The sequence below is a fragment of the Chenopodium album genome, chromosome 3 (assembly GCF_948465745.1).
Source record: "Chenopodium album chromosome 3, dcCheAlbu1.1, whole genome shotgun sequence".
NCBI lineage: Eukaryota > Viridiplantae > Streptophyta > Magnoliopsida > Caryophyllales > Amaranthaceae > Chenopodium > Chenopodium album.
In genome coordinates, this window is record NC_137836.1 from 28,003,205 (window position 1) to 28,075,293 (window position 72,089).

At 37.8% G+C, this 72,089-nt stretch overlaps 1 protein-coding gene across 3 annotated transcripts; it reads left to right on the top strand.

Annotated features, from left to right (window-relative positions):
• Positions 1-9,542: 9,542 nt before the first annotated feature.
• Positions 9,543-40,865, top strand: LOC145612970 (DNA polymerase eta-like). Of its 3 annotated transcripts, none has more exons than XM_081668078.1 (16): positions 9,543-9,798; positions 10,876-10,996; positions 11,076-11,187; positions 11,280-11,447; positions 13,621-13,785; positions 13,907-14,010; positions 14,201-14,320; positions 14,901-15,000; positions 15,860-15,973; positions 16,090-16,302; positions 19,011-19,110; positions 26,017-26,132; positions 30,231-30,357; positions 30,456-30,583; positions 39,721-39,829; positions 40,236-40,865. In XM_081668078.1, the coding sequence occupies exons 1-16, from the start codon at positions 9,723-9,725 to the stop codon at positions 40,445-40,447; spliced, it is 2,085 nt and encodes a 694-aa protein (XP_081524204.1). In that variant the 5' UTR covers positions 9,543-9,722; the 3' UTR covers positions 40,448-40,865. The 3 variants fall into 3 exon arrangements, 2 of the variants coding, with proteins under 2 accessions (XP_081524204.1, XP_081524203.1); XM_081668077.1 differs by having other exon boundaries at positions 14,877-15,000; positions 40,236-40,863; XR_014106847.1 differs by lacking the exons at positions 39,721-39,829; positions 40,236-40,865 and having other exon boundaries at positions 14,877-15,000; positions 26,017-26,143.
• The last annotated feature ends 31,224 nt before the right edge of the window (positions 40,866-72,089 follow it).

The following is a 72,089-nucleotide window of genomic DNA, read 5'->3' on the forward strand; positions in this document are numbered from 1 at the left end:
GATTAAAAGGGGTGTGTGTTTAAGCCTCGTATTAAGCCCCTATTTATAGAGAATGGATGAAATTAGGGTTTTAAGCATTCTGTCACAGCAAGTGTCGCGCGCATCTGGGTGAGTTGTGCGCGGTATCCCAGCGCAAGTGATTTCGTTGCGCTACTATTGGCAGCGCAACTGAATGTCTTGCGCGCAGTTTTATGGTAAGATTCGATTCTATATTTTTATAAAATTCTGAATCTTCCGCGAGCGCATCTCTAGAAGTTGCGCGCAGCTAAATTAGTTGCTGCGCGCGGATTTTTCTGCGGCAGCTTTAATTTTAACCTAGGCGCCTCTAAATCTGTCATTATTGGGTCTTAAGCATGGGCTTAAGCCTAATTATGATCAAGTTTAGTTAATTGGACCTTGTTTCATATTGATTTTGGGTTAGGCTAGTCTTTTTGTGTTTTTGCGGTTTATCCAGTCATCCATAAGCATTCTTCACTTCGATCCAACATGAAGATGGTTTTATTTATCGTCATTGCACTTCTTGTCGGGACATGAGGCCAAAAGTAGATGTCTACACAAACCTTCATTAATCACTTTAATCTCAACAATCAATCAACACAATTACAAAGTTAATCACAATCAATCAATCATACAAGTTTCACCCAATTCCTAGCCAAACAACTACGTACTCAAGAATCATCAATCATCAACAAACAACTAAAGAAATCAAGAATCAACAATATATTAAGAACAACTACACTAATCAATCATCAAACATCAAAATCAAATCAAACATACATACATGAAATTAAATAAAGCAATAAGGTGAGATACAGTGAGAAATGCTCATTGATTGATTAAGAAGATCTTTAATACAATTGTCACCATTGAATCTTCAATCTCTCAACCCACCATTGAAATCCCTCACTTTCTCTCTCTAAAACTACTCCTAAACTAGAGAGAGGAACTCCTTATCTAACCTAATCCTCCTTAGAGAGAGAGAAACTATTCTAAACTAAAGAATTACTTGAATGAAGAATAAAGAAATTCGTACAAAATATAAACAAAACGAGAAAAGAAACTAAATCGCGTAAAAGACCTTGAAAGCCGCGCCCCTAAGAGAGAAACTATTCTAAACTAAAGTTAGGGATCGCGTCTGCTGATGTATTCATTTTATATAGTATTTTACCCCCGTCCCTTGGTCATAATTAGTAGTGTTTTTGGCTCTTTAGAGCCACTTTTATTACTAATTGGTGTTTTCTAGTGTTTTCGTAGATTTGGTTGACTTTTGCAGGGATTTATGCTTTTGGAGTATTTTCCCGAGATATTTTAGAGCAATCACGAGCACTGGAGAAGCACGACCAGATTTTATAGCCCAGGGCCGGTTAGAGCCATCGAACCGGTGATTAAGGGCTCGGTAGAGGTGATACCGGGGCGTTTGGACCGAGTATTCAAGACCCAAAGAGGAAACCCAGATTGGCCCGAAGAATTGGAGCCCAATCGAAGTCCAAATATTGGCCCAAATGATCCGCCCGGCCAAAAAGGCTGGCGCCCGGAGGCGCGCCTGGCCGGGCGGGAGGAGCGCCCGGTGACGCGCCCGGCCGGGCGCGAGATTGCTATTAGAGATAAAAAAAAGGCGCGCCCGATCGGGCGCGTGTTTATTTAGGAAACAATTAGAGTCGTATTAATTTGTTTTAGTTTAGGATTTTTGTACGGAGTATAAATACTCCTCCGTAATACGTTTTTAGATCGTCTCTTCTTTTGGGGGGAGATCTTCTTTTCTCTTCTTCTCCTCTTCTTCTTCCCTAATCTTTTCTCTTAGACTTTCTCTCTCTACTTAGTTTTCTCTTTCTAAACTCTCTCTCTAAACCTTTGTGATTATTTCTTTAATTAATTTCAGAATTATTTTGGTAACGATTTCTCTTCCCTTAATCTTAGTTATTTATTTTATTCCTTTGATCATGATTTATTTTATTGCTTTGCTTAGTTTATATTTAATTATGTGTGAGTAGTTTAATTTCTAGGGTTCATGGGGATCTAATAAATAATATGAAGGGGTAAATTATTGTTGTTGATTATTAATGCTAGATTAATTTCCTATTGATTGATTTAATGCTCTGTGACTGGATTAGGCCTATCTTTTATGCATGAGTTTGACAATATTGATTCAAGAATCGAGAGATGAGAATTAATGTTTAGGTCTAGTTTCAATAGGCAAGTTAATTTATAAATGGTTAAGTCAAGATTCGTGAGATGAGATTTAATACCGATAAATTAATTGTGTGATTGTAATAAGGAGCGAGAGCCCTTTACAATCTGATTAATTAATGCATTGATGATTGACTATTATTGATTGTTGGTATTGCATGATGATTTCTTATTGGATTGTTTTAATGTTTTACAATTGCGGCTTGTAAAAGTATAGCAATATTAAATTGATGAATCGAGCAGATGTTAATTTGATATTAAAGGCTATTTTCGATAAGAACTTAGATCTAGTAAATTGCGAGAGCCTGTTAGATCTATGTTGATTAATAAATTGCGAGAGCCTGTTAATCATGTTATTTATGCCATGTCAATGATTGATTACCCTATTTTACCCCGGAATATTATTTATTGGTGAACCTATGCCCTAGATCCTTTTATATATTATTTTCTCCCTTTTCTTACTCTTTTTAGTTTAGTTTCATATTCAACTTTTAATATTGGTTACTTAAATAATTTAGATTATAATATTTAATTAGGAGTAAAAAGACTTGTTTCCCTGTGGAGATCGACCCTACTTCCCTATCTACTTTAGTTAGTGAATTAGGTAATTATTTTTTATTAGGGGATACGACTTTACCCTGTTATCTGCGGAGCTAGGCCCGCGCCCGCGGGGTGCCCGCGGCCAGCCTTCGACCACAAACTGCTCGAAATCGGCATTTTTGGAGTGCAGCCATCCGCTCCCGCGGCCAGCCAGCCCGTGCCCGCGACTGCGCTGCTGGGCTGCATGGCTGCTCGAGTGTGCTGCACGCAAGACTGCTCGGGCTGCTCCGTTGCATGGCTATACGGGGCTGTTGTTTTGTTGCTCGGGGTCACGGAGCTTACTTGGTTGCTTGACTTGCATGCTTGGCTTCCCGAACTTGGCTCCGTTAACTTCCTTGAATGCGCTTGAGTTTCCTCCTTGATAATTAAATCCCGGGAAACTCGACACACCTACAAAACAAGTCAAAGAAATGGAGAAGCGAGAGAAATAACCGAGAAATGAATAAAATAATAATAAAACCATTGAAAGCACGCATATCTCTAAACTAACGCACAAACACGCAAATCAAGCATTATTCCCTAAAAACAGGACATCAAAGACTAAAAACGAGCATAAAAATACAAAGAAAACCTGCCCTAAGAGTGCCATAAATGGCACGCGTTAATTATGGTGGAGTTAACTAAAATAAGCTTAAAATAATTAAACTTAAAAATTTTCTCCAAATTATACTAGGATAAATGTTTGAAATTTTGTATGGCAAAAAATAGAGTTGGATAAAGGTTGAAGAATATATTCCGTCAAAAGACCAAAGTACAAGTCCCATTTAAAGACAAATTAACATGTTCAGCATAGCGCGTTTCCCAACGCTAACACTAGGGTTTATCGCGGCGCAATAGTCCTGTCACAGCTTGATGGCTTCGCTTTTCCCAAATTCGAATAGAATTCAACTTTGTGTCAATTTGTGTTATAAAAGGCCCCCAAATACACTAAATTTAGCATAATTCGAGCAAATAGCCATCTAGATTTAGATCCCAATCAAGTAATCATGACTAAGAATTTTTGTGACACGACTCGTGAGTGGTGCCGGTCTTTGACCGCTAAGTAGAGGAGATAGCTTGACTTTTCCCATATGGGAGGTTTATTTAGGATCAAAGGGGTAGATCTTGACATTGATTTTATCCATGCCGTCTTAGAATATTTGGATTCTAATAATCGTTGCTTTAGATTTAGTAATGATGAGATTAGCCCTTTGCCGGAAGAATTTGGTGCAATTCTTGGTTTTCCTTCTTTAGATCTAGTAGTAATTCCCACAGTTTGTGAATATTACTATAAAGATTTTGAGCGATTTTTCAACCCTAAAGACAATGACTTGAAAACCATAGTTGATGGTACTGAGGTTGATCTTAAAATGTTTGCATCTTTTTATTTTAATAGACCAAAGTCGGAGTCTTTCCATGTTTACAATAGAATAGCTTTCCTCTTTTGCATGTTTAGCCAATTTTTACTTGCTAGTGGTATTGTGCATGTGTGTCAAGCTATTTTAGCATCTGTCATGGAACAAATAGATGTCGGGAGAAATCCAATGCCATTAATCATTGGTGAGACAATGCTTAGCTTAGATGAATTATAGAAAGATCCCAAAGCTCCACTTCGAGGATCTCCAACTTTATTACAGGTAGAAAATTAATACTTTTAATTGCAGAAATTAGAAATATAATTTTGTAGATTAATAAAAAATTCTATTTTATTTGTGCAAGTTTGGCTAATGGAGAGACTTGAATTAATAAGTCCTCTTGACAACATTGAAAAATACAGTCCAAATTGTCTTGTGAGAAGAAAGAAGTGTTTTTTCTTTGAAGATGGGTCGCCGAGATTGGAGTAAAATCCTTGAAACTCGCGACTTTTTCATCAAGCGAGTCATCCTTTGGTGGGAAATTGAGAAGATGGTTGGAGTCAACGCTCAACCTGCCCGTCGTATTCCAAGTTTGTCAAAGTTAACCTTTTATTACCCTTACAGGGTAAAAAGACAATATGGCCTTTCTCAAACTATTCCTTCTAGGGACCTTCATAGACCCTATGAGCATCATGTGTCGCAAAATATTGAGCATTTTTATGGTTATTGGTGCGCTCGCCCCCTATGGGAAGTTGTCTCTAATATATCAGAGCTATTCTGTCGTTGTTTAGAGAAGTGCAGCAATGGTTGCTTGGCAGATCCCAAAAGGACAAGAGCAAAGCTCAAAGCACAAGTGCAGAAAAGACTAACATAAAAGACCGTTTAGGAGACAAGAAAATTCGTGCTAAAGATAGTATGGATTCAAGAGTTGAATTCAAGACTCCTATTATGCCTAAGAAAAAGAGTGTTGCGAAAAGAAAGAAAAGAGAAAAGCCGATTCTACAGAGAAAAAAGTGAGGGTTGAAAATAAAGTTGGTGTGTTTACCAAAGGAGAAACTATTAACTCTAAGGTAGCCGTTGATGTGTGTCATTTATGGCACTCATTTAGCCTCTTTTAGGATAATTTTTAGTTACTTTTATAGCTTTTTTTATCTCTTTTTCTTTAGTTTGTGCATTCTTTAGTTGTTTTCCCGCTTTCTTACATTTCTTAGTTTATTTTCCCTTTCCTCTTTTAATTGTTTGCTTTTTTCTTTTTACAAGAGAATGGTGATGCCCAAGGATCTCCATGGCTCTTTCTCGGGATTTATGAAGCTCAAGATGCAAGCCAATCTCTCCCGTTGAAGCTCAAGAGTTGAGGTGTGCAAGCTCCAAGTCTTCAAGGTCGCGCTCTCATGCTGCGCTAGCATCAAAAGTGGTGTTAAACCCACCGTGAGAGAATTTAGAAACTGCCACCCCTAATGTTCATCAAGTGGAGCGCACAGAAGCATCAATGGTCGCACGCGAAGGGCTGCCCTACTCTCAGGCGCGAGCGCGCAACTAGGTAGCACAGGCGCGTACGATAGGGGCGTGGGCGCGCACCACCTGTGCTTGGCCGCCAGCTCCTACTCCCCCGTTCCATACCCACTTCTTTGCGGCTGCACAAATGGGGGGAGGGCGCGCCTGTACGGGTTCTTTTTGGACGTCTAACTAACATATCCTTTGTTAGTTTTACTATTTATAAATTATCTTCATATTTTTAGAGGGAGAATAATTAGAATTGCTGAGAGTTGTATTAGAGCATAGATTTTTAGAGAGAGAAAGTTTAAGCTTGGAATTCTTGTTCTTAGATTATAGAGAGAGAAAGTTGGTGATTTGATGATTGGTACATTTGATCTTCATTCTCTTTGATATTGATCAAAGTTTTGTAAGAATTTCCTTCTATTTAATATAATTTTAGTGTTTTTTTTTTATATTTTGTTGAATCTCTAGTTGATTGTTTGATTTGATTGTTGATAATTTGATTACAATGTTAATGATGAATGTAATGATTTGTTAAGATTTGTTCTTTAATTCTACAATGTGTAGTGAGTAGATCCTTTGCTAGGGATGTGGTGAAGCATGTATGTATGAATGATAGACTATTTCTAATTTGGGGATTTTGATTGATTTAATATTGTGATTAAATTGGTTGATAGAAATTGTGTTGTTTGATTTGTTGAGGAGTAGATGATCTTAATTATCAAGCTAGATTGCATTATAGTTTCATTGATACGACACATTGCTTTGGAAGCTATTTTTATCGATTGAACTTGACTCGTGATGTTCCTTTGACAGTCATTCAAAGAGACCCCTAGTTTGATGCCTAGGAAATAGCTTTTCAAGTGCTTTTGATTGCAATTACTATTTTCCCTCGCATTATTTGATTGATCAACTTCCCATCCAATTAGCATGTTTATCGTGAATGCATGTAGATCCTAATTCCCTAGTGTCTTGATATTGAACTCTATTTTAGAATTCATCGTGTTGATTTGTTCTTGTTTTACCAAACCAATTATTCAATCTTCGGGATAGCTTGACCTAAGACCATTACACTTGCCTTCATTCCTTTGGGTTCGACTCGGACTTACCCCTATACTAGGAGTAGTTTTGGTTATAAATTTTGTTTGATTGAAGGAGTTTTATAATCCACTGACCTAAAATATCCCTCGTCAGCCGTTATATCATCTAAGAGGTCCCTATCGGTAAAAGAACTAGATGATGAGGAAGAAGCAGACAAGAATTGGAAAAGGGCTAGAAAGGAGAAGACATATTAGGGCATTGCTTTTCTTTCAATTTATTAGTCAATTTTTAAATTTTAAGTCAATTTTATTTTTGAGCTTTCTTTAATTCCATCAACAATGTAATTTTTATTTATTAATGCAATTTTTAAGCTTTAAATTAAATCAACTTTTATTTGAAGTTTTTATGTATTAAAGCAATGAAAACAACTTGAGTAATTTCGAAAACAACTCGAGTACGGAAGTCGAAATTTTCCGAAATTCGCCGAAATTTGCACAGATCGATGGAATCGTCTTGACGCTGAAAATTAAGATCCAACGTGGCGCGATGATCCTACCGCGACGCGTTGATTCTACTTTTGATGCGTTGTTGATGTCGAGTCGACGTGCTGACGTGAAAATGCGATATTTGCGAAATTTAAAGTGGTCGCGCCCCATGAAGGGTTGCCTACGTATCCTTGTTAAGGAATCAGGCCAAATGTTTTGCTCTCTTGAGTATAAATTTATTAAATCATGGGTAGAACCTTTTGAGTTCATCAAGACATGTTTGAGAATTCATTACCATCCATATCAGTTAGCTTTGCGGCACCTTCTGATATAATAGTTCTTACGATGTGTGGTGAGAACCAGTTAGGCCTAAATTAGCCTCTCGGGTCTAGAACATTTTCCTTAATGCTTTTAACACCAAGTCTCCTACTTTATTGTTTCTTGTCTTGACCTTCTTATAGCATTGGGTATGATGTAGAGATTATAATCGTTTATCGAGTAGAATTAGCTCCTCATATCTTGCCCTTGTCCATTCGATCTCATCAAGTTTACTTACCAACGCAATGCGTAAGGAAGGTATTTCCAATTCTACAGGTTGTACGATATCCATTTCGTAAACTAGGGAAAATGGCATATTTCTTGTGGATGAGCGAATTGACATGCGATAACCCTAAAGAGCGAAATGGAGTTTGTTAGGCCAATCCTTGTAGTTTTCTGGCATCTTTTCGATGATAGTTTTTAGGTTCTTATTGGCTGCTTCAACTGCACCATTTGCTTGAGGTCTATATGGGGAAGAATGATGATGCTAAATGCCATATTTTCGAAGTAATTCTTCGCATTCCGGTTGAAAGTGAGTTTCCATTGTCACTTATCATCTCATGTGGGACTCCATATCGACATATGATGTTTCTTTCGATAAAGAGTGCTACAAGTTTTGCGGTGTGTTTCGCATATGAGGCTGCTTCAGCTCATTTGGTGAAGTAGTTGTTATTGGTATAGCAACATGTTAGTTGTTTCTACGTCATTGACATTGATAATCTTATGATCCATGAATTACGTATAATACACGTACATGATCAAAATTATTACGTGTCACATGCTCCTACTCCATATACATGTTGCATGTGTTACAGTGATAGTACATATATATGTAGTGCATTCACCTGTACACACATGTGTATATGTTATATATGCTAATAGCAATATAATAAAAGTTCAAGTTTATATGAAAACATAAAAGCTTTCCCCTGTCGGAGTATTATTTTTAAATGCGTGTCATTTTTATTGATCTTATTATCTCGTATTTGTTACGGTGATAAAATATAAGTTACCGTCATCTTCTCATTTGAATGAACACCACCACTAATATATGCTGGTAACTACCACTTTTGTTTATAGATAATACCTACATATTGTGTATTGGCAAAAGCCTTGTACGCTATTCGATATATCCACGTAATTTATATATTCCCCCCACCCTCCCACCCCCCTCCCGTAGACCAATTTTGAATACTCGACCAAGAGAGAAACAATGACGGGGTCGTTGGTGATGTATAAGTGTTTATGTGGCAGGCACCAATAACATCATTTACTGTTCATCATCTTCTCCTACTGATTCGACCATCATCACGACAATCTCTGAACTTGCCAAAAGTTCAAGAAATACAAATAAAGTGACTCCATCATCACGACAATCTCCGTTAGTGAGTCCATGAAAAAAGATTTTTAAAAGAGAGAATCCCCTTGGTTGAGAGGAGCTTCCGGAAGGCCGTCAGTGACTCCGTGAATACGAACTCCAATCACTCAATTTATAAAGGCTATGGTGATGTTCCGTAATAATACGCCGGTTGTGTCTGTCGTTTTCGGAAAACGGATCCCAATGGTCGACAGGAGAGAGAGGAGTAAAACAAACCCTAAAAAGAGAGATTATGGAAATCCGTCGGTGACTCCATGAGTACGTACTCGATGTTCTCCATTTATAAAGGCTATGGTGATGTTCACCACGACCGTTTCTGGGAAGTAGTTGGTAGATCAGTACAAGATTCTGATGATCGTGAAAAGAGATTCAGAAGAGAGAGCAATGGTGTTAAGCAAACCCTAAGAGAAAGAATAATTTGTATTAATCACCTTAAATTACTGAACTAATTTTTAACAACTTTTAATCAATTTAGTTTTGATTTTCAGATATAATATTTTTAGATTTTTCTAAATTATAAAAATTAATTTACACAATTTCTAAAATGATTAAAATGGTTTTTGAAAAAAAGGGGAGAGCCCACTTTTCTTTTTATGTGTGGCTTTTATCTTGCCATATCATATGGTTTAAGTTTAATCACCTTAGAATTTTGATACATTACATAATTACATTGGGGGTGTGTTATTTACAAGTACTAGATAAGATAGCCATCTTTCCCGTCAAAAAAAAAAATAAAAAAATAGCCATCTTTTCTTCTTTTAGTGGAAGTTACCTGGAAGCCAAGGCTGTCTTAACCCCTAAATTTGAAATTGGTTTCTTAGCCCCTTACTTTGAAATTAGAGGGAAAAAAAAGTAAACAAGGAAGAGAAAACATCGGACAAAATGCCGGTCGCAAAACCTGCTTCGTCAGAGGCAAGGGTCATTGCTCACCTCGACATGGACTGCTTCTATGTTCAAGGTCTGTATACTACTCTTCTTCTTTACTCAATTCTATTCCAATTTATTATTAATTTTTTAATTTTAATTTATGGGTTGGTAATTCTGAATCTGTTTGATTGTTTAAGCATTCATACAGTTATTCTTGTATTTGTTCTGGTTGATTAACACCTCTTTTCCTCTGACCATTGTGTTTTTAACTTGTAAGATGCATAATTAGAAACGATTGGGTGGTTAGGTTTAGGATTTGGGAGGGGGGTTTTGATGGGGTTACATTAATTAGTTGATTTTTGTGTTTAAATTGATTGATTTGCGAGGTCTTACTGTGCATTTTGGGCGACGAGAGTGGCAATCATATAGTTATTCTTGTAGTTGTATTTTTTGATTAACACCTTTTTACCTCTAATTTTGACCATCTCATTTCTAAAATGCGTAATTAGAAATGATTGAATAGTTAGGTTTAGGAATTGGAAGGGGAGTTTTGATGGGATTACATTAATTATTAGATTTTTGTGCTTAAAATAATTGATTTGCGAGGTTTTCTGCACGAGGAGAGTTGCATCATAAGCCCTTGTTTGTTCATGATCATAATAATATAATGGATTAAGTGGAAGATAGACTTTTGTATGTATTGTTCATAGTTAAATTCTAACTGATTGGTTAAAAATGTAAACTTGTTTGTTCTTGACTCCTATTGCTGTTTTGCAGTGTGATTTAGCAATCTAAGTGTTTTGTTGCCCTTGTGGTGGCATATATTGCTCTCTGTTATTTTAGTCTATTTACTGTAGAATTTCCTTAAATATCTTTGTAATCTTGTGGATCCATTTATAGAGCTTTGTGTTCTTTACAGCAATAAAACGTGCGAAGTCTATATACAGTATATTTTTGATGAATCAATGGTGTACTTTAGGGTGTAACTAATAAAAAAATTATCTGTAATGCTTACACTGTTACATAATATTGTTTTTTTTTTTTAAAAAAAATTGTACTGATTAGTCTCAGGCTCTCAGCTCCAGTCCTTGCATCCACTATGGCGTTTAATTGTATGCTTTCTTGTAAACCATTTCCTAAGCCTATACATATATCATGCCTTGTGTAGTGGAGCAGAGGAAACAACCACAGCTGAGGGGTCTACCTACTGCTGTTGTTCAATACAATGAATGGAAAGGAGGTGGTTTGATTGCTGTTAGCTATGAGGCCAGAAAATATGGTGTTAAACGGTATTATAATAACTAAGTGCAGGATTCAGTTCATTTATTTGTTATTATCTTTGGCCTGATTTTAATACTTGCATTTTAGTTCCATGCGTGGTGATGAAGCTAAAAGTGTTTGTCCACAAATTCAGCTGGTTCAAGTGCCAATTGCACGTGGCAAAGCTGATCTTAGTATTTACCGTGATGCAGGTTCAGAGGTGTATGAAAATTTCAAGATGCTCTTTGTTTTTACTTATACATCTTTTGTAAAACCAGTAAAATGTGCCTTACAAGTAATTATGATGTATAGGTGGTTTCAATCCTTGCTAAGATGGGTCGGTGTGAACGAGCATCAATTGATGAAGTTTATCTTGATCTTACTGATGCAGCAGAAACCATGTTAGCAGAGACTCCTCCAGAGAGCTTGGATGACTTGGATGATGAGGCTTTGAAGTCGCATGTTCTTGGTCTTGATGATGTAAGGTTAAATTTATTCCGGTGCTTAATGTGTTGTTCCTTTGTTTTAACTTAGTTGCAACATGACAAGCTAATAGGTCGTTAACTAAATCTTAGATATCAAACAAATTAGAAATGCTCAAGCAAGATACTAGTAAGTAGCAAGCACGAGGTTGAACCATGAGGAAAGGGGAAGCTAATTGCAATGGCCTAAGACTGAGCTATTATGAAGTGAAGTAGTGAATGTTTGAGCTAAACTATAACCAAGCTAAGGATGCAAATCGAAAAGGTAATCAAATGATAAAGATACTAGGGAGTTGGGATCCTCATGACTTCAAGCAATTGAGATAGAAATAGGGAATCAATCAATCATTACTATGCAAAGCCCGGGATTAAATGAGCAATCAATACCAATCAAGAGAAACTCTCAAATTCACAAGCCTAGATCCCTCTAAGACTCAATCCAAGGAGAAATATGATCAAGAATGCTATCAGTTATGGTGATCCAAGTTCACATTCCCATGCCAAACAAGGACCAACATAAATCAACAAGCAAACCACCTAATCACATTTAATCACAAGGTAACTTTGATTAATTAACCAAATTCTAACTCAAATCACCATCAAAACATGATTCACCCTAATCCCTAGCTAAGAATCTACTCACTAAGCGTGATTCTACCAAATTCAAAAGCTAAATCAAATAAAGATATCTCCACCATTGAGTTTAAGCAAGAGATCAACTATAGAATCAATTAAGCTATGAAATCCACTAAGATTAGTGTTGTATTAACAATAGAAGGTAACTCTGTTTTGTTTTGTGGTTGTTATTTTGAATCTTCCTTGTGGTTAGTAGGAGCGGGCCAAAATCTAAGGTACCCTGCATTTGGAACTGGAACCTGTTTGGAATTGCAGGTTCCAAAACCGGGACTTGTAGATCACGTTTCGGTTCCAACTTCCAAGTAAAAAAGTTGGGAACCTGATGCAACAGGTTCCGGTTCCGGGTAATAAAATTTTGGACCAGGAACTTGTAAGGTACCTTGTTCGTATAGGTTGTTGTAAGGTATTAAAAAACGGAACCTATCATTTAAGCCCAAATATAAACGCCCTATATATGGGAAAAAACTCGGTCGTTCTGTTATGTAACGCCCGCTTTATAACGGGTTTCAGATTTGTCGTTTCGGAAAAGGCCGTTATATAACGCCGAGTTGAAGTTCACACTCAAATCGGCGAGTTGGCCGTTCCGTAATGGTATAACGCCGTTCTGAAACCGTACAATTTATGAAAAAGTAAGTAAAAAAGTTGAGTCAAAATAGTCACATGCTGCCCTTTTTTTTTTTTTTTTTTTTTTGTCTTTCTTCAACATTTTTATTGCAGTTATGACAGCTTTGTTCCATCTTTTTTTTTACCCATTTATTTAGGGCTTGTTCTCATACGTTTATTTTCAGTTCAGTTCAGCTCCTAATCACCTTCTCGTATAAAATATTCATTTCAGTTTAGCTCTGAGTTCAGTCAATGAGAACAAGCCCTTATTTTACCTTTATGGTGAGTTGTGACCCATTAACTGCCCCTCTTTACCCCTTTTTTTAAAAGTAGTCTGGTGCTTTCTACTCCGAATTGAAATTTAATGTTTGTAATAGTTTTGGGCATAATATGGTATAAATACAAAGCACGTGAATTAACAAGCTAAAAGTTCTACTTCTATGATTTTTTTTTTAAAAAAATTTACATCGCGAAATCCCAATTCGTTCTATTTAATCATTTCAAGCCGTTTCCGCGACAACGCGACCGTTATTGCAAACACGACCATGACCGCATTTTTTTTTTTCCATGGCCCTATATCAAAATTGTACAAAAGTACCTCTCTCCCTCCTCTTATTCATTCTTCATCTTAGTCTTAAAGATTAATTAATGGTATTTTATATAAGTATTTGTAGTTTCGTATTAAATGTTCTAGACAATTAGTGTTGGTTTGTTAGATTTGTAATATTGTATTAAAGTTTTAAGCTTTTACTGTGAGCATCCATTTTTTATAAAAGAATTTATAACAATATGTCAAGTAATTAATAAGCTTACTTTGAAAGACAGGGTACCCTGTTCTAGAACCGGAACCTGTTGAATAGGGTACCCTGCTACACTCACCCCTAGTGGTTAGTCTTGTATTGTAACAATTAGTCAACTTGATTTTCATTCAGGATGGCACTGATGCTAAAGAATGTGTGAGAATTTGGCTTCAACGAAGTGATGCTGACCATAATGATAAGTTGCTGTCTTGTGGGGCCCTTATTGTTGCAGAACTCAGGAACAATGTCCTGAAAGAAACTGAATTTACTTGTTCTGCGGGGATTGCTCATAACAAGGTAGGATCATATTTTTTTGTCTAATTGAAATTGTTGTCTTTGGTGTTGGACTTTGTTTTTTGTTGTCATTTTATCTCTTGGGGTTTCATTAGCAATTTTTTTTTCTTTTATCTTGTACAAGATGCTGGCCAAATTAGCTAGTGGCTTAAACAAACCTGCTCAGCAGACTATTATGCCATCTGCTTCTGTGAAAGAGTTTCTTGGGCCCTGGCCTATAAAGAAAATGTATGTTGTCTTTCCTTTACTATGCTTCCATATTAGTGCTAATTATTATTAAAGCCTAATCCTTTTCTGCTATTTAATTTATTACGTGTCATATCTTTTGTATGCATGAAAAAATCATTTTCCATCCATGTGATCATTGGTCGTTTGTTTGTACTTGCTACAATATTTGATGCCACAAATTATATTTCAGGAAACAGCTTGGGGGAAAGCTTGGAGATTCCTTACAAAGTGACTTAGGGATCAACACAGTTGGAGACTTGTTGCAGTTTTCAGAGCAGAAGCTTCAAGAACGTTGTGGCTTCAATACTGGGTTAGTATACTTCATACAGAACTTGATATAGAAACCAGTCAATCTGGGTTCCCTTATTTCAGATTATGTTGTTGATATGATTCAGTGGTAAGAATTGTCATGATTGATAGTCCCTGATGTCTATTAAAAGTCTCTGGTTAGTATACGTAATAGTGACTGTTGAGCTTAGAGAAGTTGATGTCTAGGAGTCGTGTTACACTTTGTGGCCATTATGGCATGGATTGATTAATTTGAAAAATATTCCCTTTGTCAATTGTAATTGAAAATTTTGGAATGTATCTTCTCATTCAATGGTTTGGTATATATTGCTTCATGATAGTTTGAGGGCCTAGTAGACTCTCCTTATTGTTTATGGTTGACATTCCCTTGCTGTATTCTAATTAAATTCTTTATTGGTTTTGCAGAATCAAAAAAATTTATTTGCATAATTATGAGTTTCTGAACATTTAGATTAATATATGAATGTATGAATAATTTTTAGAAACTTTCACCTGCTTTTGATTAACCTTGTTAGGGCTAAAAATTTCACTTTGTTTCTATTGACTTGTGCAAAAAGTACTTGGTTGTGGAATATTGCAAGGGGTGTCAGTGGGGAAGAGGTCAAAGGTCGGATCTTACCCCAGAGTCATGGTTCAGGGAAGACATTTCCGGGTCCTCGAGCCTTGAGGTCAATTGACACAGTATGTTAATCCTCTCCTTGTGGTAGATAATTGTTTGCGATTGCTTCAACTATGAACTATAGGATAAATTATTTCGTCCCTTGTATTCAGTTTGAATTGGTAGTTATACATGTATGACAGTATGATCCCTAATGTTCAAATTGTCCAAAGATATTAGTTTGAAAGTTGAACTGCTGTAAATTATCCGAATGGGCATTTATTTTCTATAACTTCTTGACTGCTGTAAAGAATCTTAATGGGCATTATTTTTTATAACTTCTTGACTGCTGTTAAGTATCCGAATAGGCTATTATAACTTCTCGTTTATCCATAATGTGATGATGTAGAAGTGAACCTGAAGGCCTTTATATTTAGTCACCTTGCTGAAATTATTTAACTATAACCTCTTTTTCTGAGACATCAGCATGCATAGTTCTGTCATTGATAAAGTCCATTTTCAAACCCAAAAATCCGAACTGTTGACTTAAATGACTTTGGGTATAGTCACGACCCGTGTTGATTGCATAATGCACTCTTGAATGCTTAGCAAAGATGGTCAATTTTGCTGGTTAGAGTAATGATATACGAAGTATTTTTGTATGCTTTGTGCTGTAGCTCAAACCCACACATTCCATCATATTTTCATTTCCTTCTGCAACTGTTCATATGGGATTGTCTTTTTCCCTTCCACCTCACAAACAAATAGTTTAAAAAAGAGTTTTGTGCCTGAGAATGATCGTTGATTGGGAAACTCTTCTAAATTTTGAATATACCTTTTAATCATTTGGGAATTGATTCCATTAAGGATTGACATGCATTACATGTTTGACTCTTTTGCCATATCTGATTTCTAGGTGTGACCTTTTAATTTTAACTACAGGTTTCACATTGGCTTAAGAAATTGTGTGAAGAACTCAGTGAGCGTATTCTTGCAGACTTGGACCAGAATAAGAGGATAGCTCACACTCTTACTCTGCATGTGAGAGCAAATAAGGTAAATCTTTTACTACAGCTCATTCTTTGATCTACAGATGCATGGTGCTGTAATTGTATTCCGATTTTCCCTTCTTTTTTCTGTGTGTTATTTTACTTGGTATTTTGACTGCACAGTCAAGTGACACAGATTCTCAAAAGAGGTTCCCCTCTAAGTCATGTCCATTGCGATATGGGATTGTAAAAATTCAAGAGGATGCTCTGAGCCTATTTCATGCTGGTCTACGGGAATTTTTGGGAACATATGGAGCTAGGAGCGAAAAAAATCAGAACAACGAATGGGGAATAACTGGTCTTTCTATCTCAGCTAGCAAAATAATTTCCGCACAAGTATGTACAAATTTTATCATCAAAGGTCATTTTTACTAGTTTAAGAGCTAAATTTTAGCCATTGGCTCATTGGTCTCCCTTTTCTCAGATTTCTTACGAACAACATTATGGATTTGGTAATACTACCCCAAAATTAAGAACGTGTGATAATGGTAAATATGTGAGAAAAAGAGTTTGTAAATAGCAAATATCAGTGTGTTATAAGGAGGCCTAATTTATGGCAAAGGAAAACTGAAAGAAAGAAAGGTATGTGCTGCATTAAAATAGTGGAGGGGAAGCACACAACAAAACATCATGAAAACTAATATAAATAATTTGATGATTGCTTACTGTTGTAAACCAAAGAAATATACGTTTCTAGAGAAAAAAAGTTATGATTTTTTCCACTTTGGCCCTAGTTAGGCCTTTAGAGGTGAGATGGTATTAACCCTTTTTGGGGTGTCTTTTTTTACTTTGAAATATAAGTTTTGCATGTACTTGTTGTCTAAGCTAGCTTACTTTCCCAACAGGATAGTGTAAGCAATGCTAACAAACAACAAACTACCATTGTTGTAGTAATTCCAAGATAATTGTTGTGTAAAGCATCAATTGTGTGTAAATCTAGAGACACGTTTTTATAAAATAATCCATGAAAGCCATTTTCAAGAGGCTACATGCCATAGTAGAGTGACTAAAGTGTATTAGTTGAATAATAAACCCGTCTTAGAGGATTAAATGTATGATGTATTATTACAGATAGTTTGGTAACTATATGTTAATTTTTTTCTTTCCAAATGTAACATCAAAATTTACCAAAGCATCCTAGTTTTACTCTTAGGCCTTGTTCTTTTGGACTTATTTCAGTTCACCTCATTTTATATTATTATTATTATTATAATATATTGGATATTTTGATTTATAACACCCCAAAATAGTAGAAAAAAATTGATAATAACACCACAAAGCCTAAAACATTTATTATTATAACACCACAAAAAAACCAAAAAATTAAATTTCACCACCGCTTAGCGAATTCTTGGATGAAATCCGTTAGTGGGACCCACTACATATACGTGTCATTAATGTATTGGTTTGAAAAACAAAGAAAAAAAAAAACCTAAACCCTAACCCAGCTCCACTACCACCACGGGCAACTCTAACCCGTATCGCCGGTAGCCCAACCCCAACGGCACACCCTGCCACCTTGATTGTCAAAACCAGCCCAACCACCACCGCCAAAACAAGCGACTCCACCCCTTCCCCTTTTCTCCCTCCTTGAAAACCACCCCATCTTCTTCGGCCCACCACGCAAATCCACCCCCTTTCCCCTACCCTTTAAACGGCAGAATCAACCATTGAAATTGAAATTGAACATTCTGGGTGATCATTGGCTAGGGTTCTTTAAATAGAATTGGGAGTTATGGAGTTTTTCTGAACTCTAGAATTAAGGTTTATTATTTATTGACGCCTTATAACATAAGGCGCATGAAGCAGCCTAGAAAAATGCGCATAGGCATTCACCTTCTTTAGGTCTTTCCGCCTTGCAGAGCTAAGGCACTAGCTCTTGCACCTAGGCACACCTAATGTGGGCGCTTTTTAAAACTAAATTCCTTGCCTCCAATCCACATTGATTTCACCAAATGAAGCAACTAAGCACTTGACCATTGGGGTTATTTTCATGGTTCTCTCATTGGTGAAAGGTGTTGTGAGTGAAGAAAAGATGAGAGAGAATGAAAAAGGCCATCCAATTAGGGTAATAGAGGGAAAAGCCGATAATTAGTCTTTTGGTTCAATATGTCTAGATGCTCATCATAATGGTAGTGGTGGAGTAATATACAAAGGTAGTTATGGTATTGTGGCAGTTGATTAGATGTAGGTGGGGTTGGGCTAGGTGAGCGGGTTAGAGTAGTTTTATCTTTTGTCTTTATATCTCACTTCTTAGTTTTCGTGCCAAAAAAGAATGTGTCAACAACGAGGAGTATTTGATACTTAACAACAACCATTAAAACTTATTTTCCATAAAACACTAATTGCAAATGGGTTAATATACCCGAGTTAAAAGATTTAGTAAAATATAAGCAATAACCACTCCTAAGTTCCTTGACATTACCCATTAATCATAATTAAAGCTCATTGTTTTTGAGAGAGTAGGAAGATTTTGGGGGCCTTTATTAGTTATAATTTACACTATTTGGAAGAATAGTGAAATGAAAAGGAGTGGAAATAAAAAGAGGGAAGAGAAAAGTAAGGGGAGGTAGAGAGTGACCTTTCATTTTCCTTCCAAATCTCCCCAACAATGGAGGGATTTGGTTTATTAAAATGGGAAGGAAAATGGATCCCTCCATTTCCTTTTCCTTTACTTACCCTATGTCTTTTATTTAAATGAGGGAAATTATATCCCTGATTACCCTTAAATATTTCTATTCAAACATAGTGTTAATTAATATCTCCTAACTCAAGTTTATTAATGTCACAATCATTTTTAATGGTGATATTCCTTAAATCATTGTTTTTTTGATATATTTTGATATAAGGGGTTTACTGATAATAATAATAAAATAAAATAATAAAAAAATACTTTTATTTTGAAGATTGTTTTTAGCCACAATATTTCTAAAATTGTTTTCAGGGCTCCATCCATTTTTAACTCTTATCTGCTTACATTTATTATTATTATATTTTTCTTACACTCTAAAAATAATTGTACTTTTTCTTATTTGCTTGGGTAGGGAACTTGTTCAATAAGGAAATTCTTTCCCAGTCAATGTGCTGTTTCTACTATTTCATCGGAAGACACAAATAATGAACCGAATCTTGAATGGAAAACAGGTAATATTAACTTCCTGTGTATTGTTTTCTGCATTTATCACTGGATTTAAAAACAAATAGCACTGGCACAAACATAAGACAACTTGGAGCAACATATCTTCACCACCTGTTCAAATTCAGTTGCCCATCATTAGCTGTCTGTAAACTTGCCCTTCAGTCTGCTAACGTGTGAAGTTTGCTAGGACTAAGCCTATTGGTAATTGTTTAGATCACTTAAGAAGGAAATAAATGGACCGGGGAAGCCAAAAATTCCAAAAATCACGAAGTAACTCTAGGAAACAAATCAACAACTTTGTGTCTTAATTCCTACCTTATGTCTTATGTATTTCCCCTCATTAAAAAAAAAAAAAAAAAAAAAAAAATCTTGTGTATGTATTTTATTGATTTCCATCCATGATCCTTTTCTAATACTTCCCCTGTTTTCTTTCCCTTTTTTGGAAGTTCCATAATAAGTGCAACATTACTAGTGAAAATGGTTTATCTCTATCTCTCTCCTCACATATGGGACTAATTCTTTATCTTTGTCTCCTCTCCAAAAAAACTGTACTTCCCCTACATGTTGCGTTTAAGAAAAGAAGTATAACAATGCAACGTGCGTGGGTGAATCTCAGGCAATTACTCAAGTTGAAGATTGTTTAAGATAAATAGCTTAAGCTTCGTACAACGCTAATGGCTTGAGGCCATCACTCTCCAAGTTTCAACATACAATTTTCTGGATATCTACTTCTACTTAGTTCTCTCTATTTATACTACTAGACATGTACTACCACAAATGGCCAAAGCCTTAATTAATACTTTTACTATTACTTGTCTACTAGCTAAATTACCACAGTAAAATAAGAGAATAACTCCAAAGTTCCTGCCATTTAGAATACCGTTGCTGCTAGTGTGCTTGTGCTTGCTGTGCTTGTTGTGGTGAATTGTTGCTCTGCTGCAGTGTCTGCTTTTGTCTCCTGCCGTACACCAGAGTGATTGGGGGAGGTTGTGGGCTCATTGCAATACCCTCCCGCAGAAGTGCCACCTTGTCCTCAAGGTGGAAGAAGGGAAACTGAGCGGTGAGTGAAGCAGCATCCTCCCAAGTGGCCTCGAACACCGGCAAGTCACGCCACTTGATGAGTACATCCAGACCTTCCTTTGACCCAAGCTTCGGCCTACAGTCCAACACCTCTTCGGGCTCTGCCAGTAGCTCCAGTTCTGGGGTAATCTGAGAGGGAATGTTGGGGGAACTTGGCACACTCTCCTTTGCTGGTTTCAACTGGGATACATGAAAAACAGGATGCAACTTGCACTCCTCTGGCAGCAGCAACCTGTAGGCTACCTTGCCCACACGCTCTATCACTTCCAATGGCCCATAGAATCTTGCTGCTAATTTCTCAAAGGGTCGCCTTGCTAGTGACCTTTGGCGGTAGGGCTGTAATTTGAGGAATACGCGATCCCCAACCTGGAATTCCATCTCTCTTCTCCTCAAATCCGCATTAGCCTTCATCACTTGCTGTGCACGAACCAAGTTGAATTTGAGTTCGTCCAACATTACATCTCTTTCCTGTAGAGTTTCCTCCACCGAATCTACAGTCGTTTGGTCCAGACCCACCCTCAATAATTTGGGAGGTTCTCTACCAAAGAGGACCCTGAAGGGTGACATGTGCGTGGAGGAGTGAACAGCGGTATTATAAGAGTACTCGGCCCAAGGAAGCCAAGTTGCCTATGCCGTAGGCTGCTCCCCTGCGAAGCACCTTAGGTATGTCTCCAGCTTCTTGTTTACCACCTCAAATTGCCCGTCGGTTTGAGGGTGGTATGAGGTGCTCCTCCCAAGGTGGGTGCCCTATAATCTGAACAGCTCCCTCCAGAATTTGCTTACAAAAATTCGATCACGATCCGTGATAATGCTGTCGGGTATTCCGTGGAGTCTGACCACTTCCTTAACAAAAATTTCAGCCACCCCTTGTGCCGTGAACGGATGACGGAGGCCAATAAAATGGGCATATTTAGACAAACGGTCCACTACCACCAATATCGTGTCAATCCCCCTCGATTTTGGAAGACCTTCAATAAAATCCATTGTTATGTCATCCCACACTTTCTCTGGAATTGGAAGCGGTTGTAACAACCCGGCCGGCGATTGTTGTGAGTGTTTATTGCGCTGCAGGTAACGCAATTCCGAATGTACTCCGTCACATCGCGCCTCATACCAGCCCAGAACCACTCTCCCGCCATTCTCAAGTAGGTGTTGGTGTCGCCGGTGTGGCCCCCCTCCGGTGAATCGTGATAAGCCTTGAGCAAAGTTTCCTTGGCGTTTGAATTTCGGGGAATAATCAGTCTGCCCTTGTACAATAACAACCCATTTTCTACGGTGTACCCTCTGCCCCCTTCACCTTTTTCCACCTCTTGCTGCAATTTCTGAATTGATGTATCTCTTTCCTTCTTCCCAGTTAACTCCTTGAACCGCAATTAAGGCCCCACATTCTGTTTCGGTCTCAGCTTCGCCCCTCCTTGACAAGGCGTCGACCACCCTATTGGCCACCCCCGGTTTGTATTGCAACTCAAAATCGAATCCGATCAATTTCCTGAATTTTTGATATTCCATGTCGACTTCTCTCTGTTCGGTGATGTACTTTAGGCTCTGTTGGTCACTTCGTACAATGAATCGGCGCCCCAAAAGATAATGCTTCCACTTTTGAACGGCTAGACAAACCGCCATGAGTTCTTTCTCGTATATTGATTTGTTCCGGCCTCCCGGCCCTAACACCTTGCTGAAAAACGCTACTGGTCTGCCCTCTTGCATAAACACGGCGCCGAGTTGAGGCATCGGTTTTAACCAGAAACGGCTTCTTAAAATCAGGCATTATCAATACGGGCGCGGAGGTCATGGCATCCTTCAGCCTTTGAAACGCCTGTCTGCTCGATCAGACCACCCATAGTTGTCTTTCTTGAGTTGTTCTGTTAAAGGTTGGGCGATTTGAGCATAATGGTGTATGAACTTGCGGTAATTCCCTGTGAGTCCCAGAATACCTCTCAACTCCCTTAATGCCCTAGGAGTAGGCCAGCTGACCATTGCTCTCACCTTCTCTTGATCAACTGCCACACCTTCTCTTGAGATCACATGGCCTAAGTAGGCCACCCTCTCCTTGCCAAACTCGCACTTCTTGAGATTAGCAAACAAGGTGTGATTCTTGAGGGTCGCCAAAACCACCTTCAAGTGTTCTCTGTGTTCCCCTTCATTAGCACTGTACACAAGAATATTGTCAAAGAAAATAAGTACAAACTTGCGTAAATAAGGTCGGAATACCTCATTCATTAAAGATTGAAATATGGCGGGAGCGTTTGTTAACCCGAAAGGCATTATGAGAAATTCGTAATGTCCTTCGTGGGTTCGAAATGCTGTCTTGTGGGCATCTTCCGGCCTCACAAGAATTTGGTGGTAGCCGACCTTGAGGTCGAGCTTCGAGAATATTTGCGCCCCCTTCAATTCGTCTAAGAGCTCGTCTATCACGGGAATGGGGTATTTGTCAGGAACCGTTTCCTTGTTCAAGGCCCGGTAGTCTACACAAAAACGCCACGAGCCGTCTTTCTTTTTCATCAAAAGCACGGGGCTTGAAAAGGGGCTGGTGGAAGGCCGTATGATCCCTGCTTCAAGCATCTCCCTAATCATCTTCTCAATTTCGTCCTTCTGAAATTGCGGATATCGGTAGGGGCGAACACTTACTGGGTTACTGCCATCCTTGAGAACGATGGCGTGTTCATGCCCCCTTTCCGGTGGTAAGCCACTTGGACTGTTGAACACCACCTCAAATTCCTTCCCTTGTAAAAATTTTGGAGCCTCACTACCTTGCTGCCCTTCTTCCCTTCCATGCGGCTACACTCAATCAGCAGACCCCCCTTTTGTTTTTGTAATGTTTTGATCATAGCCTTCGGTCTCCCTTGATCCTCACGGTTTCACCACAGCCCTAAGCTTTTCGAGCCACTGTACCCCCAAAATCACATCTGAATTACCCAGCTGAAGTGGTAAAAAATCCTCTTCTATAATCAGATCCTCATTGAGCTTCAATCGTACTCCAAGACATTGCCCCTGCCCTTTTATGGCTTCCCCATTCCCCAAGGACACACCAAAAGTACCCTCCCCGACCACCGGTATCCTCAATTTTTCCACTGCCCGGAGCGATAAAAAATTATGGGTCGCTCCGGGATCAATCATCACCACCACCCTCTCCCCGTATAATTCTCCCATTAATTTCATAGTTTTTGGGTTAGAAATGCCTACCAGTGAATTCATTGATATGGTGGCCGGACTTTCTTCCACCTCGACCTCCGAGTGCTCGCTGTTCTCTTCCTCCTCGTCTTCCTGAACTAGCAAGACACTTAACCCCTTTGCCGCGCATACGTGGGTGGGTCCCGTCCAACGTTCGTCACATTTGAAGCACAAGCCCTTGGCCTTCTTTTCTTGTATTTCTTTCTCCGTCAGCCTCCTCACCACCCCACTAATCAGGAAGCACTAGGATTGGTACGGTTTTGGTAGGTTGGTGTTTGAAAATTAACAGAGGACGTTGAGCTTTGAGGAGTTTGGGTATTTGGGTGAGAAGTGTTTTGTGGGTTGGATTTGGCTGGGTTAAAAGGCTGGGTGTTTGTGTGTATGGATTGGGCCGGCCAGTCCCAAATAAGGTAGATGCGGGGCTCCTATTAAAATAGGAGTATGGCCCGGGTTTGGAAAAGGCCCCACCCATCTTCTTTCCCTGGCTAACCTGTTTCCTCTCTTCAACCCGAATAGCCAGGTCCATAGCGTCCTCCAGGTCAGCGGTGTCAACATACGAATCTCCGCCCTAATCTCCTCCTTCAGGCTATTTATAAATTGGCCTTTCGTCAAGCTTTCAGGGATGTCAGGGAGGGGGGACGCCTTTTCTATGAACGCTCGCTGGTAGTCGACGATGGTGGAGGTCTGCACCACTGCCAACCATTGTTCGTGTAGGCTGCCGGCGTTAACTGGTCGGAACTGATTAAGGACCCGGTTCTTGAGGTCCTCCCACCCTATTAATGGTCGACGCTTGCTCTCCTATTGATACCAACGGAGCGCATCGCCATCCATTGCAACGACAACCGCCTGAAGCTTCTCCGTTTCCGATAGCCGGTAGAGCTGATAGTACCGCTCTCCCCGAAGAATCCACCCATCTGGGTCAGTTCCGTCGAAGGTTGGCATTTCAAGTTTCTTGTACTTCCAACTTCCTCGTCCTTCTTGTTGATCGTGGTTGAAGTTTCCGAACCCTGCGCCGGGATCCCAATTTCCAAATCGGAGTCCTCCGAGTCCACCGGTACCAAGTCCTTCACCGTGAATCGTCGGTGCCTCTGTTTTTTAGGTTCGTCGGATGCCTCTGTTTTTTAGGTTCGTCATCAGGGCCTTAATCTCGTCAAAAAACTTATCTTTGTTCCCTTTCATCCAGGCGTTCTGTTGATTCTGGTCTTCTTGGAACCTCCATCCGTGCTTCAAGTTTTTGCCGTATGTCCTCAATGGCTGCTCTGTTCTTGCGAGCCTCCTGTTCCTGGTTTCTCGAAAAGAGCCTGTTGAAGTGAATTTTCGCCCTCTCCGACCTTCTCTAGTATTTCCTCCACTCGTTCTTCTAACGCGGCTACCCTTTCCACCGTAACCGTCGGAGCTGTCGGCGCCATGGTGGCTCTGATACCAAATGCAACGTGCGTGGGTGAATCTCAGGCAATTACTCAAGTTGAAGATTGTTTAAGATAAATAGCTTAAGCTTCGTACAACGCTAATGGCTTGAGGCCATCACTCTACAAGTTTCAACATACAATTTTCTGGATTTCTACTTAGTTATCTCTATTTATACTACTAGACATGTACTACCACAAATGGCCAAAGCCTTAATTAATACTTTTACTATTACTTGTCTACTAGCTAAATTACCACAGTAAAATAAGAGAATAACTCCAAAGTTCCTGCCATTCAGAATACCGTTGCTGCTAGTGTGCTTGTGCTTGCTGTGCTTGATGTGGTGAATTGTTGCTCTGCTGCAGTGTCTGCTTTTGTCTCCTGCCGTACACCAGAGTGATTGGGGGAGGTTGTGGGCTCATTGCAAACAATTGCTACATAAATTGTAACAATTGATGCATTAATATGTCCCTAAACTAAGAAAGGGAGGATAAGAAGAAGAAATAAATGTTTAGGTGCAAAATCAAGTAGGTGCAAAATATTTGATAATGCCTGTAAAAGTCTAGCTGGTTCATGCCTGTACAGATCTGTTGACCTTACAGAAGATGATTCACTATAGATGAGCTCTTGAGATTTACTTCCTCTGTTTCATATTAGGTGACACATTTCATTTAGGAACGTTTGCCAATGCATACTGATGCATATATCCTTGATTACATATTAGCAATAATTATATAAATTTGAATTTCTTTTTTTTTTTTTTTTGAAACCAAAAATTTGATGTTTAAAAAATAGATGTTGAGAAAATCTAACAAGACCCCACATGACTGTTTTTTCTCAACACGAAATCACAAAGCAAGTCAAAGCATGTTATGTTAATAGTGCACAAAGTCAAACTATGTCATCTAATTTGGAACGGAGGAAGTATTAAATAGGCCAAGAATATATGAAATGACTAGCGAGGGGCCTTCTGTTAGTAGAGTTAAGCAAGCATAACATGTCCTGCTATTGAAACCTACAGTAATTTCTATCCTTAATATAATGTATTAATTCCTATATAAATATGGTGAGCAGCTCATATGAGAAGTATCTTCATCGTGAGAAAGTTGATGAATCACATTGTGATAACTTCACTAGCATTATAAGTTTACTTCATACATATGCTTACTGTTATCTTATTGTTGGTGATATCATGGTGTAGTAGTTGCTGTTATGCCTCTCTAGTTTTGATGAAAGGGATTGTGTTGCTTCAGAGAACAACTGGAATTCAGAGTCTGGTGCTTTTGTTGAGACAGAAGACAACACAATTATGCGTGACATATCTAGTTTGGATCAAAATGTGGATGAGAGAATATCTCAGAAGAATCAGGTTATAATCTGGTACTTCATTGTTCTTTTTTAACTTGTTCCGTTTTGCAATTTGCTTCAAATTTGGTCAGATATGGAGTGTCTATACAGGTTGATTCTTTTTTTTTCTTTTTCTTTTGGTATCAGCTATGATGCGATGCCTGAATGTTAATTATGAATACAAATATAAATCCTAAAATGTTAGGCCCCAAAAATACTATCCTAATCTGGAAATGAGGATGTAAACACAACATATATAATGTAATATTACGTATATCCTTATTTTTCCATGCATGCACATAGACACAATTAGATGTGCTTTTGTCTAGCTAACAGGCTAGGCGACAAAAAAACTTTTTGAGTAACTCTTAACCTTAAATTATTGCTTTAAAGCAAAAGCAGAAAACTAACTAGAGATATGGTAAAGAAAAAAAAATCAGCTGAATACAAATCATTAGAGTAGAATATAGAGCACTAACCATTGTGTTAGTATTTCAGACTTGGGTGTTGCCCATTGAAGAAAATGGCCTAGTAGTTGCTCTTTTATATCTTCGATTCAATTTTCATAGACTGACTTGGGATTATCCTGTTAAATACCATGTTTAAACATTCCCTTAATTGCCAATTTTTTTAACTACATTTTTTAATTACATTTTCCTCCTCTATTTATGTGTAGTCATCAACATAAGTGGAGTAGGAAGGTTTAGGCAAAATTACAATCATTGACACAAACTTTATGAAATTTTGCAATTATTGACACCAACTTATATCACTTGTTGAATTGACACCAATTTGCTACAAAAATTACAAAATTGACATAAATGACACTGAACAACTAAGTTTACGTAACTTTCAACCCTTATACAAGTATAAAATTCCTTCTCAACAATCATTTGCCTTAAAAAGTTCTTTATATATTGGAAAGATAATACTATATAAATCATATGTAGACTATTATTGAGTGTTTAGTGTCTTTAATGTCAATTTTATTCTTTTTTAGACAAGTTAGTGTAAATTTAACAAGTGACACAAATTCGTGTCAATTTTTGCAACATATTCTTAAGTTGGTGTCAATGAGTGTAATTTTGCCAAAGGTTTATGTCGATGACTATACGGAATAATCATATTTGGTTCATGTAGCCGACCCCACTTATGGGATTAAGGCTTTGATTGATTAATTTAAATTTTTATGGATCATAATCTATGGAATATTATTAGATTTTATAATCAAGTGAGAACTTGTGAGGACGCCTACACTTGGTCCCTTATCTTCCATGGACTAGTGATGTAAATATAGTCTATGTTTTCAAGTGGGTCTAACTCACATAATTATGGACTTATATACCATAAAGATGGACTAGAGGTACGGAAATTGCTTTAATCTCCTAGATATTAAATATAATTTTTACATACTAAGTGGGTCTAGGCAAAGACCCAATCTCTTCACCATTTCTTCCTTCTCTCTTTTTCTTTTTTTGATAAGTGTTTGAGACGATGGTTCTGGTGTCGATGGTTGGAGGACCTGATACCATAACACTTGTGAGAAACTCACGACTACCTCGACTAACTACAAGCAAGAACATAAATAATACAAAGCGAACCACAAAAAATAGCAAATAGGTCGAAAGGTTGAGGATTGATTGATTGATAGTTGGTAGCTTCAACCTACCACTCTCCAATGTATTTTTAGGATACTTTTCTCTAATACAACAGTCTAATCTCATATTCCTCTCTCTAAGACAAACATTCTTATATACACAAGTTCAGACCAGCGCACTTAATTACATTTCTCTTTTTTTTACTGCTACTGTCATGTTGCTCCACTGCTTGGTGTTGCTCCTCCTCTATTTCAAAAATTGCATACATTCATTCATCTTGGCCTCATGTGCTGGAAGTGCTTGGGTGTTGGCTGCTTTCCCTCTCCTCTACTGACGAGGCTTGAGTAATGGGCAATTAGATGGGTCCATTACACTACCAAAATAAAATTCTAAGCCCATTTTTATATGGAATGATCCACTTGATCAAACTAATTAGATTAATTCTTCATTGAACAATTCGGAATGACTCTTTCAATGCCCAAAATCCAGCTTTGTGTGTGTTGAAACCCTGATAACTTTATATAGATTGACCCTTGATACTGGAGCATCCATGATCAATGTGTTCCACAAATAATGCTTCCTTTCTTGACTCATTAACAGAACTTTCTTGAAATTTCTCGAAATATTCTAAAAGGTTCATCAAATTTTGTGATAGTTCTTTAATTTCTTTCCTAGTAATTTAGCTTGCGTAATTTTATTATTCGACTTGGATTGGGTTTTTTTATGTTCAAGCATATTAGATATTGTTAATTTTAAGATTTGTTTTTAGGATAATTGATACGTACTTTGATGGTTATTGCTTATTTTGATTTTTGCCTAGGCCTTAGGAGTTTATTTTAATTGTTAGGATATATTTGTTAGTTTAATTCGGTTAGTAGAAGATAGCTGAACTTTAAAGATCATATTTGCAAAATATTATCTTTACAAGTTAGGATAATTTCCTATTTAGATTAGAGTTTGTTTTACACGATTTCAGGCTAATAGTTTAGCTTATAAATACGTGGTTAAGAATTAATAAAAATCAAAATCAGATTTGAGTTTTGATTATTATATGAAAAATGTGAGCTTATCTTGTGTTTATGGTTTGTTAAACCTTGCCGTTGTGCTAAACTTTGATTCTTGAACTGAGCTTTCAAGTATCATCTCTCAACCGAGTCTTGGGAGTTCTATCCTTGTTTCATTAAGATTCATTGACTGATTTTTCCTCAAGAAAAACGAATACATACAACCATAATCGTATAATAAACATATCAAAATCAAAGAAAGCTTTAAAGATAAAGTTTTTTTATTCAAGAGACTTAAATAGCTGCGTAAATACGCATTAATAAATTTGATCTATTTTAAAAATTTTAGTTGTTTTAGGAATCTTAGTTGTTTTCTTAACATGTTAGGATTTTTGTTATTTACTTCAAGTTTGTAATTTCTACTCAAGGCCACATATGTCTTCAATATTATTTAGGGAGTGACCAGAGTGTTATTTTGGGAATGTATTCTTTGAGAGTTGCTTATTTGACTGTTAATCAAAAAGTTATTTGTTGCGACTAGGAAGAGACCCTCTATTCTTGCGAGAATTAGAGTTCTATCCTTTAGATTTTCAGTAACAAAGTTTGTTAAATTTGTCATATGAATTCACAAAGCTTCATTTTTGAATCTCTTGCTAATATTTGGATTGAAATCCGCATCAAACCTCAAGAAGGCCCACTTGCTCTCAGGAAATGTTGACTGCCTTTTCTTAATGGCCTCTTCAAATCTGTTTCTGCTTCTTTTACCATATGCTACTGCAGTGCATGTTGGCTTGTTAATTGTTCAGTTACCTATGTTTGGAAAAAGCATGTAGTGAGCTGCTTTCTTGCTCATGAGTCAGAGTTGTTGAAGTTTTTGGATTTGTTTGGGCCGGGTTTGATGTTTTATCCGCTTAAGTATACTCAATAGGGCTGTTTTCCTCATCTTCTTTTATCAATGTTTGAATCTTTTGAAGACAAAAAATCTCTTTTTGTTCCTGCCAACGCCAGCTACTGACCAAACAAAAGTCCTGCTTGCTATTAGCCTTTTATGGGTCAAAATATGTTCTTTGAATACGTTGGTTGGCGATCTTATGATGCAACGGTTTCCAATTGAAAAGGTTTGGCTCAAGATTAGAATCTTTCACCACCAATAACTATGCAATGCGATCTATTCTCATCTCCACTTTGCTCGGATGAACATTTGTCCAGCTCTTATTTCTTCGACTTTCTCCCTTGGCATGTCAAAGCAGCATTGTTCGCCCAAAAGCACATACTTACAAGCAAAACTAAAGGAGGCTGAAATATACAAAGTAATATAAAGGGCAAAATTCACGGTAATTACTATATTTATCTAATTAAAGCCAAACTAAAAAAAAAAATAGAAGTATACATTATATAAGAATTATTACCAAAAGCTATGGAAGTTACTAATTATACCTTAAATATCTGCTTAACTTGTGTATCTTATTTCATTTCTAATGTTCAACAAAATTCTAATATAGTTATAGATTCTTCCAGGGACAAGCTACTTCCTTCTCATTGTTAGAAAAAGCCACGACATCCTGTACATTGTTGGGCCCAGCAACAAAGCCCTACTCTTTAGACCAAGTAAATGCTGACAGAACATTGCAATTATACAGGAAAGGTTGTCTCAGTTCTCTAGAATGGTGCTCATTCTTACTTCATTGATCACAGTTGCTCCTCTTCCTCCTATTTAATATAATATACTGGGTTGCTACACAGGAAGCAGAAATTGCAGTGACCTTGTTCAAGGTGGGCCACATTACAGATTTCATGATAAAGATCCTACTTTCGTGGCTATCTCTAGTCCAAAAAGATGGGATCCAGAAGTGAAAAAATCAAAAGCCAAGGTACAACTGACTTGTTTTATTTATTATGTTAGTTTTGATAATTTGATTGTGCTTAATAGTGGGTCATTTGTTATACTACCTCCGTTAACAGTTATTTGCAACGAAAGGGACATGCGCGGACTCCTAGGCGAAAGTTTTAAAACATGATTATTGAAATATAAGGGTAGTACTTAAGTATTAATCTAATTTTTAAAAAACCGCAATTAACCAAAATCAATAAACCACCAAACTCAGAACCCAGATTCACCACCACCACTGAAACCCAGAACCCACCAAAAATCACCACCACCGAAACCCAGAACCCGCTGAAAACCACCACCACCGACACCCAGAACCCACCAAAAACCACCACCAACAAACCTACTGAAACCACCACCACCGAATACCACCAACACCCAGAAAACCACCATCAAAACCCATTTAAACCACCAAAATCCACTAAATACCACCACTGAAAACCACCACTATAACCTATCGAAAATAACCACCAAACCCACTGAAAACAACCACCAAAACCACGAAATCCCCAATCAAACCACCCCCTTCCCCCCACGAATTGAATTAATCCCAACCACCACCACCACGAATTGAATTAATCCCAACTACCACCATAAAACCCAACACCACCTAGACCACCCACAACACCTACGAAACCTTGAACACCACCTAGACCCCCGACACTTAGATCCACCCACGAAACCCACAAAACCTTGACCACCATATCCACGATACTCGTACCGCACAAAACCACCTCCAATTTTAGATCTCCATGGAAGATGGGGATGATGAAGGAGGAGTGAGATTTTGATGGTGGAGGAGAGAGATTTTGATGATGAAGGAGGAAAGAGAAATTTTGTTGATGAACCACGAAGGGGGAGTGAGATTTTGATGAATATGATGATGAATGAGGAGTGAGAAATGTGATGAACTAGATGAATGTTGAGAGGTTTGGTTTTTTTACAGATTTAATTTTTTTTTTCTTTAGAAGATTAGATGAGTTAAGTTAGGGTTATAATAGAGTATAGTTAGTGAAATAATTAAAGGAGTAAGTTGGTTAAGTGAGGGTAGTTTGGTCATTTCAAACAAAAAAACTTACCAAAAGAGGAAAAAAATCAGTTTGTTGCACATAATATATAGCACCTGTTTTTGGCAAATGTTGCAAATAACCGTTAACGGAGGTAGTATATTTTATCTGAGCTTCTGACGAAGATGCCATGGTTGAGGAAGTGAAAATAACTTTGATATTTCTGCAGTTGATTGTCTCTGAAAACCACCTACCTTTTTATCATTTGAAATTTACCATAGTCAGGGGGAAGACTTCTTTGTAAAGCTCTGGTTGGCTGCTCATATTTTATTGTGATTTTCTTCCCTTAGTCAAGATTCCCCTAATTTTCCTATTATTACATGGCCTTTTAATTTAATTTTTTTAAATTTAATTTTTATTTTTATAAGGAAAAGTTAGGCAAGCATTTTATTATAAATCGGCAAAGACTTTGCAAGAACGGAGCCATACAGACAAACTCCGAACAACCACGAATATCCCATCTTGCCACAAGGTGGGCTACCGTGTTACTTACTCTCCGAACGTGGCAAAAAATAAAAGCATCAAAAGATAATGATAAAAAACTGGTATTATCATAAATTAACCAATTGGACGAGCGACCTCTAGATGGATCCATTGTTGATTGCCTCTCACACTGAAGAAGAGTCCCCTTCCAACCATAGTCGCATCACACCTAGTCGGCTAGCCACTGGAAGCCCTAAACGTGCCGCAGCTGCCTCGACATTCTCCACTTCTCACACACTCTCAACTCGTCTAACCGCCACCCATACAAGCTCACCTCGTTGGTTTCTCGCTACCGCTCCCAATCCCATATAGGAATTAGTTAGATGGGCGTCGACATTTACTTTTATAAAACCTTTTGAGGCCGTCACAACAACTAACACTTTTTTGGCATACAAACAATAGTCCTCGATGAGCTTTGCATAGCTTATTGCTGTGTGAGAAGCATTTAGGGACAAGCCTTCATGAACCCTCTTGTTCCTCTGAAACCAAAGCCATATAGCTTAAAGCGAAATGAGGAGCTAGGAGAATATTTCAAAATAGATCAAAAGGGGCTAGTATTCCAAACACCCTTTGTTGCATCACAATAAAAAAGCACATGAATGTTTGATTAACTACATCGTCACGCTCCCCACATACCTCCCCTTGAGATATGTCTTCGAAAGAGCTCTTGCTTAACCGTCACAGACCCCTTGCACATTCGCCAAAAGAAATGGCTAAGTTTTGGAGGGCTACCCAACTTTCAAATAATACTCCAAGCTTCCTTTTCATCATTCTCGGCCTCATCAGTCACTCTAGTAATGTGGCCCATCCTTCCAAGCTAATACCCAGATTTTAGAGTGTAGATGCCATCTTTTGATGGTCCCTAACACATTGAATCATTATGCATAGAAAAAGCTAAGGGAATTTGAAGAATTGACTTACAATTGTCAGAAAATAGCTCTCGTAACACCTCAAAATTCCAGCTGAAGGTGCATCAATCAGAATCCCGCAGATCTGGGTCATAATGTGGACCACGTGTAGTATCTTTTGCTAGAGTCCCAGGCGGCCAAGCATCTAACCAAACACATACAATTGCTTCATTTCCTATGCTCCACGGAAGTCCCTCCAGCAGCAAAGATTTGGAACCCCCCAAGCTATACCAAATGTAACTTGGATCAAAACCTTTATTAGTCTCCAAAACTGAGTTTGCTTAAAATAACAAGCCTTTAGGATTGCGTGGAGTAAAGAAGACTACTGAAAAAAGTCGCCAAATTTGCTTGGCTAGAAGAGCTTGGTTAAAAACTCTAAGGTCACGAAATCCCATACTGTCCATCGATTTCGGCCTACATAAATCATCCCAACTATACCAATGCATTTTCCTAGACAAATTCGAGGAACCCCACCTAAACCGTGCTAAAAGTGAATGGATTTCTTCAATGAGTCTATCCGGAATTTTAAAAATACTAATCATATACGCTTGAATTGCCGGGCAACGACTTTTGTCAGTATTTTCTTTCCGGATCTCTATAATAATTTCTCTATCCACCCTTGAATTTTCTTCCAAATCCTCTCCTTTAAACCCGCAAAAATCGCCTTTTTCGATTTCCCAATGATAATAAACAATCCAAAATATTCTCATGTTTCTCTACCTCTTTAACTCCTAAAATATCAACTATTTATTTCCTTGTTGTTGAGCGTACAGATTTGCTATACACTTTGACCATATGCCTGCTTATATTTGCTTATTAAATCAGCTATCACGGAGCATTCTATAACAGTAGTTCTAGCAAACAGTAAGCAATCATCAGCAAAAAAAAATAAGTGCGAGACTCCTTGACAGGCTAAAGTCGTATCACCTAATCAAAAGTAATTCCTAAGGTCGAATCCACAAGGAAACGAGTCTTTCTATTCCTAATTAATTAATATAATCTAGATTATATAGTAACTAAATTATTGATATGATGAAATTAAACTAAAGGAGATAAAGTAGGGAGAAATCAATTAATAAAAGCCTAGGGTATAGGTTCACCAATAAACAATATTCTAGGGTAAAACATAATAATCAATCATCAATGCATCAATTAATCAGATCATAAAGGGCTTTCGCTACGTATTACAATCACAGAGTTAATTTACTGGTATTAAGTCTCATCTCTCGAATCTCAACTTAACCATTTATAAATTAGTCCGCCTATTGAAATTAAGCCTAAACATCAATTCTCATCTCTCGAATCTCAAATCAATATTGCTAAACTCATACATAATAGACCTGCGCAAATCTAGTTGCATAGCATTAAATCATTCAATAAGAAATTAATTAAGCATTGACAATCAACAACAATTACCCCTTCATATAATTTATGGATCCCCACAACCCTAGAATTAAACTATTCGTGCATAATTAAAACTAAACTAATCAAAGCAATTAAATAAAGCATAAAAAGCAAGAATTAAGATAAAGAGAATAATAGTATTAAAGTAATAAGAAAACAAAATAATAAATGATGATGTGAAAAGTAGAAAAGAAAAGAAAACTAAACTAAGAAAAGAAATTAACAAACTAAAAACTAAAAACTAATAAAACTTTTTTCTTCCACGTACTACTACTACCTCTCTTTTATAATTAAGGAAGACTTTCCCACTAAGACTCAGACTACTATAAACTAAGATAAAAATATGAAAATAAAATCCTAACAAAAGTTAAGTAAGCACAAATAAATCCTAAAAGAAGACTGACAAGTGACAACTACCTCCTAGAACTAAAACTACTACTAACGAGTATAGTCCAAGGTTGCGCCAAATGTCTGCAATATGTGGTTCTTAGCATAAAACCCAAAAACAGTAGGCCCAACTTCACGGACCCATGTTCATAGCATACAAAACTTCAATTATGCCCGATTGGGCCTGTAATAGGCAGCGAGCTCGTTGCTTTGCTTCTCCTTGGTTGATCAGTAATAATACCTTGTAAAATCTTGGATCTCTTCCTATCTCGAGCCCTTAATCACTGAACTAAATTTATTTAGAACAGCCTTGAGCTTTAAATATACAGTTATAAAATACGATCCGACTCCAATGTATTTGTAGTGGCTTAATAAGCTCGGGAATTATCATAATTCTGCAAATTCCTACAAAATAATACCAACTCTACAAAAACACTAGATAACGTATATTAGTAATAAAAATAGCTCCGCAGAGCTCAAATAAGCACAAATATGACCGTGGGACGGGGAATAAAAAATATATAAAATAGACTAACTTCACTTCATATATCAGATTTTCACGAGTTGCTTTGGATATCAAGGTTGAAAAAGCATTGGCGTCGAGGAGAAACAAATTGGAGAGATGGGATCACCTTGACGCAAACCTTTTGACGGAATAACAGAACCTGAATTTTCCATTGAAAGCAAAAGGAACGCTCGAAAGTTGAACCAATCACCACAAAAACCCATTATGTACATGACTTTTTCAAGAAAGATCCATTCAAAATTCTAGACCATGCCAAACCTGTCTTACCTACACCCCTTTCTCTTCATAGCATGGAATACCTTAAAAGAGACAAGAGCATTATCTGTAATCAACCTTTGCGGAACAAAAGTACTCTAATTGGTGGTAATAATGTCACAAAGAAAAAGTTTCAATTTGTTTGCCATAGTCTTAGAGATAATATGGTAAAGCACATTATAGTAACTAATCAGCCAAAATTCAGTAATATTTTGAGCATTTTGGAATTAAAACAACACAAGTTTTATTGTCCTCCGATAAGTTCACCAATCCATGCCACTAGTTTTTCACAAACCAAGTAATTTTCGGACCAACAATATGCCAATTTTTTTTGAAAAATAAGGCGTGTATACCATCTGGAGCCTTGTTCGAATGCATTTGGAAGAGGGTATCTCTAATATTCTCGTTCGAGGGTTCTGCATTCAAAATATCATTTATTCTATATGTGATTACATTTTCAATCATCCTAGAGCCTCCTCAAAATTGGAACACACGAAAATATTAGACCACCAAGTTCTCTAGATTTACCTTACTTTTGCGCCACACACCGCCATCATCAAGTAAACCCTGTAGTTGATTCATTCACCCTTGCTCGAGTATGCCAATACGATTTCTCCAACCTATGCAAGTCGTCCAACTCCGTAACCAGAGATAAGCATCCATTCAGCATGTGCGCATTTGGAGTTTTTTCTTCAGCCGTTTGCAATTTTTTTTCGGTATCTTTTATCCTCTTTTTAACATTACCAAAACAGCTAGCAACCCGCGAAGAAAGCTTCTATGCGCTTACGGACAACCTTGTTGTTTGCTCACCGTCCTCACTGGATAACCACAAAGCTTCTAACTTAAATATTTTCCCCCTTTCCCTCTTTCATAGTAGTTGCTAGCCTTTAGCATTTCTATAAATAAGAAATTTATGAATTTCGAAACAACGGAACAATAACACCACTCTGAATCGCTCAAGAATCTATCAAGACGCTCTCTCAAAAAAATCTTTGGGGAATGGCCTCAATGCCTCGTAAAACTGTTGCCTCGAAAATTCAAATCTCTCAACCCACAATCATCAATAGCTCCTCCAAAAGCATCCATAAGTTTCTCCTCTCGAGGGATTCCACCATCTTTCTTAGCCAAATTAACAATTTCATTAAAGTCTCCAAACATAATACACAGTTTCAAACTCTCCGACTTCAGATGGGACATCAATGACCAAGTGAGATGTTTATTTTCCCGCCGTGGCCACCCATATACCCCTACACACCGGATTGTTGTTTTGGTCACAAATATCAGCCGTAAAATGATGGGTAGAAATAGAAGTGGTCGACACGTTAATATCCCTCCACCAAAAACCAATACCACCTGAATTTCTCACGTTGCTAGGACACACACCCATAGAATAATAACTCGGCCGTTACGTCGCGAATCGGCCGAGTTGTAACGGATTTTAAAGGCATTGTTATGATATTTCCCGTTTTGTAACGGGCTTTTATAAATCGCCGCATTCTCGGTCGTTTCCGCGGCATTCTCGGTCGTACAAGACGATACAAGTCTATAACGCCCGTTAAATAGCTTGAATTCTTGAGTTTGTAGATTTTCATCTAAAATACCATTGGTGTAGCTTGCTGCAACTGCACGATCAAAATTTAAAGAGAGAAAGGGGAAGATAGATGAGAATGAGTGAGTGGAGGCTGGTGAAAATTGATGGTAGTAGGAGATCACTGGCAAATATTTGGTGGTTCTTTCATTTATTTATTTATTTTCTTGAGTGGTTAACCCCATGCATTCTCTCTTTTCCTTTGGAAAGGAACTTTACAAATCACTTAATAGGAGTATGTTATAAAAAATACTTTTAGTTCTCTCATTAAAATCTTTATTTGCTAAAATAAGTGGTTTTGATTTCTATTTATTTTGTATATTCATAGAAAATTATTAGGTAAACAAAATATATTTTTAAAAATCAATAATGCTCTATAAGATGAAAAAAAATAATTCCACCGCGACGACCGCGTTCCGGTCCAACGAAGAACGATCATTTCTGTTACCACAACACCGTGACTGTTTCCGCGATCGCGACCGATACCGCTTTTTATTCTATGTACACACCATTTACAAAACCACTCACATTACGAAATCTCTGCAAGGCAACTGTGTCTAACATTGTTTCCATTAAGAAAACAGTATTTGGCCTCTCTTTCCAGCACTAGCCTTGCTGTCCAAGGGTTGTCAAGCCCCTGGCAGTTCCAACTTAACATTTTCATGGTTGTTCGAGGGTTTGGTCATCAACAAAACCCTCTACTTGATTTAACCCGTCTCCGGCACTAGAAAAATGCACTTTCAATCTTTTCATCATACATAATACTAGTCAATAAACTGAAAGGTCTCCACATGAGACCTTTTAACACCCCTACTTTCACCTAAAATCAAATTCTCACCGTCTAATATAACACGATCCATATCCCTTTCTCTTGGTAACCTCCTCCACTTCTTATCCCCACCTGGCTTCGAAGGATGAAAATCAGAACAAGACAATTGTTTGTTATACACAAGGTTTGAGAGCAAACCACTTTCTGTCCCCTTTTGAGTAACAATCCTTCCTGTAGGACTCGGGAGCATAATCAACTCTTTAGAACCAGCTTAGGCAAAAGTGGTTGGACATAAAGAAGCACGCAAGACCTCAATAGGTGGATGTGCTTGGTGCTTCGAACCACTAACAGAAACAACTGGACTAAAAGAGGCCTATTCTTCCTGGGGATTTTCAGCTAGGGAACCTCAACCTCACTATTAGAAATACTAGGGATAATCCTTACTGATACTACTGACATGGACCTCGAATGGTATAAATTGAGCTCACTCCCTAGCATTAGACGCTGCAAACTAGTTGACGGAATTTGAAGAGATAACCAGTTGACGGGAAACTTACTTAACTTTTGCAAACTACAATCCAACTTGATTGGCACTAAAGGGACTCACTTTTCAGTAAATGAGAAACCTTAACATTTATCTTTGGGTTGGAAACATGTTGAGAAAAGCCGCAGGAAGGGTAATAAAGAGTATCACACTCCTCTATAACACCATTTGAGGAACTATTCAAAAAGCAATTAAGAAAAGAAAAGAGAAAGCAAAAATTCAAACGCTCAAAACACTTTTCAACAGTAAAGAAACACAGCCTATTCGAAAAACAAGAAAAAACAAGCTATCCCAGAACACAAACTTTCTCAAAAAATTCAGCAGCAAAGAAAAGAACAGGAAAGAAACCCTTAACTAGACTAGAGAAAACAGGGTAACCACGGAGCAACACAAACCCCGGCAGGACAAAAAAGGAGAAAAATACCGTCATGGTGTGCAACACCAGTTCGGCCGCCGTAACTGAACACGGCGTTGAGGGGAGGAGCAAAGCGTTGAGAGGCGATTCTCGAAAAAACCAAGTTGGTGCTCTGTTTCCTTTGCCTTTGGTGCTGTAATTTTAGATTGGTAAAGACGAGGGTTTGCAAAAACCCGGTCGTTGTCAGTCTTACGGTGGCTGTAACAGGCGGTTAGTGGAGCAGGGTTTGAGAATTTTTCGCCTCTGACTTCTCCTCTTGACTAGATATATATTTGGGCCCTTTATTACATGCCTTTCTTCCTTTGCTTTTATGTATGATTTGACAGAAATCTATATGTTGGAGTATTTTCTGATCTGCTATGCCATTTTCAAGAGGATTAGGGTGTATGCCTACTTTTTTTTTTTTTTTTTTTTTTTATACCTTTCTGGTTGGTAGGAAATCATCATGTTAAACAGATATCAGTTCATTTCCTGGGTGCTGGGAATAGTAAAAATTAGCCTAGCTGTTTACTTGTGCCATTGAGGGATAGAGCTGTATTCTTATATATATAAGGCGTAATTCCAGTCGTATGTTCTTGGACTTTAAAGTTCACTGAATCTGAGTGTGTTTGATGTGATTTTGTTTCATTAATTTTTTTCAAGGACCCCTAGTACTTTTTTCTTGTACTCATACCCTGTTTTTCATTGGTGTAACATTGTTAAGTGATTGTTTATCTCTTTAATCCTCGCTGTTATCTCGAGGCTCTCAAGCTTTGTTTTTGCTCTTTGAACCAGGGGACACCTTCAATCTTGAAATTTCTGAAGAGACCTGAACATTCTTGTTCCGAGTTGAAGCATGAACCGAATGGGACACTCCAGACAATCCATATGCCAACGTGTTCAGGTACTTTTTATATTTAACATGTGAGCCATTGCTTGATTCACCAAATTTGCATTGTTAATGTATTTATCTCTATGGGGGTCTTTTAGAGTGTGCGTGTCCTAGTATTTAATCTGTTGATATTTCAGCAGCTCATACTGTTAGGTTGAAAAAGGCTGTAGATTTCTTGAGAGTTACCAACTCATGAATTCTGTACATCACTAATGACAATAAATATCTGAAAAGGCATTATGTTAATCACCAACACCTATGTTGATATTCTGTCCTTCACCTGAACAGTTTGGTTTTGTTCTTTTGTGTTACACTCTAGCTCTGAAAGAGGGATTGAAAATCCAGTTTTGTAGTATAAATTTTGTATTAGCTTGCTCTAATCAAGAGTGAAACTAATGCGATACTTCATATATTTTAGGTGGCAATATGCTTCAAAATACTGAGAATGCTGTAGCAAGGGAAAATTGGAGTTATGATGTAGATGAAATTGATCCAACCATTATAGAGGAGTTACCTGCAGATATCCAGGAAGAACTTCGGGACTGGATGCGACCTTTGAAGCAGCGCCATTCTGCCAAGCGTAGTAATATCACTTCTTACTTTTTACCGTCCAAAGACTCAAGCCAATAAGATGCATTTTTTATCGACTCTTGGTAGGTTTGAGTGAGAGATATCTTGTTTCGGTAAACAAAACTGGTTTGTTGCTGTTAAATAATTTTACTGCAGGTATCGTAACCCTAAGCATACTTGGCTAATTTGAGACACTCACTGTGTAAATAAATCAAAACAAATAGGCGACGGAGGAGATTTTTTACACTTTAGTCACTGAAGTGGGCACATATAAGCATAAAAGCGTAAGAGTTTTGATCAATACATTTGAAGTTGAAATTGTAAATTATTGTAGAGAAAGCTAACTGTCTTGCTCTGAATTCATATTAGGAAAAGGAAAATTTAACAACAATAAACCAACCTTTGCCCCATTCTCCCAAAATGGACCAACCTTTAAATATGCCCAAAATAAACCAAAGTTTGCATTTTTTTCTCCCAAAATGAACTAAAATGATTGGACCTGTAAAACCGGTCATTTTTTTTTTAATTTTCCTTTATTTTTTTAATTAAAAACCTTTAATTATCTTTTTCAAATTAAGAAAATGATTAAAAAAAAATAATTTTAAAAAAAAACCCACTCTTCCCTCACCCCACTGCCAACCACCCCCTCCTTCACCTCTCCTCCTTTTCCGGCCACCACTACCCCTCCCCCTTGACCTCCCATTTTCGACCATTCACAAAATCACCACCTTCTTACTTACCCCAACCACAAAAGCACCAACCAAAGCCACCGTACCCCCACAAATCCACCAACCCACCCACATAAGCCACACCACAAACCACCAATTGACGCACACCATGAAGATATGAAACCCACCACCGTACCGATGTACCGTCTAGCCCACTTTCATCCCAAAAGAGTGAGCTAATGTGACGGATTTAAGGCAAATCGTTGTTGATTTTGTTGATGAAGAGTTCGATTAGTGTTTGTGAGATTGGTGGTGGAGTTGCGGTGGGAAGAGATGTAGCACGGTAGCAGTAGTGGTGTGGGCTGGTGGGTGGCGATTGTTGTTGAGGTGAGGCGGGGGTTGCGGGTCTTGGCGGTTGTAGCCTTGTAGGTGCGGGTTGCTGTGAGTGGCAGTTGGAGATTGTGGTTGTTGGTAATTGATGGTGTTTTGGTGGCTAGAGGTGGTGAAGATTAGATTAAGGTATGTGTATAAACGGCGCCGGGCGACCGGGGGAGGGGGTTCTGGTTGTCGGCCGGCCTTGGTGGCAGGGGTCAGCGTTCGAGTGGGTGGTAGTGGGGTGGCTGGCATGTGGAAGGGTGTTTGGCTTTTTTTTTTTTTTTTTTTTTTTTTTTTTTTAATTTCTTTTTTCTTAAATTTATCAAAACTAAAAAAAAAAAAACCTTGACCAATGAGTTAATGACACGTGGATTTGTACCTAGTATAACAGGTAAGGTGACTTGTTGGGTTTATTTTGGGAGAAAAAAATGCAAACTTTGGTTTATTTTGGGCAGATTTAGAGGTTGGTCTATTTTGGGATAATGGGGCAAAAGTTAGTTTGTTGTTGTTAAATTTTCCTTAGGAAAAAGTATATACTTCACAGCCTTGCGGCACATACTTTAAAGTCAAAATTATGTAATTGAAATGGGCTAATTAATCAAATAGTTTTACACACGGTAACTAATCCTTCCCCTTTTCTGGTGTTAAATCACTCGTTTACCTTTATTAATCATCACCTAAAATTGTTTATGTAGGATGTGTTGTAACTTGTAAGTAAATAAAAACAAAGAAAGTAAATATACTCACAAGATTAAACACGTGCAGCTAGATACACTCCTTAGTACATAATAAGTATAAGCCAATATGCAAAACTAATTCCTACATTAATACAATCTACTCAAGTTTGAGAATGCAAATTCACAAATGCCATACACGAAGGAGATATTGATATTGTTGCTTTCCAATGCTTTATTATTTGTCACCTATAAATGTGTGTATGTAGGAACATGAGAAGGATCCATTCATCAATAGTGGTATCCCTTGAGAATTGGCAGACAACCTCAAAATTTTTTTTGCTTTTATGAAAAATACTTCTTCCGTTTCTATTTAGTTGACACGTTTGATTTAGGCACAGATATTAAGAAGAGGATAGAGAGTGAGAGAGAATGAAAAAGCAAGTGGGGTAACTTGTAAATGCAAGGTAAAAAAGTTACCCCAAAAGGAAACGTATCAACTAAAAAAAACTTCCTACGTGTCAATTAAAAAGAAACGAAGGTAGTAAGATTTTCTCTAAGGAAAGTAATTTAATTATCACAATACCATGGGATGGAGATAAGGTATGCCTAGCCTCGTTTCTGGAAATTTATGGGCCCTAGGCATAATGTAAAAAAAGGGCCCTTTACGTAACAAATTTCTTTTTACACGCAATATCTTTAAATATAAGACAATGAAAATAACTTATATTATTTGAATAGTAAGTCTTCTTACACAATACTGGAGTAATAACTTTGCAAAATATTTCGGTAATTCAATAAATATGAAACGATGCAATTGAAAAGATTAATATTTTGGAGCAAATACTCATAGAAACCGGAAGATTAGAAGAAGAAGTGAAGAGGTAATATTGCATTGTTATCTCCACCTAATTGATATCTAAGTAATTTAATGTTAATTGCTAACTAAATGCAGTAATTATATTTTTTAAAGTAGCTTTTTTTTAACAAGTAAAAACTATGGAGTAAAATTCCACAGCTATGCAAACTGATTTTTTTTTAAAAATTTTTGGGCCCTTTTCTGACGTGGACCCTAAGTGGTCACACTCGAGGCCTACCCCTCTGGGCCGGCCCTGTGTATGCCAATACTAAGCAACAAACCTTATATGTGACACGTTTATGAGGTGCGCCATTATACGAGTTTATCTTGTGATGGTGGAATTTTAAGTTTTTCACCATCATCAGATTTATCCTGATTACCATGCGTCATGCTTAGGTTGGCTAATTTGGGTTGTGGACTTGTGATGGATGGCATGTGATCTGGGTATTTCTACCCTGCAACATGGCACAATGTGAGCTCGCCATGTGTCACCTGAGAAGACCTCCAAATAGACCTCTCAGAGGCCGATACGTGTCAAGCAGATATACCCTTAGGAATTGGCGGCCTTCAAGGCGTAATTCCCAAAGTAGCCGCAAATCGGTGCATCCCGAATCCCTAGGTAATCAAACCCTAGGGTAGGGCACACTTTTATAGGATCCTATAAATAGGGAGATTCCCCTATTTATTGGGGCACATCCTAATCATTACATCATTTATTACTTGGGAAGCGCAACTAAATGTCTTGCGAGCGGCACTATGGTAAGATTCGATTTTATATTTTTTATGAAATTCAGAATCTCCCGCGAGCGCATCTCTAGAAGTTGCGCTGGGTGTTGCGCGTAACTGAATTAGTTGCGCGCGCTAGACCATCGAGACTTATTGAGATGCGCGTGGCTTTTTCTGCGGCATCATTAAATTTAACCTAGGCGCCTCTAAATCCGTCATTATTGGGTCTTAAGCACGGGCTTAAACCTAATTATGATCGGGCTTAGTTAATTGGACCTTGTTTTGTATTTGTTTTGGGTTAGGCTAGTCTTTTTGTGTCTTTGTGGTTTAGCCAGTCATCCATAAGTATTCTTCACTTTGATCCAACACGAAGATGGTTTTATTTATAGTCTTTGCACTTCCTGTCGAGACAGGAGGTCAAAAGTAGGTGTCTACAGTTAGCCCCCACTTTGATCGAGTCTAGGATAGACGAGGATTAAAGTAGTCAAGGAAATAAATCCGAGACTTATTCTACGAAGTTCTTAAGGAGTAGAGAATCTTTCAGAAATGTTATGGATGTCGAAACGATCATTGATTCGCTAAGTGTTTGAAACAAGTAGCTATTAAGGCTAGAAAAAATATTTTCTAGTCTTAACGCACTAAAGAATCTAGATTGATCCCTTGCAATTGTAGAACACTTTTACAAGTAAAGGTGTTCTGGGTGATGTCATGTCATGAGAAGAGATCGGTTTATAAAGGATTAAAAGGGGATGATGTCCTCCCAATCATGTCATCGTTGGTCTAAAGTCCCTCGATACGTCACTGAAACTTTAGCCTTTGAAAAGATGATAACAAGAATGTTTCGGCTTTCGCAGCCGGAATAGAGTTCTTGACAATTCGCTTTTCAAAACGCAATACTCGATGTCCATAAGATAGATATACATGTCTCAAGACTGGAGGCATATATCCAAATCCAATGAGAAAGAAGAAAATCGGAAACTCTCTCAGCAGTATTGTCCACAAGATGAGTACATGTGTCTCAGGACTGGGGGCACGTGACTACATAGGTGAGACATCATCTTGTCGGCTCTTCATACAGGGGGTGGATGACACCCTAACTGTCCGGTAAGCTAGTAAGTGCAATAACTACCGTATTTTCTTCCAATCAAGAAGTGTCTTTTCATGAATGGTTCGGGGTGCCTGTCGACTCATGAGCTAACGCCTAAAGAAAAGTGATTCTCTACCTTTTAGTTCCGAGAGGTAGATCTCGCAAAGCTGAGGAAGAAGTGAAATTTTACGCAACACCTACGCCATACAATTTTACGTTGTATGATAACGCCTTGCATTTTTACGCTGCATGATGACGCCTTCCTTTTTGCTGTGGACGTGAAAAAAGAAGAAAAGCCGGAATTTTATAACGTCAGTATAGTAAAATGACAAACCTGTCTATGGGAGCTTTTACGTAAAGCACCACTATAGAATGTCTTAAGACACTTTTACGAAAAACGTTCAAACGGTATGCTTAGGGAAGGCACAAAGCATGGTGTGCATGCAGTATGATGCAAAAAACTATCAATGAAGAAAGAAAACTACAAAGTGCAAAGAAATTTAAAAAGATTTTGATAATTTGCGCGCCATTACGTCTAATAACGAGCAAAAACCGTTGAAAAAATAATCAAACAAATCAAAATCTAGATACTGGTCATTTTAGTGACCAGTATCCGCGCGCAACTCAGTGGGTCGCGCTGGCCAGGCGCGCGCATCGTTCTAAGTTGCGCTGATTTGTCACACACAACTGTTTCAGTTGCGCGCAACATTTAAGTCAGCAAGAAGAAATCGCTGAGCGCGATTTTCATTTCGCACTCTTCTTCTTCTTCCTTCGCCATTTTCGTTCCTCTCTCTCTCTAAGAAGCTCGGATTTTGCTATGTTCGAAGCAAAAGGAAGTAGATCTCACCCTGAATTGACATTTTCCATAATCCAATTAAGTTTTTTGTTTAAATTCGTTTGTTCTTGGCTGAATTTGGGTGTGTTTTGAACAATTAAATCCCAATTTTCGAATTTGGGGGTTTTTGATTAAACCATTATTCTTGAAATTGTTTGTTCCATGTTAATATGCTATGTTTAAGGAGTGTTTTGCAACAAATTTCATGAAAAATGGTTAAGTATTGAACCTTGTATGAGCATTTTTTCGTTTAAGTACGTTTTTTTTGCACTTTTCTTCGAATTTGGTTTGTTTCTTGTTATTTTGCTTGCTCATTTTGGCTATACTTGTTGATTAAGAAGTAATTATAGTATTAGAACTAATTATATCTTCATAAATAATGTTTTTAAAATTTTGAATCCGAAAATTGGCGCGAAGTGTGCACTTAACTTATTTTTGCCATGTTCGAACTTCAAGATTGTTTGGTAGACGACAATTGCATTATTGTTACTATTATTTGCCTAGGCATAGTTGATTATTTGAGATTTCGGAATACAATCCCTTGAATACTTAGTTGAAACTGGTATATGATGGATTTTATGGGTGTTAGAAGCCCCAATTTACCGAGTTCAACTGCAGGTATCGTAGCCCCCTAGTATGGGTGGCATTCAATTTTTATGTTTTGCCCTTTCGGTAGCCGTTATGCTTCCGAAATGGGTCCAAAACATGTTCATTAGCTTAGTTTAGAAAATTAAACTAATAAAGAATTTTTATCCATAGCATGGATTCACCCCCATTCGTCGATGTCGAGGAGATTTTGGGAGATCCCGTGCCTGACGAGGCGGTTCGCCCTCGAAAGAGGGTGACCCGTCCTCGTGAAGAGGTTTGGGAGCGATGCGTCAGAGCTGATCGACGTCGCCAGGAGGATGTGGATTGGGAGGCTCCTCCCAACTGGTACCCTAGGGTCCTTAAGTGGGACCCAAACCATCACGTCTCGATCAGGGGTTGGCGCGACATTGTGAGTCCTTTGCGCCTCCGTTTTTTTTTTCTTTTTCTTCGAAACAAGTTATAACCACATTTTTACTCTCTTTTGTGCCATTCTTTTTTTAGAGTGAGCCTAGCATGCGTCTATATGGCTCTGGTGATCTGCGAGGTCGTTTTGAGAGTTTACCCGAGGAGGTGAATGAGATTGTGGAGCTTTCGGGGATTAGTTCCCAGCTAGCGGCTCTTTGAGATTTATCGAGTCAACCTTGTTGTCGGATTTCCCTCGTGGATTGCTGTAGTTTTGGTGGGATTCCACCAACACTTTTCACTTTCCATGGGGAGAGATGACGGTTAACCCTTACGATTTCTCTATGATTATGGGTTTTCCTTTTGGAGGTGAGCCTGTAGCTATGGAGGTCGTCAAGGGGGTTAGACGAGAGACTGCGTGACCTCGTGGGGGACCGTCTTGCGGCGACCCTTCACATGTATGCGCAGTCTTGTCCGTAATCGGTTCTTGCCGATGAGTTGTCGGCTGACGAGGTTGATCGGCAGTGTACACCTGAGCAGCTGGCTCAGATATAAATTGCTCATGTTCTTTCGGTCACTATCTTGAGTGATCGGGGAGAGCGTTTCGGTATTGGGTTACTTATTTGCCCCAGTGATTTGGGGCAGGTAGGTAACTTGAGTTGGGCGGAGGTTTCGTATGCCTGTATGCTTACAGCTATGGGCAAGGCGACCCGGGTGATGGATTCCGCGGCAGCTACTGAAGTGCCTCAGTTCTCCCTCACGTGGCATGGTCGTATTCTTGAGGTACGTACTTATCCTTTAAATTTTCTTTTAATCGCCATTTTTTTCTTTTTCTTATTATTTTTCGCTTCTTATAGGCTTGGAGATATTCGTACCTGCCTTTCTTAGCCACCAGGACGCTCGGGGCTGCTCGCTTTCCTATCGGCCATCGACTGGTCACGATTAAGAAGAGGCGAGCCACTTTAGCCGGCGACTTTCCCAGAGGATCCTTTCTGCGACTCGTGCGTCGGTGAGTATTTTAATAGCACATGTGAGTCTTTTCTTCGATTATTATTATTTTTTGATGATTTTCATGTGGCTGTGTTGGTAGATCGATCTCCGTCCTTGGAGTTTGATCGCCGGAGTCCCTGAGGCTGTCTGGTCTGGCATGATTCGTTGCCATTTCCGAGCCCTTTATCAGGGGCTTTTAGTGCTCCAAAGGATATACACTTTGTTTTTAGGCGAGCGTGTTTTCTGGAAGTCTTCATCCGAGGAGCCTGCGGTTCCTGGGGATCCTCCAATCCGGATGTTGCGTCCGGACTTGCTGTCAACCAAGGATCGAGCTCAGGCGATCCTCAGTTATCCAGCGAAGCTGCTGATGCTGCCGGATGCATCTTACCAGGCTTTCATCGCATCTAGGCTGACTCCTTTCTCAGCTTTTGTTTCGGTTAGTATTTTACCATATGTTTTTTCTTTTATTTTCGGAACCTTGACTCTTTTATTGCGTTTTCAGCGAGTCAAGCTAGGTGGTTGGGTGCCTCCTACTGCGGAAGTCACGTATACCGATGCCTTTAGATCGGTAATTCGCGAGATTCTCCCAGCAGCGGAGGAGGAGGACATACCGTTTATTCCTCAGACGGTTGAGTCGGTATGTTTATTTTATATATGTATTTGTTTTTATATTTATTTTTTCATATAGATTTGTTCATTAAGTGTCCTTGTATTTGGAATAGGTACCCCGGGAGACCGTGAACGACATGGTGAGGACTATACGTGCTTTCCGAGCTGCTTATCGGAGAGCCCTCGTGGCTTTATCATGTCGTGATCATCAAATGGTTCGCGGTAAGTTTATTTCTTTTTCTTTTATCAAAGTTATTACACAGTTTGTGTATTAATCTTTGTTTAGATTTTGCAGGATGTACAACAGCCGTTCGGGAGTCGCCGAGCATCCTGACTTTCTTAGTATTTTTTTTGGAAACATATGTACATTGAGTTGCGCGTGCCACTTGCGGGTGAACTTTCCTTAGAGCGAAAAATTGTTGAAAATTGGCCCCTCTTGGGTTTATTTAAGCGTGGTTTTGTGTAGGCTTTTGATCATCTTACATTCATTCGCTTAGTAGTGCTATAAAGAATTAAAAAGAATTAAACTCTCTAAATTCTTTCCCTCTCTCTCTCTCTCTTTTTTTGTTTTTTTTTTTTGTTTTTTTTTTTAACATATTGATCAATGGCAAAAACCTTTGAACAACGGTTGAAGCAATGGGTCACTTTCCTTTTAACTGAGGATAAACTAGCCTTCAAAATATACCACCTTGACCCTCTATTGAATTATATGCAACTAGTTATAAACTTTGATTTTCTCCATGCTGCTGTCAATCATTGGGAGTCGAACCACCATCTCTTTCTTTTCAAAGGGGATGACATTGTCCCATTACCTGGCGAGTTTGAGGCTCTAACTAGGCTTCCTTGAAAATACTCTCCCTGTGACATATGCCCCTAGCTTGTCAGATCCCAAACCTGCGTTTCAAAGATTTTTTGGTTTGAATGACAATGATATGGTTAACATTGGAAAAGAAGAAGGCGTGGATTTAATTCAATTTATTGAACATTTCGTCGCCCCTCGTGACAACTTGACTAAACAACGTTTTAAAATTCGTGCTTTATATTATTGTCTTGTTGTCAATTGTTTACTTAGGACAGGTAAAGAATACAGAGATTATTCCATGGTGTCCATAGTAGAACAAATAGAGGGATGTCATTCACCCGCTCCTTTAGCTTTGGCGGAAACCGTTCTTCTTGAATTGTCTTAGAGGAGACCCTAACGAGAATGGTTTCACGGGAAGTCCACTCGTATTACACGTATATATTTTTTTTATTTTACCGGCGTAAAACAGCGCAAGTAAGGAAGTTGCACTTGCATGACTAGCACAATCTTCTCCGATGCGCGCAGATGGAGCGCGCAACTGATTTTGATGTGCACGCCACCTGCTCGTGTTATGTGCAAACTAATTTTTTTCGTCTTTCTTTATTTCTTATTTTTTTTTCCAGATTTGGCTCATGGAGAGTTTGTGAATTGCTGAACAACCACAAAATTTTGAGGCTAATGAAGTGAAAACATTCCCTAGACGTCAAATTCTCTACAAACATAAGAATGAAGAAGAATGGACGTCGTTTTTCTGTCATGGGGTTCCCAACATACGCTTTGTGATTCCTTGGTGGAACATAAGTAGTATGGTTGGGAATAGTTTTAATTGTCCCTATATTAGGCTTTTAGGCCTATCTAATACTATTTACATCTTTCCTTACAGGGTGATGAGACAATACGGAATGAAACAAGTTATCCCCCCTCAAGAGTGTGATGCCCCTAAAGATGTTATCTTTAAACCTGAATGGATCCCTCGTTGGATGGAATATTGGTCAAGTCTCCCTAAGAAAGATGGGTAGTACAAATTCTGTAACACCCCAATAATTCTCTCTTTAAACCCGTGAGGACCCTGAACAATATTCAAGAGAAATACTGGCGTGCTACCGCCACGTGTTCAAACGTTAAGGCTTTATCAGAAAATAGCAGCGGAAAAACTAACTCAGTTATAAATAAGTTTTAAAAACAATAACCAAAACCAAATTAAATCTTACAACTTGGAACCATTAAGGCCCTTATTCAAAACCCAAATTAGTTAAAATAGTATAAAATGATATTGAGTTTGAATTCAAAAGTAAGTAGCAAAATAAGTAGTGAAAAGTAACCAACACTTCTCTCAAAATCCCACAACCTTGATGCGAATGCTGAATGTGTAAGAACCTGTGGTCAATCTACTCCCCAATATTACAGTGTAAAAATTGGATCATCACAGGGTATTGAAAGGCGAAGGTCGTGACCAAAGAAAGACACACACAAAGCACGCAATCAGCAAAGCTGAGTACATACAAGCTGCGAAACAAATAAGAAATCCATAACATGCTACTAATAATCAATCATCATGCATCATTAAATTATAGACTCAACACACGACTCATCTATTAATTTTATTAAGACTTCACTAGTTCGTAGTAGCTAACTCATATATTTATTCATTGGATTAAGCAATAGACAAGATTGTCCAACCCATGCTCTATTTGGAACATCAATAAAAGAAAAACCCCATGCCTCCTTTCGGAAACATCAATAAACATCCAACGACCACGAGCGCGACTCCGTGACCGTAGTTAGTATGAGATCTCATCTAACTCCTATTTTTCGAAAAGTATTTGAAATAAGAGACTCGTAGATCAGACGACCTCGAGAAAAGTGCACGGCTAATACCCCGTGTACCCCAACCCCTGATTGTCATTACTCCAGATGTGCACAAATCTAGAGTTTTATTGCTCATCCATCTTACACTTTACGTGATTTACAAGTTTAGACTTGGTGATGACTCATATGCAAACAATACAATTAATCCAATATCAATTTAATCAAGTAAAACAACTTTCCAATTTCAATTCTTGATTTACTGGTGACAAGCAACATTTATTATTTATTCCTTTAACTATCTCGGTGTATAAACACCTTGAGTGCATAAGGCACATCCAAAACCTTAACCTTGTCTCATAAGACTTGAATTCTTCCTTTACTCATCCTATATCAATAATCATGAATGAGTAATAAAAAAATCATTCCACACATTCAAATACCTTTGCCTCTAAGCACATCTTGCAAAGTTAATGCATAAATAATATTTACAAAGTAGAATAGTGCACATCATACGGAAATCACAATGTATAACCAAACAATCATTCCCAGTCTTCTCTATAAATGATACTAGGTTCTCGTTACGTTCCTAAACATGCTTCTAAAGGCAAGGTTTCGTAACTCATACGTACCTTGAATAAACAAATTGGTTGGCCACTTTACTATCTAGAAATCACCTTAAATAAACTCCTCTCCTATACCAAACAATAACATCTCAATCAATACCCAATCAATCAAATTTACAGCAATACTAACTTAGTTTAAAACCTTCAAAATCCAAATCAAACAACACTTTAAAACCTTCCCTTTAGTTAAAATTAAAGGCTTATATATAGTTCTTTAAATTTTCTTCATAAAAACCTTAAAATACACTCTTATACATGATATAACAGCAAGTTTAAAGTTTAATAAAAATCTTAAAATTATTTAAAAATCCCTAATAATCTCCCTTTTTAATGGGTCATTAAACCTTCTTTATAGAACATCAATAAAAATATCATTAAAAACATATATTTATGCTTAATTAAATTTAAACATAATTAATTTTATTAATCAAACTAAAGGATAATATTTTAAGTATAAAAAACTTTCGTTAAAAATAAAAAACTGCCCGAAAATCATATTTAGAGGCTGAATTTGGCTCAATCAAAACTTTCTTAAAACATTGTTTCCACATGGACAACACTACTTTTGTATCAAAACCAGATTAGTTCAGAACCTGATCGAGATTAAAACGGGATTAATATTAACGAACGGAAATCTAAAAATTAAAACACGAATTTACGTGTTCAAAATAATTTGGAATTAAGTTAAACTAATCAGCAGTTATAATCACCAAAATTTTAAAACATCATTACTATAAAATCCCTAAATCAATTGTTCATAAAAACCCTAAAATCACGATTTTCAATAATTAAAAACCCTAGGTTATAAAATTTACAAAATCTGAAAATTATGACATTTATAAAACCTAAAATTATAAAGTTTAATCATCAAAATACAATTTGATACTAATTAAATTAATTTCAAATAATAAAATCAAAACCCATAAATCAATAATTATAATTACATAAATTAATAAACAAAGGAGAAAGAAAATAAGACTAACCTTTTTGTGTGGGAAATTTTTGGGGATTAATGGGGTATTTATAGGAGAGAATTGTAGGGTAAATAGGAAGATTGGGCCTCATAAAAATAATGGGTCAATTAAGTAAACAAATGGGTTAGGCTTGTTTGATTGGACATAAATTGTACAATAAAGGTGCATAAAATAATTTGTTCAAATAATTTTCGACTCAGATTAATAATTTGAAACTTTTGAAATTAAATTTCGGAAAATAACAAATAAATATTATAAATAAAATATAATTTCATTTATAAAATATTTAAAAAATATGGGGGGTTACAAGGCTTGTGTTATCCTCCTTCTCCAAGGCTTGGATGAATGCGGCGGACAAGGGTGAACTAAACAGGGCTAGATCACACAATCAAGCCGCCTCGGCTCGCAATCCACCCAAACCTTTGATGCATTCGACCACCACTACTCCTCCTAGTGGCCAAAACAAAGGAGTGAGAAGAAAATTAGACTTCTCATCTCCTAAGGCTCGTTCAAAGGAACCAAAGAGAAAGGCTCCCTCCTAAACCTGCGCAACCAGGGGTGAAGATTAAAGAACCTTCACCAAATACTCGCAAGAAGACCCCAACAATTGCTAAAGGAAAGGAAAACAAGTTGCAAAGACCCCAATTCCTAAATTGAAGAACAATGTTTGGGTTAAAAAGAAGAGTGAAGGGGAAAGCTCTAAGGTTGCTGAAACTACTACTGCAATGGAAACTACTCCTCCGTCGACTATGACGATCGAGGATAAATACTATGTTTTTTTAATTTATTATCTAGTTCAACAATGCCTCTTTTTTTTTTTTTATTTTATTTTTTTTTTAAAAATTTTGAATGGAATAAAATGAGCTTTATTATATATATATATATATATATATATATATATATATATATATATATATATATATATATATATATATATATATATATATATATTTCTTTTTTATATGACCGAATTATAAAGATTGCCTACGTATTCGTATTACGAAATCAGGTTTTTGCGTAGTTCTTTGCAATGTATGTATTATTATAATTTTTTTTTAAATTTTTCTTCAACCTATTATGTAGAAATTGAATGAAAAATTAATCAAACTTTATTTAGTAACTTAAATCAAAGCTTAAGTTTTATTTTCCGAATATATGTTATTTTCGAGAAACGCCCCTTTTTATATCGCAAGTAAAATCGCAATTTTATTCTCGTGCAAAAATTTTGGGTTCGCAATTCGTCATCAGGTGGCACTCGCAACATCTAAGGGAGCGCAACGGATTCCATTGTGCGTGACATCCGCGCACAACTATTTTAGTTGCGCGCGAAACCTGTGCTACGAACGTGAAAATTTTTTTTTTTCACATTATTACCCCCCAAGTGTTAAGAGTTTTTTGTGATGTTCGAAAAAATCTGAACACTTGATTGGTCTATGTTTAATTTTTTAAATTACCCCCAAGTGTTTTGAACTTTATCGTGTTATTCGTTAAAGTGCGTAACACTTAGAATCTTTTAATTGAATGCTAAAGAAAATGATTTATTTAATGAATGAACGAGTTTATCCGGATTTCATATGTAATATTTTTTAAGTCGATCAATGTTTATTAATTGGCGAATTTCATCACCTCCAATATCCATTAATCTGACAGCTCCTCGTGATAGAATTTCAATTACGCGGTAGGGTCCTATCCAATTAGGTTTGAATTTCCCTCTTGGATCGGTTTGTGGAACCCTAACCTCTTTTAGTACAAAGTCACCTTCTATGATATTTCTGGGTCGTACTCTCTTGTTAAAATGTCGTGCAATGCGTCCTTGGTAGACTTGTACATGATGCAAAGCTCTTAATCGTCGTTCATCGAGGAATAAAAGCTCTTCATACCTCGCTCTTACCCATTCATCTTCCGGCAGCTTACTTTCGAGTATGATGCGTAGGGATGGTATTTCCAGTTCGACTAGTTGAACTGCGTTCGTTCCAAAAACTAAGGGGTATGGAGTTACTCCTATTGATGTTCGTATGGACGTTCTATAACCCCATAGAGTGAAGTGTTAGTTTATTCGGCCAGTCTTTATAATTTTCTGCCATTTTCTTAATGATGACTGTTATGTTTTTTTTTTGCCGATTCTACAGCTCCATTCATTTGAGGTCTATATGGAGATGAGTGATGGTGTTTTACTTTATAACGAGTTAAGAGGGTCTCAACTTCAGCTTGAAATTGAGATCCTTGATCACTAATTAGTTTGTGTGGAACTCCATATCTACAAAATATGTTTATTTCGAGAGACTTTGCAACATGTTTAGAAGTGATATTCACGTAAGAAGCAGCCTCAATCCACTTGGTAAAGTAATCAATGGCTACTAATACGTACTCGTGCCCTCCTGCTCCTGTTGGAGAAATTTTTCCAATTATGTCAATTTCCCAAGTCGAAAAAGGCCAAGGGGAAGTGAGATTGTATAGTTCGGATGATGGAAGATGTTGTAAATTAGAAAACATTTGACACTCTGGACATTTTTTAACGTATTGTATGTAATCCTGTTCCATAGTGGACCAATAGTACCCTTTCGTGAAATTATTTTAGCAAGCATTTTACCATTCATGTGAGGTCCAAAAACACCTATGTGAGTATTTTCCATATGGCGTGTGGATTTGGGTTGGTCTATACACAATAAGCTTTGACCATTAGGTCCCTTTTTGCATAATTGACCATTTAATAGACCATATTGGGCCGCAAGTGTTCTTATGGCTCGTTGGTCTTTCGATGAAGTATTTTCAGGATATGTGCCATAGGTAATATATTGGAGGATATGATCATACCAAGGATTGTCTCCTTCGATGTCATTTATTTTCTCTACTGCGTTGCATATGCTGGTTCTTCTCTTCTATCAACGCATAATGGCATCATATTTAAGTGAGCTGGAATGTTGATCATTGAGGCTAACTTTGCTAGCGCATTGGCAAATTGATTATCATCCCTTGGGAGGTATTTAAACTCAATATGTTCAAAATGCTCGATAAGTTGCTCTAGGTGTGCTTGGTATAATATCATTGTAGAGTTCTTTATTTTCCATTTTTTAGTATATGATTTATAATCAAGCTAGAATCTCCATATACCTCTAATTTTTTCACACCTATGCTAGCTGCTGCTTCCAGTCCGATAATGCACGCTTCACATTCTATGGCATTATTAGTAACCTCAAAGTCTAGTTTGACAAAGATTGGAGTATGTTCCCCCTTTGGACTTATGAGTAACACTCCCACACCACATCTTTTTTGATTGGATGCACCGTCGAAGTACATTACCCTTTGTCATCTTGTGTCATGAGAATCTTTTCATCCGGAAGATGAGTAGTTTCTGCATGACTTGTTTGAATAGGATGTTGGGCCAGAAAATCGGAAATTACTTTCCCTTTTATTGATTTTTTAGGAATATATTTTAGTTCAAATTCGGCTAACATTACCAACCACTTGGATATTCTTCCATGTATAGGTGGTTGTTAAAACAAATACTTTATCGAATTTTGTTGAGAAATCACATGAGTGGTGAGTGGTAGCATGTAATGTCGTAGTATTTTAGTTGCCCACACTAATGTTAAACTCGTTTTTTCAAAGGTGCTATATTGTGTTTCATATTGAATGAATTTTTTATTTATGTGGTATATTTCACGCTCAACTTTTTCTACCTCTTGTGCTAGCATGGCACTTGTGGTCGTGTCTGTAACCGTGATGTATAGCCTAAGAGGTAGTTTGGGTACTGGTGGTGCTAAAACTGGTGGACTTTTGAGATAATCTTTGATTTTCTCAAAGGCCCTTTGGCATTGATCATCCCATTCATGTTTTTCTTCTTTTTTCAATTTTTAAAATATTGGCTCACAAGTCATAGTCCCTGTTTGGGAGAAATCTGAAAGCTGAAGCTGATTGAGTTAGCTGATTTTATTAACTGATTCGACTAACTTATTGTATTAACTGATTAAATAAAAGTGTTTGTAAATAGCTGATAGCTTAAAGGTGATTGAGTATGTGAAATGACCAATAAGCTAATTATGGGGTAGGTAGTTTAGATAGGATTTTAAATTAAATGAGGTTATAAGTGTCATTTCACAATAATTAATGAATAAGCTAATTGAAAAAGCTCCTAAAATGAGCTTTTTCAAAAAGAGCTTATTTAGTGGAATAAGCTTACTACCAAACACTTGTATTAGCATGTTTGACTAGTCAATCAGCTAAAGTTAGTCAAATAAGCTAATATACCCCCAATAAGCTTACTACCAAACAGGGCCATAGTCAATTTGTTGATAAACCGACTAATGTATTGTAGTTTGCCAAGAAACCCTATCATTTCTTTTTCTGTTTGAGGGATAGGCATATAACCGATTACCTTTATTTTAGAGGGATCGATCTCAATACCACGTGTGCTTACTACGTATACGAGTAACTTATAAGAAGTTACTCTAAGGCGCATTTTTTGTGAATTCAATCGCATTTTATATTCTTTTATGCGAGTGAAAAATTAGCGTAAAGCTTTTATGTGTCCCATTCTATGTTTGGACTTTACAATCATATCATCAACATACACTTCTATTTCTTTATGCATCATATCATGCAAGAGAGTCGTAGCCGTTCTTTGGTACGTAGCTCCTGCATTTTTTAAACCGAATGGCATGACTGTGTAGCAATATGTACCCCAAGGGGTGATAAAGCACGTCTTTTCTTCATCTTCTTTTGCCATTAGAATTTGATTGTGAACCTGCGTATCCATTAATAAAGGATAACATCGAATGTTTAGCAGTGTTATATACCAATATATCAATATGAGGTAGAGGAAAGTCGTCTTTAGGGCTAGCCTTGTTAAGGTCCCTAAAGTCGACACACATGCAAACTCGTCCACCCTTTTTAGGGACTAGGACGATGTTTGTTACCCATTCTGGGTAATTACATAAGTGAATGAAACCTGCGTCTAATTGCTTTGTACTTATTTTATTTTCAAAGCGACATCAGGTTTCATTCGCCAAAGTTTTTGTTTTACTGGTTTAAAGGTAGGGTTCAAGGGAATGGTATGTTCTGCAATTTCCCTATCTATTCCAAGCATGTCCTTGTATGACCAAGTGAACACGTCTTCGGATTCTTTGAGCGTCGATATAAGGGTCGATCGCTCTTTCTAATTTAAAGTTAAGCCAATTTTGAATTCCCTTTTGTTTTCATTAGTTCCTATATTGACTGTTTTAGTTTCTTCAATTACAGGGTTCTTTTGTTCTCGTTCATTCATTAGTTCAACCAATTTATTAATATTATCATCTTCATTAGATTGATGGTTATAACATTCAAAAGATTGAAGATAAGGGATATACTCGGAAATAGAGCTCATATTATTGATTTCAAAAGAGAGTACTTCAAGAGAAGAATCCTTTTTGGGATCTTCATCCTTAGAACTAGAAAATAAAGATTCAGTAATGGCCACAAGGCTCAAATTTTAAGCTTCCTTAAAGTCTAAGCTAAACTCGTCATCCGATTCTTCAAACATCTTCCCCTCGACTGTGACAATTTCTAGCTTGTCACCTTTATGATTGGTCCATTTGAAAGATTTCCTCCATCCATGCTCGAAGGCTTTATTGGAAGGGGTGATCAACGAGGTTGGATCAAAAGCTTAATCTTGGATGGCATTCTGATTAGTCATGGTAGCAACATGGTTTTGCTCTAGTCCAAATAGCAAGTTGAATGCTTGCCTATCATAGCACCCTGGGGTTGGGTGTTTTGATTCAAAAATTTCAAGATCGTTATTCAAGAAGTAGCAATCATGAAATATCTCAAATCCAGGCATCTTGATTCCTTCCAGAGCTAATGGTTCTGGAAAGTCATAGCAAGGGTAATCTTCTACCTCCATAATGAATTGTCCTTTAAGGGTTCGTTGGTAAAATGGGAGCAAAGTGATCATCCCTTTCTTATTGTTGTCTCTACGTGTTTTGTTTTTGGCATCGTGAGACTCTAGTTCTTCCTTGGTTGGTTTTTTATCCAAATCCAAAAGAGAGACTTTTCTTTGGGATAGGAAGTAAAAGAGATTTGTTCATTCCTATTCCCAAAGGCATCCCAGGAAAGTAACTACTCTTAAACAAGATGTTATTTACTATCCGGGTGGAATATGGATCAAGCTTGAATGGTTCTTCAAGGCTTTTTTCCATTTCGATTGTGCAGATTGGCTTCGCGGCAATCCCCACATGTCCTCTTCATCATTATCGTGGTTTATTTCTTGGAGCTATTGGTCATTTATGGCTATTTTGAGAGGAGAAGCATGTATAGGCATAGGAAGCCCTTGATAGTTCAACCTAATCATTCGATGAAGTGAGGATGGTACTGCACCAAGCTCGTGTATCCAAGGACGTCCAATTAGAGGGTTGAATGTGGGTTTAATATCCATTACATGGAATTCAACCATCTTTTGAATTGGGCCTGTGGTAATTGGTAGCTTAACAGTTCCACACACCGATCTCCTCGAGTTGTCATAGGCCCTAATGCTTTGTGTTGTTGATTGAAAATCTTTTTCTGGATTAAGGCCTAGATATTTTTCTGTTCGCAATGGGCACACATTTACAGCTGACCCATTGTCTACTAAAGTAAGAGGGATATTGTACCCTTTGCACCCCACAGTTAATTATAATGCATTGTTTTGGGTAGTGTCTTTTGAAGGCAAATCATCATTAGTGAAAATGATTGGTTTGTCGGATTTCTCACTAAGCTAACGAGATCCTAGGGGGTTGTTTTTTACTTACAGACAAAGCCATTAGAGCATTCATAAGAGAATTATTATGTTCATTAGAAGTATTTAGGAGTTCCCAAATGCTAACATTCGTCTTGGATTGGCGAAGTTGTTTGACAAATGGATCTTCCACCTTAAGTGGAGTTGGTATTGGATTTTTTACTTGACCTTGAGTTTGATTTTGTGTAGTCAAAGATCCATTTGGTGGTGCTTAATAAACTCGCCTAGAATGAGTTAGATGATCTATCTCATTTGGGTTAGCTGTAGGTATCATGAACCAACTTTCTTCTAGAGGCTTTGAACGTGCCTGCATTTCAAGATGTTCCATGAGTTGTGCTTGATGCCATTGTTCATCCAAGGAGAGATTTGATAAGTCTTCTGACTTCCCCAAGAAATGATCCCAATCAAGCGCTCTATTTGTCTCATTCTGAAGACAAGATGGAGGTGGGACGGCGGCGTACTTAGAGACATATAAGTCTTGGAAGTCATCGTCCCATAACCCATCACTTCATTAGTTGCCCCTATGAGTGTTGTGGTTAGAGGTTTTCCTATAGGTGTGATGTAGTCCAAAGGATTGAACGTATCACTTCCCATATGGTCCTCATCAATGTGAAATGCCCCTAGTAGGGATACATTGTTGTTAGGTTTAGGCGTGGGAATTCTCCCATCGTCTACTAGATCTTTTACTTTGTGTTTTTGGACATAGCAACGTTCGACATCATGCCCAATGCCCCTATGATAAGCACAATAAGCACTACTATCCCATTGAGTGTACCTTCTTTTTGGTGGAGTGGGTGGTGTTGGCCCTGTTGGTGCAAGTAGACCCTTTTCGCTCAATTTTTCTAATAATTCTTTATAGCTCACAGGAAATGGTGTAAATTTTCTTCCTTTTGTCCATTGACTCCTAGAATCATTACTGTTATATTGATTCGTATTATTATATTGCATGGAGGTCGCAAATACATCAATAGAGGAAGAGGTATTATCATTCCCCTTTTTGTAGTTATTCCTAGGTTGATGATGATAAGGTTTGTTTGCTTTTTCTTTAGCAAGATCATCTTCAATCCTAGTAGCCACAGAATAGACCTTTTGAAAAGTGTCTAAACCAAGGTAATGTAGTTTCTTGTTGTACATTTCATGACAATTGTAAATGAATTTTTGTATTAACTCGAGTTCAGGTGGCCTTTGGGCAAGGTGAGCTGCCTTTTCCCGCCATCAACCATAAAAAGCAAGGAAACCTTCGTCGTCGTCTTGCTTAAGCATTTCAAGTTCACATAGAGTCGATTTAAACTCTACTTTACTCTCATATTGGGTAATGAAAGCCGAAACTACATCTTCCCATGTTGTTTTGAATTTAGGATCTAGCCCATAGTACCACTCTCTCGCGGTTGGGTCTAGAGATAAAGGGAAAGTCAAAGCATAAAGCTTAGAATCAACTCCCTTTAATGCCATGGTGCAAGTAAAACACATTAAATGGTTTTGGGAATTATTGGTCACCTTAAACATTGGCAAGTCTGTAACCACAAAAATTTACGGTAAAGCAAGTCCTGCGGGAGGAGCAAACTTTTCTGCATCGAATTACTTGTTCCTGACACAAGGAAAATGTAGGTCATTTTCTACCCTTTCCTAGAGCCAAATAAATTTGTAAACTGTAAACATCTACTTTTGGCCTCCTGTCCCGACAGGAAGTGCAATGACGATAAATAAAATCATCTTCGTGTTGGATCGAAGTGAAGAATACTTATGGATAACTGGTTAAGCCAAAAAACACAAAAGACTAGCCCAAATTAAAGAAAAAGCCAAAACAAAGGTCCAATTAACTAAACCCGATCATAATTAGGCTTAAGCCTGTGCTTAAAACCTAATAATGACGGATTAGGAGCGCCTAGGTTACATCTTAGTGCTGCCGCAGAAAAAGCCGCGCGCATCTCAAAGAGTCGCACTGGGCTGCCGCGCGCAACTAATTCAGTTACGCTCGACACCCAGCGCAACCCCCAGAGTTGCGCTGCGGAAGATTCATAATTATACAAAAAATATAACATCGAATCTTACCATAAAGCTGCGCGAAAGTGTAAGGAGGGTGATCCCATCGTAAGGGGTACTTTCCTTAAATGCCCTTGGCCACTTAAAAGCCTAGGACTTTACACTTGTTAGAGTGTAGTAGGATTTGAATTCCTGACTATTTGGGGGACCTTGAATTAGAATTTATTCTATCATCACGCTTTTTTGTAAGAAACAAGTAGGAGTCGCTAATGAGTTTTAGGAAAAACTCATAAACCTCGTTCATGCCTTTCTGCCATGTGGAATTCATGGAATAATTAGCATAAATCATAAGTTTACCCATGCCCAAATTGGTCTATAAACCAGAAATGAGTTCGGGAGCGAGGGTACAAAGATAACGTTCCTTTTAGAGGGGAATCGTCATCTTAGCCCTAGTACGACCTCTACTAGCTTTTCCATTTTTACAATTTCATCACCAAACAATATATGCAACGCGACACCTAAAACTATGTTAGTTGATTTTATTTAGAAACATTAATTCACGTAGGAATTACATCGTAATGTCGTTATTCTTATTTAATTAAATTCGTGAAAAGGACAAGAAAATAAACAAGATTCGCCTTGGATTAAGTGATCAACCAAAAATTATTTAATTCAATTCTAATCTTTATTTAACACAAGATACTATGTGGAATTGATTATTTAATTATTTTAAAGGTGATCAAACAACACTATTTAATTAATTAAAGTCCTTTTAAACAAGAAAAAGAGGGTGATTTAACTAAATGCTTGGGAATTTACCACTTCTCTTTGCTAGATCTCCGTTTAGAACACTTATGGACTCCTTATTGTTGGGGAACCTCCACCGTGATAACAAGATATCGAAAGGGTGAGTGTTTAGGACAAGAGGGCTAGGTTGCACAAGTTCACAAGTTATTTCGCCAGAGTTTTAGGTTAATTTCTGTCCGTTTAAGCCTCGGTTTAAGCACGTTTTTATAGGGAATGATTAGGTTTAGGGTTTCGAGCATTCTGCCGCAGCAGGTGTCGCGCGCAACAAATAGAGTTGCGCGCGGCATCCCTGTTGGGGTTTGGTGAGTCCGACTCACCGCGGAAACGTAAATAAATTAATCACAAGATTAAGATAAGATAATTACCTTTGGAGCGTGCTTCGCCCAAACGGAAGGGGCTCTTACTTCGAAAGCAAGCCTCGAAATTACGACGGCCTCCAACGATATTCGACCCACAACTCGACCACCAAAAACGGTCCAATGCCTTAGGGTTAGCAAGGCCCGACCAAAATCCGAGTGATTAATGAGTTCAAAGGTTTTCACAATGGTGATGCCTTTTCCAACTCTTACTCAAATGATTTTCCCAATACCCCAACATGGGTATTTATAGGGAAAAACTAGAGAGTGAAAAGCTCTCCCATCAATGTGGGAGAATTATTTTCCCATTTTATTTTAAAGCTAAAATAAAATTAATAATAAAACTAGTAATAAATCAACAAGTGGCAAGCTCATGTGAGACGATAGGTGACGATCATTTGGAGGAGGAGGGGACTAAACTTGTTCCCCACTCCCTCTCCCAAAACCGACCAACACATCACCTCACACTCCTCTCACTTCGCGCCACGTGGCACCCACCCTTGGGCATCAAGGCACCCAAGGTGGGCTGCCTTGCCGTGGCTGCCCAGCATGCCCAGCAGCGTTAGCCAGCGCGCAATGGCCCAACCATGCTGCTGCTAGCTGCTGCGGCTGGCGCGCTTTGCGTGCTAGCTGCTGCGGCTTGTTGCGGCATGGCTGCTATCCAATGCGCGCACAAGGCAGCGCTAGCACGCACTAGGCAGTGCCTAGTCTTGCGATGCTAGCCTTGGTGTGCTAGCACGCACTAGCCAGCCTAGGCTCGGCTTGGTGCGCATACTAGCCACCATGCTAGGTTATATGCCCCTAGCACTCGGTTTGCTCGGGGCATTCCGATGCTAGGGGTATTTTGGTCCTTGTTGATTTTTTTTTTCATGTCTCGTCTTTTATTATCTTTCGACTCGACTTCCGACGCTTTTTTCGACGCTCTAAGATCGAATTCCCGACGTCTAAATATTAATTACTCGGTTGACTTATTAATTAATTCATAATTAATTAGTTGCTTCGGTTCGTTAGTTGCTTGGGTGTGACCCGAAGGGTTTAGTCAAGATTAAGCTGTAATATTAATTATGCATTAATATTACTGATCGAAAGCGGCCTCCACCCTGGCATTCCGATCACTTGACCTTACTAATTATATTTGCTTTCTAATAATTCTGAACCCACTACTGAAATAGTACACTTGTTCGAAGGACACCATTCCTTTCAATCTCCCACTTGTCCTTTCGGACAAGTGTGCATTTAGTGTACAACCTTTTTCTTGTGTCGTTTAATGTCTCTTCATGAACTATAAGGTAAGATTATTTCGTCATCCTTATTACGTCCTGAAGGGTTTCTCGATTCCGAGTCCGAATTTCAATAAACAGATGATTTCTAAAATCCATCCGAGCACGGCCATGCATTTTCACAGTCTCGCTCTATGAGAGGCCTTGTATACAACAAAGACATCTTCCCTATTTTAGTAGGGGGACATTCCCAGTCTTGTATTCTAGCTCCTCTTACTGAGAGAACCTAGCCGCCCGAGTGTTGCCGTTATAATCCCCTATTACGGCAGACGTTTGACAACATCAAAGCAGACTAGTACGCAAACAAGAGAACTCACAAAACTCATGGTCGAGGAAATAGGTTCCGATAGCCATAATGAGAAGTATACTTATGAAGATTTTTAATCTCTTAAAGTATTCTCATAGGTCGATCCAGTATGGTTCTAAACCAATACCTGTGCAAATGATTTATGACAATCATGTCCTCATAGCATAAGAAACAGTGCTATAAATCAGACTACACACTAATCTCAATTGGTCATTAATCGTCCACAGTTTAAATGACCTTGATTAGGGATAATTTTCGATTATAATATTCAATGTTCACTTAATAGGTGTTTCCTTACCAAGACTGATTTTGATACCCTATTTTGAGTATTCTCAAAATCGAATGGACTCATTATTTAATCCTAAACCACAATTAAATAGCAAACGGAGTGATAAAATATTGCATGAAATTTATATTACTCTAAAACTTGAATGGTTTTTCTTAGTGTCTTACATTAAATGTTCAAAATTTAAATAAAACACTAAACAAGGAAATCAAAGCCAGTCTCCTACATGCTTGATTTCCATTGCCTCAACGTGCTTGTTGTGCTTCACTTGAGGCAACGATTTAGTAAGTGGATCGGCTACATTGTCATCCATTCCAACTTTGCAAATTCTGATTTAACCTTCTAATTTCCATTCTCGAATCATGTGAAACCGCAGTTTGACATGTTTGACCTTCTGATGTTCCCTTGGCTCTCTAGCCTGAGCAATAGCTCCATTGTTGTCACAATAGAGGGCTATTGGACCCTTTATGGAGGGTACAACATCAAGTTCACCAACGAACTTACGAATCAAAACAGCCTCCTTAGCTGCTTCAGCAGCTGATAAGTACTCGACTTTAGTTGTAGAATCTGCAGTTGTACTCTGCTTGGAACTCTTCCAACTAAACGCCCCTCCATTTAGACAGAACACATATCCAGATTGTGATTTGAAATCGTCTCTGTCTGTCTAGAAGCTTGCGTCGGTATAACCTTCCACAACTAATTCCTCTGAACCACCATACACCAAGAATTTACCCTTGTTCCTTTTAAGGTACTTTAGGATATTCTTGGCCGCGGTCCAATGACCCTCTCCTGGATCTGATTGGTAACGGCTCGTAGCACTCAAGGCATACAATACATCTGGCCTAGTACATATCATGGCATACGTGATCGATCTAATAAGCGAAGCATATGGAATCTGATTCATTCTTACCCGCTCATCATGTGTCTGTGGACACTGCTTCTTGCTTAGGGTTATGCCATGTGACATTGGCAGGTGACCTCTCTTGGCCTCCTCCATGCCAAATCGAGTAAGTACCTTATCAATATAAGTACTTTGACTCAATCCAATCATCCTTTTTGATCTATCCCTATAGATCTTGATGCCTAGTATGTACTAAGCCTCTCCTAAGTCTTTCATTGAGAAGAATTTTCCAAGCCAAGCCTTTACTGACTCTAACAACGGAATGCTATTTCCAATGAGCAATATGTCATCGACATATAAGACTAGGAAGGCGATGTCACTCCCACTGACCTTCTTGTAAATACAAGGTTCATCTGGATTCTTGATAAAACCAAACTTATCGATGGCTTCATCGAATCGCAGATTCCAACTTCTGCGTCAACAGATGCTGTTTGAGCACTTTGAGTGTAATTCTGATTTTGTTGCTCATCCTCATGAACTTCGTCGAGTTCGATTTTCCTCCCACTTGTCATTTTGGAAAGGTGTTCCTTCTCCAAAAAGACACCGTTGCGAGTAGCAAACACTTTGTTCTCAGATTTGTTGTAGAAGTAATACCCTTTGGTTTCTTTTGGGTAGCCCACAAAGTAAACCTTGTTGATTTGGGATGAAATTTGTGAGAAATCAATTTCTTGACATATGCTTTGCATCCCCATATCTTTGGAAAAGATAACCTAGGAGGTTTCTTCGTCCATAATTCATATGGAGTCTTTTCTACAGCTTTTGATGGTGCACGGTTCAGTGTTAGTGCCGCAGTTAGAAGTGCGTGTCCCCAGAAAGAGATAGGAAGATCATTAAGACCCATTGTTGATCGTACCATGTCTAACAAGGTCCGGTATCTCCTTTCGGATACTCCGTTCCATTGTGGAGTTCCTGAAGGTGTCAATTATGAAAGTGTACCCTTTTATTTCAGATGGTCATCGAATTCTTGGCTCAATTATTCACCACCTCGATCCGATCGAAGGGCTTTGATTTTCTTGCCAAGCTGATTTTCAACTTCACTCTGAAATTCTTTGAACTTTTCAAACAATTCAGATTTATGCAACATTAGGTAGACATAACCATATCTACTATAGTCATCTATGAAGGTGATAAAATATCGGTGTCCATTTCTTGTGGTGGAGCTCATTGGTCCACATACATCAGTGTGTATAAGACCTAATAAGTCTCCTACCCTTTCTCCCAGCTTGGAGAATGACTGTTTAATCATCTTGCCTAATAAACATCCCTCGCAATTCTCATACGATTCTAAATAGAAAGAGTCAAGAACACCTTCCTGTAGAAGTCTCTTGATGCGTTTGATGTTAATGTGGCCAAGACGACAATGTGATCGCGGGTGAAAGTAGGTCGTTGGGACTACTAACCCTAACCAAATTAGAAATTTATAATACCTAAACTTACACTAAACTAGTTAGTGGCAAGTAAAGGGTCGAACCCAAAAGGACTAAGTGTATCAATTTGTGAAAATTAGACTAGTAGGAAAGGTTGTGAGATAGAGAGAGAGTAAACCAAACACTACTAAGAGCAATTAACTAAAACTAGGAAAATTGGAATCCAATCACATCAATGTATTAAACAACATCATACAAATAGATGAAAATGACCTCAATTAGGAACATCAACACATTTAACTCACTTTCGCACAATTAAGCATGTTAATTATCCTACTAAACTAATTCACTCTCGCGCAACTAGCCTAGCAAAGGTATGGAAGAATTTAGGGCTCTCAGCCAACTCACTCTCGCACAATTGATTGAAAGCACAATTAAGAGCATAGAATCAATTAGCTAGAAAGATTCTAATCCATAAAAGCATCACCCATACACAATAATCAAGAAACAATTTCATACTAATCACAATCAATCATTTAATTCATTAATATAACCTTCATCCAATTCCCTAGAACAAGACCTAAGCAAACATAATGAAGAAAGACATGGAAAACAAGGTAAAATAAGAATAAAAACAAGATTAAACAAACAAACTAATTAATCTACTCAAATCAACAAACAAAAAGAAAAAACTAAGGATTAAGCAAAGAAATAAAGATGAGAGAAAGTTATAAAATGCTCATTGAATAGTTGAGAAGAAGTTCCACAAAGTTGCTTCTTCAACCTCTCAAAAACTCCATGGAAATCCAAGCTTTCTCTCTCTACAACTACTCCTAAAACTAGAGAGATAAAATCCTAATCTAACCCTAAGAGAGAGAAAATATAGGCTAAACTAATCTAATCTATCTAAAATAAAATGTTGATTGAAAGTTCTTGAGAAAATAACCCCAAAGGGGTATTTATAATACAAGCTAAGAAAATAAAATAAAAGAAAATAAAATAGAAATTAAACTAATTAAAATAAATAAAAATAACAAAACTAAAAAAAATAAAAAGAAAAGAAAATAAAAAAAATCCCCAATTCCCCCTTAAACCCACGAATCCATCAGACCCCAAATCCCCTTCTCTTCGTGGCTGCTATGAACTTTCATCACCATCATGCATCATCTAGCATCACCAAATCTCGGCCTTTGGATTAATTGAAGGAATCATGGCCGTTCGATTTTCATAAAAATCATGTGAAAAGCTCGTGATTGACCCAATTTGTGCGCTTTCTGATTTTGGACTCCAATTTTTGCGCTTTCTGATAGGGCTGCGCGGCCGCGAATTGGTTGCTCTGTGAGTTTGGGTTGCTGTGAGAATTTCGGCTGCAATTGATGTTGTTGTTTTGGTGGCTAACGGTGGTCTATTGGAGGTGAGTTCAGTGGTGTATTGGTTGTTGGATGAGGTGAATTGGTGTCAGTTGGTGCTCGGTTTGGGTGGCTGAAGGTGGTGCACGAAGGTAATAGGGGATTGTGGTGGTTGATGTGTGAGTTTGTGGTTTAAGTGGTGTTCCGGGGTGTTGGTGGTGATTTGGTATTGTTGTTGTTGCGTGAAGTTAGGGAGCAGGGGAATCGGTTGTTGCGTTGGTATTGGTGGTTCAGGTGGTTTGGGTGGCTGAGATTAGTGGAGAAATGGGAGGCGCAGCAAGTGAATTGAAGTTGAGGTGCTGGTGCGGTTGTGGTGGGTTGCTGGGGCTGGTTTGGTTGGTTGATTGGTGTTGTGGGTCGGTGAAAAGAGTAGAGGGAAATTAGGGCAGTTGTGTGGTTCAGGTGGTGGTTCGCAAGTGGTTGCGTGAGGTGGTTGGTTGTGGGTGGTGAGAGTGGAACAGGGGAATTGCGTGGTTCAGGTGGTTGTTGTTGGTAATTGGTGGTGATGTGCGTGGTTGTGGATTGGTGGTGGGTTGCTGAGGCTGGTTTGTGTTGGTGTTGTTGGGAAAAAGCAGTGGTGGAGCTTGGTTCAATTTTGTGCCTCGAACCTCGGACCTTGAACCCGATCGACCAAGGACCCAAAAACACCTACAACCAAAAACAACACGAGGGGATTTTTAAAAGATAAAATAAAATAAAATAAAATAAGATAAATAAAGTAAAATAAAATAAAATGCTAAAACTAAATAAATAATAAAATTAAATGAAATAACATAAAATAAAGAAAACAAACTAGAAACTAAAAGAAAAATAAATAAAAAGAGAGAAACTAGGAATTAATAAAACTAAGTTAATCTAAATTAAACTAAAAACTACAAAATACTCAAATAAAAAGATAAAAGACGAGAATAAGCAAAATAATATAAATAAAGGATAAAATGAGCTTAATTATTGAAATAAGCCGGAAAAGTATTCAATAAACACCCCTAAAAGTGACATAAAAGTCACTTATGAAACTCCCCCAAGCTAACCTTTTGCTCGTCCTCGAGCAAATTAACATGAAACACGGGAGAAGGAGAATGATTTATTCAAGCAAAGCTACAACACTAAAGGAGACAAGAATGTGCACTAACTCACTTTCGTAGGAATCACGGTGAATTTTAGCAACTAAAGACAAGCCCTTTAAACCCCTAGATTGCCCTAAAGGACGAGTGTGCTCTCGTGAGGGTGTCCTATGAGTTTAACCCACAACTCTAAAAAAAAATCAAGGCAAGGCAATAAAAAGAAAAGAAAAAGAAACATAAAAAGAGAAAGAAAACACAAAGTTCATATTTGGACGAGAGATAGGAACAAGCACCAATGAATGCAAACCTTCCTAAATAGACAAATGTATGCACGTTCCAAGATGTCAAAGGTTGATTGAAACATAACATATGCTAAGCATAGAGAACTAATGGGGACACAATCCACCCTAGCCCCAACCAATCCGGCCGCGTTCTCTCCACTAGCTTCAAATCAACCCTTGAGCTAGTTTCTCATGATTCCACGAAGGAACCGGAAAAAAGATAAAGAAATGAAAAACTTTGAGAAGGTAATCCCGACATCTCAACTATGCATACTCTCTCCATAGGTTTGAAGTCTATCTCCCTCCACCGTTCTTTGACCTAACCCCACTAAAGTCTAAGGGTCTTTTATTTGATTGTAACGTAAGGCTAAGGGTTAAGGCAGGGTAAAAATTTGAAAATTTTGGTGATATTTCCTAAGTGAAGCAAAAGAGTGGCCTACCCTCAAAAACAAACTCAAGATGTCACAAAATATCAAACAAAAATACCAATAATGCCATCTCCCCCAAGCTTATTCAACACTAACACAATATATACCAAAACCGAAGTAACACTCCCCCCAAGCTTGAACGAAGCATTGTCCTCAATGCTTAAACTAGGGAAGAAAACGAAACCAAACTAAAATATTTTTGTGATTTTTTTTTGTTTCTTTTTAGCTCTTATTTGGTGTCTTTGCCTTTTTTTTTTTTTTAACTATGGACGGATTTTTCTTGAAACTTCATTTGATTTTCTTGAATTTCATCTTTCTTCTCAAACTTTTTTGCATATTCTTTTCAAGCTCAACTTTCAAGACCTTACTTAAACCAATTCACAAAGTGTTCTTTCTCATGATCAACACTCTCAAAACTCAAACCTCACATGCCAATGCTTCACTAACTAAAAGGGCTGGTAAACATAGGCCATTAGGTTTGTAACGCGATTTAAACAAGAGCGGGAAACATTAGGCTCAAATTGGTTAATAAGTAGGTCGATGCAAAATAGAAAACCAAATTTGTAACAAAATAAAAAGAAGATAAAGAAAAGTGAGAAAAGGTGCCCTTTTCCTCCCCTAGAGTGCCTCGGTCACGATCTTGGGAGCTAGAGGTCAAAACAAGGATTAAGACATGCATAGTCAAGGATCCTAAACAGCCGCTCAACAAGGTGATGAAGGCTAGAACAAATGAAGCTCACAAGGGATTATAATCAAACAAATACCAACCAAGGGTTTCAAATCCACTATAGAGAGCAACTCCATCTTACCACATTCCCGAGAACTAAGGCTTTATGGACCCCTAAAAGTTCTTAACCCGACTACCTTAGCATATAGTATCCTAAAGTCAACCAATGACACTCTCAAACCGTGCATACATTTACCACTTAGGAGGAAAACATTCAAGGATTCAAGTCCCAAACAAAATGTCCAAAATAAGAACAAACAAAACACATTTTGCCAAAATTACCTTGAAAGTAAACAAAAATCTTTTTGGATTTTTAAAAATAAAAGAAAAGACATGGAAATGCATATACTCAAGTGCATGGCATAAATGAATCAACATCCCACCAAACATGATAAAATACCCTCCCCCCAAGCTTGAGTGAGACAATATACTCAAATATAAACAAAATAATCCATGGGAGGGGAAAAGAAAGAAATCAATCCAACAAACCAACACAAGTCCAACGAGTCACCAACCATTAGAGAAAGAGCTAGGAAAGATATTACCGGATATTGGTGGGTGTAAATACCCGCAAATGAACCAATTTAACCTTTCAAAGCGGATTTCCTCTTGAATTGAATCTCGATTTCCATATGCTAGCAAAAATAGGCGTCAAACTTCCTTGATTCTTGATCCAAACCAATGCATAAGTGTATATCAAGTTATGTACCTAGAAAAAAAAAAGCACACAAACATTTCCATGAGAGAAAATCTAATCTAAAAAGAAAATAAAATGAAAGCAATAAAACCCCGGGTTACTTCCCGAGAAAGGCTTGTTTAACGTCCAAGCGAGACCACTCTAGTAAATAATATTGCAACAAACGCAAGAGCTTATCAAATGCACTACTACACATTTCATATGATAACAAGTAGGCAAATGAATGGAGGAGGACGTGCAACAAGATTATTGCACGTAAGTGAGGAGGAAGATGCCAAAAGAAAGAAGAAAAATCAAAAGAAAAATCAAGAAAATAAGAAGAGAATGAAGAAGAAAAATAAGGAAAAGAATAAAATGGCAAAACCTCCTCAAAAACTTTTTGGGTGGCATAATCACCCATTTCCTCAATAATAGGGGGATGAAAAGGAAGAGTCTCATCAAACAAGAGAAGGTCCTCAATAGGCTCTTTGACAAAAGAAGGGAGGAATATGGGATAGTAGGAGATGTGGTCAAATTTCCTTGAGAAAGGGACATGAGGAAGAGGAGGAGAAACAAAGGTCTCACATGGCCTCACATCACCAATGAGGGCGTGAAAATCAATCATAGAATCCTCAAAAGAACACTCATGACTCAAATCTCCCTCAAACAAAAACTTTCCAATAGAAATAACCTCATCCTCCTCTGTATCACAACGATGAACAACAACTCCCTCAAGATCCTCAAATCCTAGAGTCTCTAAACCATGCATGAAAGGATAAAGGTTTCTCTCAAACTCACCCCTTTCCCATGAAGCATTGCCAATGAACTCTCTCAAAAGGCTATAATGATTTGTTACACCTTCAATGAACATACTAGACATAACCTCAAATGAGTCCAAAGACTCGTGGATAAAAGGGTCACCAACATGCAAGGTGGACTCATCAATATGGGGAAGGGGGTTGGAATCCTCAAAATCGACATTTCCTTTATTCACAACTCTTCCACCATCACTCAAGGGACTCTCAATCTCTCTTGATTTCTCAAACTCACCATCATCATCC

What these genes read in the sequence shown, in the direction of transcription:
- LOC145612970 (XM_081668077.1), top strand. Translation starts at nt 9,723, where the DNA reads ATGCCGGTCGCAAAACCTGCTTCGTCAGAGGCAAGGGTCATTGCTCAC. An exon ending in ACCGTGATGCAGGTTCAGAG is followed by an intron (nt 11,188 to 11,279) that starts GTGTATGAAAAT and finishes TATGATGTATAG; the next exon opens with GTGGTTTCAATCCTTGCTAA. An exon ending in TGAAAAAATCAAAAGCCAAG is followed by an intron (nt 30,584 to 39,720) that starts GTACAACTGACT and finishes TCTTTGAACCAG; the next exon opens with GGGACACCTTCAATCTTGAA.